Below are 68,835 nucleotides of genomic sequence, written 5' to 3'. Positions count from 1 at the left end.
ATTCTTTGTTGCATGGATATGAGTTAAGAACCCATGTTGAACTTTCTATATAAGATACATACTTCAATATGGCTGATAGTATAGAATGAGAAAAAATGGAAATGAGGTCAATTAGTCATGCCCATGTGTCCTAAAATCCAGGTATTAAATAAATCCCACACCTAGAAACATACTGACATCCAACATGTCTCTCTGGGTCCAAGTAACATGGTTGATCAATAACTTTCATGAAATAAGAACATGTAAGATAGGGGCAATTGAAGCTAAGGTAGCATAACAAAATCATGCTTCAGAATGGTGACAATGTTGTCAGATTGGATGGAAATTGAAATATGTCACAGTAATAACTACAACATTGCATAATTCAATGCAGATGTATCCATAATGTAAATGACTAAAGAACTGGCATGACATAGCAAACACTCGACTAATATATACTGTTTCAAACCTAACCAAACAAATGAAAAATATAACCTGCTCACACTTCTAAACAGTTGAATGTTCCAATTTGCAAGATAGCTGCTTAGGATAACTTCTGTGTACTTACATGGATACAAAAGTATGTCTCAAATGTATCAACCTTTCATAGAAAATAATCAATAATTTTCTCAACTTCAACTATTGGTTTTTGCTAAAACAGATAGATTCATGTCTAGATGGCTTGCCTCACTTTTCTAAAGATCCCAAGACCCCGCAAAGCATTTTAGATACTGGTTAAGGATTAGCTAAACTGGAAAGACAAAATAGAGAGAAAACCCACCTCTCCTCAGCAAAGGGTCTTTTGTTTTTCTTGTCATGATTAACTCCATTAGAAGCGCCCTTCACATGTTAAACTCCAGTTATATGGTATCTAAAAAAGTCATATATGCATGAGGATATAGGGTTATCACCATTACCATGCCCTCCTTCCACTTGATAGCTGTTCCGGTTATCTTAGTTGTTCCCTCATCAAAGAACGTAAAGGTTTTCGTAAGCTTTGTATCTTCAAAATAGGGATTCTGGTTGAAATTCTGAAATTTGATACACAATAACAAAGTTAGTATAAACCATCAGAAGCATCTCAAAAGGAAAGAAAGCAATAAGAAAGAAAGGCCACCCTTATAAAAAGGCACAAGGTCAACTGACCAAGGTAGAAGCAGAAACTTACAAATGCAATTGAGTATCCTGACTTCACATCTTTAAAATCTTCCACCTCCAGAGAATCCAAATACTTGAAAATCTATTCCAAGGTATTAAAAAAAAAAAAAAAAAGGGAGTCATGACATAATACCAACTTTCATTTCCAGTTTACATAACAGCATCCAGAAGAACATTGTTTTTTTTTTTTTTTTTTTGATAGGTAAAAAAAGAGTATATTAATAGAGCATCCAGAAGAACATTGTTGTTGGCCTTTAATATTAATTCTAAGTAATTCAAACAAGAATAGATACAATGTCAATTAATACTGAAAAGAAAAACTCCAGAAATAATAAATGGAAGTTGCGACCAGTTTACATCAAGAAGTAAAACTCCAGACAATAAATTTTCAAGTCACATGGCAAACCTTTTGGTCTTCCTCACTCAAAAGATCACAGAGAGCAGGATGACTCAAGAACTGCACAGGGAAATAACAGTGTCATCAAGTATCAAAATTTTGCACAATAAATAGGCTTTATTGAAATAGATAAAAAAATTTTAGAGCGGATGAATCACTGACAGCGGTCAACCAAAAGTCGGGGATAGATTTGATGATCTCATTCCGTTTAACATAAACAGGCCTGCGTATCTCATTGTACTTCTGCTCAACTTCCAATACTTTGTCGCTTGCTTCTTCATTAACCTATTGGATAGCAAACGTCAAGCTTCGTTAAGATTGGCCAATAGGAAATTCTTAGATGGAATTTAGCGAACTAAGATGGTTTCATGCAAACCTAGGAAAAAAACTGTGGACGGTAACATTATAACCAATAGAAAAATCTTAAAACATATTTAATGCACTACTCAAATTTTGCACTGACTTAATAATAACCACTTTACATATGCGAGCGACTTTATCCAATAAAGCAAATGCTAAAAAGGATCAACATTTAAACGCAAATTTGACGTCATCAAATCGAATTGCCTCACTCATGTTTTATATATAATTTCTCCTATCACATTCAGCACTTCCTTTACAGGAAAAGGCAGTTGGTATCATAATGATCGTGAAAGCACGTGTCATTTTAAGAAATCCTAGAACTGATCTTAGACCAATGATTGTAAAGATGGCTTCCAGGTTTTTGGTGGCTCCATTCATACCTCTAGAAAAATCATGAGCCACCATGGAAGCCTAAAATCACCTGGACTTACCACCTTATCCATTTCATAATCAAATTGCCATCCTTGGCTCTGAATCAAAATGTGAAACCATGCAAACCAGTATAGACAGAATAACAGTACACTGAAACAACCATATTCGCAAGAATATGCTAACAAAAAGTTCATATTCAAATTGCCATCTATGGCTCTGGATCAAAATGGGCAACCATTCAAACCAGTACAGGCAGAATAACACTAAACTGAAGCCACCATAATCAGAACAATCTGCCAACAAAAATTTCATGTTTAAATTGCCATCTTTGGCTCTGGATCAAAATGGGCAACCATTCAGACCAGTACAGACAACATAAAAGAAAATTGAAGCAAACATAATCACAACAATCTGATAACAAAAATTTCACATTCAAATTGCCGTTTTTGGCTTTGGATCAAAATGTGCAACCACTCAACCTAGTACAGACAGCATAACACTAAACCGAGCCGACCACATTCACAAAAATCCGCTAAAAATGAACCTCAAATCAAGAAGCCATAACAGACTACAACCTCAAAGAACAAACATTTATCACCGAAAAAGCACCCCTACCACCACTAACACCATCATAATCATCATCATTAACAACGCCAATACCAACACTAACACCAAGAAACAAACGGATCAATTTAACCTAAAAATTCACTCCTTTGGCATCACCAAAACAGTCCACGAAACCTCCGCAACGAAAATCAACAACAAACACGAAGACCACGACACAAAAGAAAAACAGCAAAGCGAAGAGAATCGAACCTTCTCGAGCTCATCCTGGAGCTCCTGCAACTTCTCGATGGAGAGAACGAGCTCGCCATCAATGTGATCGGCATCGTCCTCGACAATCCGGTCCGAGACCTTGGATTTCTTTCCCTTGTCGGCGACCATATCGAGAGCGCCCTAACTTTCTAAGGAAAGTGAGGGAAAATTGAAAGGGGAATGGAGAGAGAAAGAGAGAAGAGTAGAGAACCCTTTTTTCTTCGTTTTGGTGGAGAGTTCGGGTCCGAGACAAAGCGGCAGAGGGGGTTTCATGTTGAGGTACTTTCTGGATATTTATATGACAAGTGTATATTGCGTAGTTTCATTCTAGTTTGGCGGTGGGACCCGGTAAATGCAAATCTGATTTTTTTTCTGAGAGCCGCTGATTTGGGGCTGCCCCTTGGAAATGACGGACTAACCGAGGGTTTCGGTAGTCGGGAATCTCGGGATGCTCTGGGATGAGGGTGTTTTTGACCTTTTGATCGGGGGACCGACCTCTGCTCCGCTGGGCTTTTATATTGGGCTCATTGGTGGGCTCGAATGGGTTGGGTCAATCCCATCCTTCAAAGCATGTGGGCTGTGATACGTATTTTAAAAGCTAATTTGATCATATTTTTGGAAGTAATTTGGTTTTATCATTTCTTTATATGACTACTATGATATCGACAGTGAAGATTTGATTGTATTCCATCAAATGGCTTAAACCCACCTAATTTTGGACATTTTTTTCGTCATTCTAGTGCTATATGTACTAGTAGCTTTTATAAGAAGGTATATATATATATATATATATATATATATAGTTATTTTTCTTTTTTCTTTTTTATTATCGTTCTTATCTTTTGCCACTTTACACTATAATGGTGGAAAAAAGAGAAATATTTAGGGCCAACTATTTTTTAGAACTGTTTTTTCTTTATTTTTAGAACAAAAAACACATAAAAACAAGTTTTGCAACTTTAAGAAATAATTATATAATATGTATAATAATTAAAAATAAAATATTAGATATAAAAATTATTTTTAAAATATATTTTAAAATATTAAAAACAAGTTAAAAATAATTTAGGTTTTTAAATAGATTTTTGTTTTATAAAAATTAAATAATGGTTTTTAAAAAGTTGTTCTAAAAAACTATTTTTTAGAATTGTTTTCCATTTTTTTTAAAAAAAAGAATAGTTTTTAAAAACAGTTCCAATTCTTCATATATTTTTCTTTCTTTTTTCAATCACCCTCTAGAAAATGATTCTTTTTAAGACTTTCACATTTCTCATTTTACAATTACACAACATGTTAGTAAAACCATTGAATGTACAATTTGTTGAAGTGATTGCTATTAACTAAAGTCAATTATAAAGATTGTTAATGATTCATTAGCTTTGAAAATCCTTGTTATTTTGGCTAAGAAATTACTCAATTTCAATCATTTTTTGGTTCTATAAAATATTAGGAAAAAAAAATTAATAAAATAGTTTTTGATGTTTGATTCATCCCAAAAATTGTAAAAAAAAGTATAATTAAAATTATATATTTTCAAATATATATATAAGGAAACTAGGAAAAGAGAAAAAAATCCTAAGTCCCCATTGATAACTATTTTTAAAAATAATTTTAAGAATAGTTTTAGAAAATTATTCTTTAATATTACTTAGAATAAAACTCTTTTTGAAAAATTGAAATAATTTTAATTGTTCATACTTTCCTGGTTTCCCGGTTTTTTTGTTTGGAAGAAGAGAAAATTGTTGTCGAAAATATTTGGCAAAAAGATCCAAATACTCCATCAATTATAAGGATGGATGATTTTATTTATAAGGGGGCATACATGACTACAGCGGTTCTCACTCAGCTAAGAGAACCACCTCTGAACTAGTAGCTAATACATTAATACACTAACTAAATAAAGGGAGGCAGCAATATAGAGCTTCTCCTCCCATTATTCATCTCCAGTACTGGTGGCTTCCATCCATCCATCTTAAGAGACACTGCAACAAGAGAAATTAAAGGAAAGAATCAATCAGCAAACTGGAAGAGAACAACGTACTGATCAACTGTATTAATTAATTAATATAGAGTAGATGGGCTTACGTAGAGCAGTCAGTGCTTCGGGAGATGGGAATGTCGGTCTGGACGCCGCACTTGTTGGGGAGGGCAGCGGCGGCATCCTCCCTAATGTTGGGGTTGCGGCTGGCGGCGTCCTTGGCACACTGGCAGGCCGTTTGCCTGTCGCTCGTGGTGGGTGACAATGACTTAAGGGTCCTGACGCCGTCACAGCATGCTGAAGTCGGAGCACCGCCGCCGGTGAGGTAGGAGATGCAAGGGGCCAGGGCCTTGTTCACGTCTGAGCAGGTGATGGCGCGGGCTGGCTCCGCCATGAAGTGGACCATGGCGAGGGCCACCAGCAAGGCGATCACTACTCCCTTCATGTTGTTTGGCTAAGCTTTTGGAATATTAACTGCTGGGGTTCGTGGTTGAACGTTGGGGCGGTGGTGGTGGTGGTGGTGGTAGCGGTAGTGGAGTATTTATACCGGAGAGAGGTGAATGCGTACAAAGGGAGGGGACGTAGTGATGGCATGAGGAGTTGTTACATAAGTTTGGCCTGGTTACCCCAATTTTAGCAAAGAGGATAAGTAATTTGTATTTGCTTCCTTGGGATCATAACTCCACCCCCAACCGCCATCGACCCCATCTCCTTCAGTGGATAAAGGTAAAGCATTCTTCGTCTCCTTTGAGAACTGACAATCATAAATGGTAAGTATACAAAAATGAAGGTGTTGAGATGATCATGATAAATGACCTATTAATTCAAAAGTTTTAAATGTTTATTGAGTCCATGGTTGATTTTTTTGGCACACATATATAGCAATATCATGTGATATTATTAAGGAAATTTTGTCTCCATTTGGAGTCATTTTTAAGTTAGAAGTATAAGGAATAGCGCCTATCCCTTTGTGTGGATAATTTTGTTAAGAGTATTTTTAATTATAAATTTAGAATGTGTTCGATAATAACGTGACTTTAAGTTCCATCTCAACTTCAAACCTGTTAAAAACAAAAACTTATTCAGAGTAAAGTTGTATTTGATAATAATTCTAAAAAACGTTTTTAGTCTATTTAACACTTAAATGATAAATAATTTGAAGTGTTAAAAAAATTTAAATATTTTCTAAAATTATTATCAAACGGATTTTAAGTTATGTCTTAAAATTTTATATATTTCCTCGAGCAAGTGTTTAACAAGTTGGGCCACCGAAATTTATATAAGAGCTCATAGGCCCAATATTTGCGCCTATGGGCCGGCCAACACCATTTGAATTCAGTCCCAATCCAATTAGGGTTCGGGCTTAGGCAATGCTGAATTGCTGATCACTCTTAAAACATTTAAGGGTTTTGGGCCTACTCGTTTCATATCTTACTCTTCTCTAAGGGATCTTTTAGGAACCAAACATGGTCATATATTTAAACTCAACTTATCAAACAAAAGGTTAAAAACAATTTTCTATACTTTATAACAAAAAAATAGTGTTATAACGTAAAACAATTTGTTCAAATTTTTTATTTATTTATTTTTACAAAAAATAGTTTTTTTAAAAAAATTTATTATAAAAATAAGACACTTTTAAGAATAATTTTGAAGTTTTTTCGGATGTTATTTGTAAAATAAGAAATAATTCTAAAAATGGAGAATAATTTATGAACTTCACCGAAAAAAATTGAAAAAATTGTAATTCATATTGAGTTTTTAAACATATTTAAGATTTGTTCTTAAAAACTTTTAAAAATAATTTTTGAAAATCTTGTCATATTTTTTAAAATATAACATTTGACTGCCCTTTAAAATAAATTCCTAAATAGTCAATTTCAGTCCACAGTTTATGGTAGTATTTTTGAAAGCAGAATTTTTGTTTTTGTTTTTCCTTTTTTTCTTTCTAAACAAACAAAAAATTATTTTCAATAATGATTTCTAAACAACCCCTTACATTCATTCAAAGTTTTATGTTCAATTACAAGTCTCAGCTTCAAAAAAAATCTGAAATCATTGAAAGAAAAATCTTCAAAAACCTAAGATCATTCCCAAAAAGAAAAAGAAAAAAATAAGAAGAGTGTTGGAAATGTGATTGGTCCTACGTTCTTTATTCTGAAATGGATTCAGTAAACCACAAAACAGAGAAAATTAATTGCGAAGTACAAGGATTTCAAAGCATGAAGAAGAAGAAGAAGAAGTAGAAGCAGCACAGCTGAAACAAAACCGAGGACCATCCATTGGGTTGATTCAAAGCCCTCAACCCTAAAACTTCAGAAAGAAGAATCCGGCAGCGACTACTGCAGCTCCGGCGGCGACAGCCGACACCTCCAGTTCAGCTGCGCCATTCTTTTTGTCGCCACCAGCTGCCGCAGACGGTCCCAAGTTGGAGAAAGCTCCTTCCGTCACGGGCCCACCCACCGGCGCCTCCACAACCTCACTACTGGGCGCCAAACCACCATCGCCCGAGTCATCACCACCCACTTCCCCAATTTCATCGTCGGAAGGTGCCTCCGGGGCCTTGGCCGGTGCCGCTGCGGAAGTGGAGGCGACGACGGCCATGAAGAGAAGAGCAAGAATCAATAGCTTAGGAGCCATTTTTTGAGGAGAAAATTGGAGGGAAGAGTTCGTTTCTTTCCTTCGTTTGGAATGCAGTCGATCTCCTTCTGAGTAGAGAGAATCACTACTGATGAACGTGAGGAAATTGGAATTGGGTTATTATAAAAAGGAAGATGTTGGGGAATGATTTGATCGGCGTTGAGTTCGGGCGTGGTGTGAGGATAGCCATTGGAGGGTGGTTTTTTCTGAGGATAATTTCAGTTAAAACGGTTATCTCTTGGCGGTTGATACCCTAAGGTCTTATATTCATACAATTAAGATATTTCTATTTAGGAAAATGTTGCATACACCTTCACTTTTTTATTTTTATTTTTTAATCTTTTATGTCAATAATTAATAATTATTAAATTTTATGTTTTTTTCCCTCCAAATTCATTTTCCTTCATTTTCTAGGTTACCAAACATTGAGATATTCCATGAATCCTTTGTAATTTATGATATATATTTATAATCCAATAATGAATAATTCAAATAGCACTCAAATTCTTCGAAAGTTCAACTGTAACTAAAACTCTTACATAACTCAAATGCAACTCGGATTCCTGTACTCATATTCAAACACAACTCACTTTTTTCCTTTTCCAAATACAACCAAGGCTTTGAAAGTCGATAAATAAAATTTTTCTTAGCGTTTGGAAGGAAAATTCTGCACTAACAGGTGCGTTTTTAAACAAAATCAAATACATGATATAAGTAAATATATGTACAGTTGAGGGTGCTTTGCGTGTTATTGGCAACTTCTTTTGAACGTTCTTAAATTAGATTGGAATTAAGTTTATTTATTACGGATTTGATTAAAATTAAATTCCCATTAAGGATGTTCACTAGAACCAAACTAAGGTTTGGTTTGGTGCACAAAAAACCTAGGGTTAATTTCTCAATCATTATGGTAATTTAAACTATATTATGATCATGCTTCATTTACAAATAAGTTAATTAAAATTAAATTTTTGTCTCATTTACAAAAAATCTTTATTATGACCACTTAAGCTATGCTGTGATTAAGTTTTATTTAAAAAAATTATGCAAAAAAACTTAATTAAGATTAAGGTGATGTTTATTTTTTGACTGAATAGAAAAAACAAAAATATTTAATATTTTCTATTAAGCTAAAAATAACTCATTAACATCGATCAATATAATTAAACTAAACTTATTGATAACCAGTTTACTTTAATTATGTTAGTTAATATCAACAATATACTTTTAGTTAAATAGAAAAAGTTAAATATTTTGATTTTTTTCTTTTCAACCAAAAAACAAACACCACCTAAGTTTTTAATTAAAAATGATCATTTAGACTTAAATATTGAATTACATAACTTAATATAAACAAAGTTAGATCGAAAATTTAGCTAACAATTTTCTATTTGATCTTCTCTTCAACACAATAAAAGTTTAAATGAAACTGCAAAAATCTCTAATAAAAAATAATCACAAAGAACTCAATAAAAAAAAATCCTAATTAAAAACAAAGAGAAAGATGGGAAATATAATGGATATTAGAGAAGAAAGAAGGATGAAAGATTGTTATATTATGACTTTTGAAATGTATAATGCTATGATCTTTTTTTATTTGTTGGTCTTTTGTTGATTTTTTAAGAATGAGGAAGAAAGTCATTTTTTTTTTTGGATATTAAGAATATTTTTAATTTTTCAGGAAAGTATGATAACTTTTTATTTAATTAAACTATTAGGAAGCTACAAGCCATAAGAAATGATCATGATCAAATTTAGATCACCGTTACCATATGATTAGACATGGAAATTGATCAAATTGGTTGCAAAATCGGATTCTACACGTGAAGATTAGATAATTGGACCAAAAGTACTCATGATTAACCAAAAATTTTAAAAAATTGCAATTTTTGTGGTCAAAGATGATGGCCAACGTCAGCCGCAATTTGAAGTCGGCTTTAGAACGCAACATATACGTTGACTTAGAATAATCCAAGAACAGAGACAAACAAGCCAACAACTCGTGGGGATTGCTGTTCAAATTTTAATTCTATTTTTTGTCGATGGCGGCTACCTTCTTCCGATTTTCCCAAGAAATTCGGAAACTTTGAGGAAATCTCAATGGTGGCTCTGCGTGTAGCTCTATGTTACATGTCAATGGAATTAGGCATTAACGTAAATAAAGTCAGATAAAGTTGTGGGCGTAATCTCATTTCTTTGATCTCTCTGATTCAGAGAATATTTTTTTGAAGGTATGTGTTTTTTTCTCTTAATTTTTGTTGGTTTTATTGTTGCTGTAACCGTGGGAATCGGAACGGCTGAGCTTTGTTCTGTTTGGTTGTTCGGAAAACTGAGGAAAAAGAAAGGAAACTAGAATTTCGAATGCTGGGTTTTTTCTGCTTAGTTTTTGAAAGAATGAATCATAACTGGGTTGGGGTTTATTAATTTTTTTTATTTCTTTTCTTTTCCTCCATTTTCTCAGCAAACAAACGGCTCAGATTCTGGTCCTTAACCATGTGCAAAACGTTCTGTGAAATTAGGCGTTCTGTTCTTTCTTTTCTGTGCTTTGAGGTGTTGGGAATTTCCATTATTTAATTGAATTTTAATCCTTCAATTTTCACTCACTGCAGGGTTGGATAACTGGATGATCTTATCTGCTGCTACAAATTAATTGGGTTGGTTTGAGAAATGGCTTCTGCTTCTTTGATCTATGCTGTTAATTTTATCAACCCTCCAAAATGTATTTTGCATTCAAAAAGGGATTATTTTTCTTTCAATATGAGTTATACTTGTACAAAATCCAAAACCTCACAAAGACAGATGAGAAATAAGCAATCAAGAATGGCTACAATTGCTGCTGGAAATCAAGAAATGGACTTCACTGATCCCTGTTGGAAGACCAAATTTCAAGAGGATTTTGAATTGAGATTTAATTTACCTCACCTTAAGGATGTATTGCCCATAAAGCCAAGGCCTACAACGTTTTCCCTGAAAAATAGGTCAGTTTTTCATATTGGGTGGAACTCGAATATGCTGGCCTATGTGAAAAATGCTCATAATCTGCTTGCATTTTAGGTATTGGGTTGTGGAGCAAACTTTATGTTATTAGTGATTATGGTGTTTGTCTATGTAGAAATGCTCGAGTAGTGAATGGTGCCAATGTGCTTGAGGATCGGAAAAATGGTTATGTTAATGAGGATGATAGAGCACTTCTAAAGGTATGTAATGCGGTATTGGCATGTAGGAAGTGGTTGTTCTCTTTTTCCGGAAATCTTCGCCTCTCTTGTTTATAAGTATCTATTGTTATTACTTTCCTTAGAAGAGTTCTCGCTTCCATCTATATCACACCAAGAAGGCATTTAGACTAAAAGGTTTATGAGTTTTTTTTTTTATCAGGTTATCAGATATTCTTCACCAACTTCTGCTGGAGCTGAGTGCATTGATCCTGATTGCAGCTGGGTAGAGCAATGGTACTATTCTTTATCTGTTGTTTGTTTTCCAAAAGGGGACAGGGCAGAAAAAACAGGCTAATTTTTTTAGACCCTGTCAACTTTGTTCCTTGTTTGTTAATCAGCATTAGGCATATAGGGTAATGAATTTTGGTTGAATTGAATTGAAGTTTTGAACAATGGGGCTTTCTCATTTTTGGTGTTGTAAGTGAGCTGGTGATTGGGGTAGTATTGTGTTTATCTTCTTGTTTTGATTGCTGGTTCCCATGCTTCCTAGGGTACGTCGTGCTGGGCCACGTGAGGAGATATTCTTTGAGCCTGGGGAAGTGAAAGCTGGAATTGTTACCTGTGGAGGGCTCTGTCCTGGTCTCAATGATGTCATTAGACAGGTCAGTGAGCTCGTAAATTTTGCAGATGCCCTCATCTATTGTATGCTAGGGAATTCAATTTCGTATTTTGGATGCATTTAGGTTGAATTTCAAGATTTACCCTTACATGTTAAGTAGCTCATAAAGAACAGAGAAAAACCGACAATGATAAGTAAATTATATGCAAAATAGTCATTCAACTGGTCTTACATACAATCCCTTTTCATGTATCTTGTTAATGTTATCAGAAATATATGACTTGGAAAAGCCTTGGTGATGGTGCTTTGATCTAAACGTTAATCAAATAATGCTTCTTGCTTTTTAGTTTAAAGGTGTTGTATCAGTAGGAAAAGCACTTCTCACAAGTTGAATGCATACTCTGCAGATTGTTTTCACTCTGGAACTCTATGGGGTTAAGAAGATTGTTGGAATCCAGTATGGTTATCGTGGACTTTTTGATCGGGGCTTAGCTGAAATAGAGGTGAGAGCTGCCTTCTTGAGTCCTTCACTGGGCCTAGAATACATCCTTTCAACTCTTGAAGTAGTCATTTTATTTTTCAGCTTTTCCGTGAAGTGGTTCAAAACATTAATCTTGCCGGTGGAAGTCTGCTTGGAGTTTCCCGTGGAGGTGCTGATATCAGTGAGATTGTAGATAGCATACAGGTAATCTATGCTCACTTTTGATTAAATGTCGGTTTTATCTCCTTATATTTATATAAAATTTGATATTTTAGGCCAGGGGAATTGATATGATTTTCATACTTGGGGGCAATGGTACACATGCAGGAGCAAATGCAATACACAATGAGGTACTTAAAATCACTTCCTTTTTCTGTTCTGGGGAAAACAGTCTATTGATCCCATAAATGGTTGCATGTTTGGCTTAGATATAATCATTTCCTGTATGCAGTGCCACAGGAGGAAGATGAAAGTATCGGTTATATGTGTTCCAAAAACAATTGATAATGATATTCTCTTGATGGATAAAACCTTTGGATTTGATACTGCTGTAGAAGAAGCTCAAAGGGCTATTAATTCTGCATATATTGAGGTAAGCAAGCAAGGGTAACACATTTTTCATGTGACTTATTCACCAATAATAAACTCTGAGTTTGTAAATTGGATACCCTTTTGCTTGTGATGTTCTTGAATCCTGTTATAATCTCGACCTGCCAGGCTCGTAGTGCATATCATGGCATCGGGCTTGTAAAACTGATGGGAAGAAGCAGCGGCTTTATAGCAATGCACGCTTCACTTTCAAGTGGTCAGATTGATATCTGTTTGATTCCAGAGGTGTGTAGAATCAAGAAGAATGATGCTTTCTTTCTCAAATTCATCAATAATCATTGTCTGGGAATCGATTTCTAAAGGCTTCAATTTCAGGTACCATTTCAAATTGAGGGACCTTATGGTGTCTTACGACATTTAGAGCATCTCATAGAGACTAAAGGGTCAGCTGTGCTCTGCGTGGCTGAAGGAGCAGGACAAGTAAGTGAACTCTTTAGATTATATGATCATTTTCAACTGGAAAATCACATGTCAGTTTAGAATCCTGGCCTAGATCTGGTGTTAATATGTTTGAAAATCAGGATTTTGTAGAAAAGACGAATTCGACGGATGCATCTGGGAATGCGAGACTTGGAGACATTGGTGTTTATCTCCAACAGCAGGTTATAGTCTCATCTTACAAGGCAGCACTTGTATTTTCTTCCATTTTCTTCCATATTCTTGCATTTTCTTGATGATAGTGATGAGCTCACACTTCTTCAACAGATTAAGAAACATTTTAGGAGGATTGATGTTCCAGCTGATGTTAAATACATTGATCCCACTTATATGATTCGAGCGTGTCGAGCAAATGCATCTGATGCTGTTCTTTGCACTGTTCTTGGCCAGAATGCTGTAAGTGTATGAATATCTTCATGATAATCTTGAGATGATCCAGGTCTACAATGGTGGTATATGATCTTTGCAGGTCCATGGAGCATTTGCAGGGTTCAGTGGAATCACTGTTGGAATATGTAACAGCCACTACGTCTACTTACCAATCCCGGAAGTGATCGCCTCTCCAAGAGTCGTCGATCCAGACAGCCGGATGTGGCACCGGTGCCTGACTTCCACCGGCCAGCCGGACTTCAACTGATTCTCTCATACCACAATTTTCCATTTCAAGCTTCTTTCAACTGCATAGAGCCAGTGTCAAACAAAAAATTCTCATTTTTCCCCTTGCCCATTTGTAATTTCTTCATTTTTTCGCCATGTCAAATGCGGATCTTGGTTGAAGGGTCCAACAATTTTGTGTATCATGTCACATTAAGTTCCGAACAAAACTTAGGTATTGTTTGTTTTTCCTTTTTACATTTTTTGATAAAAGCAATTTACTTTTAGATCTCTATAATCTGTTATTTATTTTAAAAATTTTTGTATTGAATTAAAAAAAAATAAAATATTTGACTTTTTTTAAATGCTAAAAATAAACCATGAACTTATTGTAAAAAAAAAACAAATAATTTATTTGTTGGGTTATTGTTCCTTTTCATATAGTTTAGTCGAAAACATTTTTTTAAGAATAATTTAAAAAATATTTTTAAAAAATTATGTTTGAAAATTGAAATATTACACCATATTGTTCTCATTTTATTTTTCATGAATGCACATGTCTATAATAAAAAAAAAATTATAAAATATTTTTGTCCCGTGTTTACTTAAGAAACCGTTAATTTTTTTTTTTAATTAATGATAGTTTTGTCATTTTCTCTCTATTAATTATTAAGAATTTCTAGAAACAAAACACTCGAAATAGAATGAATCCTTTGTTTTTGTTTTTATTTTTTATTAATACTTCACTTTGAAAATGACCTATTTTTAAATTTTTTATCTCTTGTATTCACAAAAGAAAATTAAAACTAAAAAGTCAGTAAATGGTATAGTAATATATGGGAGGGGCATTTCAGCAATTTTAGAGAATAAAGTAAGATTTCTAAGACAGGTGTCGATCCTTTATTAGCCCTCTCTTACATTCGACAAATATGCGGCGATTGTACGAATGAGCAGTTCTTCTAATTCCCAATGTAGGGCTCCATCGATTGCCTATCCCCATTGCACGAGCAGGGGCATTTATGGAAGAACGCGAAGCTATTTCAAATCCGATTAATTAAGTCGTTTCAAGTCCGTTACTATAAATATGAACCGATTCCACCATTCAAGTTCTGCAATTTTCCCTCTCCTAGATGCCTCTATTTTTTTTCTGTTTCGTCCATGGACAGAGAAGGAGAAGAACGTTCATCCGTGGCGATTGGACATTCATCCGGATTCCACCGTTGATTTTTTGATCTGTTTTGGGTGAAATCTTGGTTGTTGTTTGATCACTATGTGAACGTGCTTTGATTTGGCACTGCGAGTTGGCATGCTTGCTGTGTTTTGGCGCTTGATAATGAGAAATTAGGGTTTTTTTTTCATGGATCAGGTAGTGGTGGTGTTCCGATGCGAATGGCTAAGTTGTTGTTTTCACTGAATTGGAGTTCTCTGGATGATAACTGAAATTTTTTTTTCTTGCTTGGGATCTTGTTTGATTTCTTTGGCGAAATCTTTTTCCTGTTCGTTTTGATGTGTGTGTTGATAGATCTGGAATGTTTGGAAGATTTTTAAAGGACTGAGTTTTTTAAAGGAAAATTTTCTGGAAGAGTTGTATTTTGTTGCTTGAATATTTAAAGAAAGTCGGTAAGGTCATCATCTTCGATTACTCTGTTTTGTTAAGTAACTGCCGCTTTCATGGTGTTGCCATAATACTATTGCAGGAAGTGGCAAGGTTCACGTTCCCAGAGCTATTTAGCTCTCTTCCGAAATGCGTCTATTCTTCATCTACCAGTGAAGATTCACAATCACCAACCGACGATGAGTTTCCATTGTTTGGATTCGAATTTTTTGACTCTGCGCAAATAGAGAAGAGCCTCATCAAATCAATCTGGAGGGATGACAGAGCTCAGTTTCTAACTCAATCAAAGCGACTCTTTCAGAACCCTGAGAATCGAGAGAGCTTGGAAGACGACGAAAACAGAGACTCACCAGAACTACTGGACCGAAGCATTGTTGCAAAGCTTCTGCAGTGGTGTTGCAGGTTTGATTCAGTGGACTGCGCCACAGCTTTGCTAAATGGAGCGGTTGGAATGTTGCCTCGCATCAACGAAATGGATGAAAACGGACGAACGGCACTGCATACGGCGGCGGAGGCTCACGCGGCCAGATGCGTCGAGCTTCTCCTACGCAAACGCGCTCGTACGGACCTCAAGTCCAAGGACGGTTGCTCACAGCTTGCTCTGGAGCTGTCTCTGTCTAGCAGAAGGTAAGGGCAATAAAACGGTGTCGTTTTCACATTGATATAAATGGTAAAAGCTTCGCTTTTTTTGGATAAACCGTCAAAGGCCGATCTTTCATACAGATGAAAATTGATACGATTTTCTTCTTTCTTTATTATTTTGTTTTATTTTTTCTCAGATTGCTTTTACTTGTCTTTTGGTTGGAGAGACTTTTCTGAAACTTCTTCTAAATGTCTGCATTTTTCAGGATGGATGTACTGTGGAATCCAGATGACGCCATTGAAGACTTGATCGTTCTGCTTCGTGAAAAGGTTTTTGTGCATGCGGATTATGTTCTTCAAACCTCTCCTTGGTTGCTGAGAAAATACAGGAAAAGAAAGTCAAAGAAGCTAGAAATTTTTAACTTATAATTTTCTTTTCCTTTATTTTCCTTAGCAACTAAATAAAACTTCAAAAATGGAAGCATTACACAAATACTTCGGCATATAGAATCATTATGCACTTATGTTCAGTCGATGAAAAATCTGAAACCAATTTTCCTTGATTCTCTAGAAAGCAAAAACAGAGCGTCTATCTTGAAAATTAGAAAAACAAAACATTTTGACTATTCAGTATTTGGCACATCACTTTAACAGGACCTAACGGCGGTAAAATTTCTGACGGAGAAAACAAAAGATATCGCGGAAGTCGCTTACGTGACCGCCATGGAGGGGCGTGTGATTGCGTTAGCTGCTCTGCTAGTGGTTGCCGCAGACAAGGTTAACGCTTCGATACTGGTGTTGCAAAGCGACGGGGACTTGAGTTCCAAGGAGAAGACCAGCATTTACGAATGCGTGGTTAAAGAGGCCTTATCTCTGGGCCGGACGGAGACCTCATCGTCGACCACATGCAAATGGAAAAGCGAGGAAGTGGAGAAGAGGGCACTCCTGCTATGCGAGATGGAGCTGCTTCAGCTCTTCGGAGCTGTAGCTCACAACAGTTGTACGGAAAGGAAGGTGACGTCACCTCTCATTCGTGCAGCCCAGGTGAGCCTCCTGTACAATAAAGTGTCCTGTGACTCCTGTCATAATGAATAAGACCAATGGAGCCCCCTGACCCTGATGTTGACGTGGCTGCCATGTCGGGTGCCATAATCATTTGACGAAATAAGTTGAGGGTATTTCGGTAAATGTGGTAACCGAGAACTAGTGATGCGATGCTCTAGGCAAAATTTCGATTCGTACTCGCTGCATCCCCTGGAAATCTCGCGTTCCCAAGGAGCACTTGGTTTTGACATGAAAGATAAATCTGATCTGAAAGTGAAAAACAGTGAAAGTGGCTTCATGATACAAGAAACTATCTAGAAGAAGTCAGACGATGACAATTTTTAGCTTCGCTTCTTAAATCTTTAATTTTGTTTGGAAGATTATAGGTCTCTCTTAAAACTATGTAGCAATGAATGGGTGATTTTAGAATAAAAATATGTACGGAAACTAAAATTCCAGTTACTACAGGAGAAAATAAGTGCTTTTAGAACAAAATTATGCAGAGAACCATAAAATTACTGAGACTATAGGAGAAAATTTCCTGCAGTATATGGTTCATCGGGCAATGATAAGGTACAATCCTCAAAATGAAGAATTTCGTTTGAGATTAAAACCAGTAACTTTCATGGTGGAATCTTTGGAACATTAGATTGAATAATCCTTGAAAGCAATAACTTAATTCAGGAATGCTAGGAAATGGAAGGAGGATGAATAGCTTACAGCTACCTTATTTTCAAACGTGCAATATGCATTCACAACATGGTCATATTACTGTAGCTTGGGATTAGTCAGTGCTGTGATGATAACCAGGAACTTCTGTACTATTCTTAGGCTGGAGATGAAGCTGTAATCAATTTACTTCTTAAGACGAGTATAGAAGTTGACGACACAGATGCAGAAGGAAACTCTGCTCTTCAATGTTCCCTTAAGACGTCCATGGCCTCAGTTGCTAAGCAGATAAGGTCCTCTCTCCTGTTTCTCTGTACCTCTTTATATTTATGTTAAGTAACACTGACAGAACTTGCATTTCTAGAATTGTATGGCTCCTTCTAAAGCATGGTGCTCGAGTGAGCCACAGAAATAAATTGGGGCTAAATGCAATCCATATTGCTGCCGCAAATGGTACTTCAGAGGCCCTCCATGTATGTTCAAAATCTTAGCTTCAGCTCTCCTGTTTATGAATTTTCCTTTTCTATTCATCCACTGCTTTGGCAATTAGAAATAGAACTGAGATTCATGTCTGTAGTATTCTTGTTCTAACATTTTCCTATCACGTTGAGCCTACAGTTGCTTCTACTGGAAGAGCCAGACGGTGTGAATGCAACAACTGAAATGAAAGAAACCCCACTATTTTTTGCAGTAAAGAACAATTATATGGACTGTGCTGAGCTTCTTTTGCGCTGGGGAGCAAATAGCCAAGTCCTCAACTTACGGTAGGGAGTAATAAAACCCTTTTGATGTAGTTCATAATTGTCTTGTGCCTTCCAACACTATATTCATTTTGTGTATGGGGTGTGTAAACCAACCATTGTTATCTACAGTAGACAAAGACCTATTGACTTGGCAAAGTCGCAAGAGATGCGGTTCATGCTAAGTCCAACCAATATTGGCCTTAGTAAGTTCAACTAATAACAATATCCTTCTCAAATTTGAACATATGAATAAAACAGGGGAAAAAAAAAAAGAACCAGTTGATTCTAAGCCTTATGACTTCGTTCATTCAATCTCATGTGCCTTGTTCTAACATGCAGGGCACCGAGCTTTCCCCATGCAACGGAAATTTACTACTTACTTCCATAACCATGAGATGATTTCAGAAACCTGTGAGTCACTCCCAAACGTGACAGAAGAAGGCACCCTTCCTGAGAGGTGATGAGCCTAGTTAAAGTCATCCACATTCAAATCAGATGAGAATGTTGTGAAAACTGAATCCTTTTTTTTTTCCACATCTCATCGATTCTAAATCTTGACAGCTCTAGAACTTGCTCGATCGCAAAGACAGGAATCTGCAGATACTTTGAATCTCCAGGAGGTTGTGTGCGAGGGGCTAAGTGCTTCTATGCACATGGGGAAGATGAGCTTCGGCGGCTGAAGCAGGGAACAAGGACACAGCACTCAAGTACAATTGAGGAGCTTAAAAGGAAAATTTTTGTAGGAGGCCTGCCCTCTTCACTGGACACTGGTTAGAACCTATCAAAACATTTCAAATTGACATTGTTAGTCACATTAATGTGAAGTGCTGATTAAACAATCATTTTTTGTATCATCAGTCACCTTTGACGAATGTCTTTTTCTCTATCAATCTTGTGAAGCAGACTCATTGGCTAAGATTTTTGAAGAACAATTTGGTTCAGTAGAAGAAGCCATAGTCATGGGTGATCAAATGGGCGACCAAATACACTCTCGAGGATTTGGTTTCGTCATCTTTAAACATGAGAAATCCGCCTCAGATGCTGTTCAAGCGCACTACATTACCATTATGGGCAAGCAAGTTGAGATAAAAAGTGCTGTTCCAAAATGCATATTATTTGCAGAGCTCCAAACACTACCACCTCAACAAGAAGATCAGGAACAAGGACAAATTATTCAGTTTCAGCCACAAGCAGCAACACCATATGAGAAGAATACTGATGATGGTGAACCTAGGCAGATGTCTTGGGTTGATAAATTACTCCAGAATCCGCCAAATACATGTTTCAGTGAACCTCAGATTCTTCTTAATTCTACAACTCCAAACCAAAGCATGCCTAAATGGGTCAGAATTTTCAAGAGGTGGCTTCCCAGCTTCTTAAATGATGTATCAAAGCGTCTTAAGGAGGGAGAGTGGTACCCCCTCTCTTCTCTAAAAGCTGATTTTAGGGCTACATGTGGCCAAGAACTGGATCACACCTCTCTGGGCTATCCCAAGCTTAGTGACTTCATGAGATCTTTCCCTGGCCTATGTCGCATGAAGATTGTCCCTGTAGGTGGACGAGGACCTGCCACTCACATGGTCCTCCAGCCTAACCATCAGCAACAGACCCAACTACTTCCAATGCGGTGTTTTTCTCCCACCCCTTCACCCCTTGATGACTATGATGATGGTGGTTCCTTTGATTTGAAGTCTCTTGGTGAATTTCTACCAGTTTCTTATGATAATGCTGGCTCCCTTGGTGGCAGCTTTGAGGATGGGGACTCACTCCATGGGACTCTTGAAGAGAGTCCTGCTCACAAGGATGCAAAACATGGTGTCCACCCATGGTTCTTGGAATTTTTAAAGCCAGATACACTCCAGGGTCAACCATGGTTTAGGAATGAAAATGCAGCTGCAGGAGATGATTATAAAAGCAAGGAGCTCAGGCAACAAAAAAGGCACCTGGTTCTAGAGGCCCTTGCAAGAGAAAAAAACAACACCTCTGTCTTCTTCTTGCGTGAGTTTGATTTTTATGAGGTAAGGAAACCAAAGTGATGGAATTCAGCATTTGAAAACCTTATTTTGTATATTTTTCTATTAATCTCTTGAATGTGATAGTGCTGCAGAATTACAAGTCAAGTGTGGCTCAGGGAAAGTGCTTTGCATGCAATAGAAGTGAAATGTTCTGGGCTAATTTTCCGTGCAAACACTTGCTGTGGTGCGGCAACTGTAAGATACATGCTATTCAGGCAGCCAGCATTTTGGAGCACAAATGCGTGGTGTGTGATGCTCAAGTGCAGAATATTGGTCCACTCCCATGGACTGAGAAATATCAGCAAATCTGTGATGTCCCCAACAACGACTTCCCTCCTTTCGACCCTAACCCTATAAGAATGTACGCCCATTCCATGCCTACATTTTCCCACAAGTGTATGATCGTTTCATAGTTCATTTTCCCCATATTTTTTGATTTACAGAATAAATTATTACTGCTTTGACCTGTGTATCTTTCTGATATTTGTTTCTCCTCCTTTTTCCTGTAGTCCCTGCAGGAAGAAATGTCCTTTGCTTAGTACCTGATGAACTAATTGCAGTCGGAGTTTCTCTATGCATAACTAAAATCGCAGGAACTTCTCACCCTTTCCAGAATTCATACTGGTATTCCTTTTTTTTCTTTTTTAAGTGAGAATAAATGCCTGGCACTGTAAGTATCCTTGCCCCAGACCCTTGTTTGCTCTGGCACCAATTTCTTTGCTTCTTCTGTCACTTCGCAGTAAAGAAAATTCGGATGTAGATTGGGCGTGTGAAGTCCTCCAGTGTTGGTACTGTGAAATTCTCTAGTAACTTTGTCCTCCAGATGAGGCTTTTGATAATCATTGTTTGACTAAACACCAGTGAAAGTTTTCAAAAAACTCTATTAAACAAACCCATGTTGAACACTAAGAGAATGTGATTCTTGTGCCGAACTCTGCACGGTATCATTCCTTTTGCCGAACTCTGCAGCCATCATTATCCTGTATCTAGTCCAGCCCAAAAGAAATACCAATCATATTCATATATAACAAGGGAATACAAGTAAAGGGTAAGAAACCTGGGCTTGATGACTGAAATTTTAGTCCCGCAACACTTCGAGATTGCTTATATATATAGTTCGATATGTTCTTTTAGAACCTTGCTCTTTATTATTAGATTAGCCAAGTGAAGGCAAACCTATCCACTGGGAAATAATCAATGGAAGATCATGGTAAGGAGATTGTGATGTATACTTCTACTTCTGGTGGTAAGGGAAGCAAAATGTTGTTTGTTCCAGATCGCACAAACCGGCTACATGAAAGTAAAATTAGAGGGGAAAAATGAATTTGCTAGTCCATTCCATACTGAATGCTCTTTTGTATGTTTCGTCTCTCTTTTGACAATTGGCATTTGATCTAAATCCTGAGCTACTTCTTCAACGAAGAATTTCTAAGTTGTTACTATACAAGTTCAAATGCAAGCATCTTTAAAGTTACTTCCCTTCTCCCCCAAAAACACCTAGTTACCCAAAATAAATAGGAGTCTGGAGGACTTCGGGCAAAATGCTACAGCTTTAGGAAAAATAGTACAATAACAAGGTTGATCAGCACCAGTGTCATGGTTACAGCTACTGTCACTTTCCATGAATGAAAGGATGCACATTGCCCTACATCCTCCACTGGTTTCAATTTTTCTGTCTCATCTTGTCTGTAGTTGCATTCCTTATGTTCAATGTGTCAGCTGCACATGAAAATTTGAGCAGTGCATCTGGTTTATTTTTCTCCAGCATCACACTTCCAGTCTTCACACCTCTGTAAATTTAGATTGGTATTCCTTTATTACACTTTGAACAACTGTAGCAAATTTGCAGGGTATTAAGTTACGCATGAAAGAAATGGAAGATGAAAAGAAAGACCAAGATGCCATTCGACAATAGGTTCATTTTTTTCCAATTTATCATCACATGACTGCATGTAAAAAAGAAGAAGAAGAAGAGACTAGTCTTTGTGCCTGGGCATCTCAATCCTGATGCATGGGAATTTAAGGAGGCCTTTTTCTTAAGGAAGTTCTAGCAACCAGAGGGAGAGAGATGGCAGAAGGAAACGGTGAAGAAGATGAGGCAGTCACAGGACAGAACACAAACCAAAGAATCCACTCAAAGAAACACAATTTCTAAAGAGGACATTCTTCCTTTCCTTCCTTCTTTTATTTTTGATAGAAATTTTTCTAGAGGAACCCACACCTAAGGAAAGGAATAAAGGTAGGAGAATCTAGCAACACAAAGAGCAAGTAGAAAATGAAGCTAGAGCATATACCCAAGATTGAATTGTTACATATAGAAAAGCTGTGAGAATCTCAAAAATAGAAAAAACGTCAATGATATTTAACAAAATGATATAGAAGTAAGGTTTTACATCAGAACACCCATGATATCCAATAATATTGTTGAAATAGATTTTTTGGTTCTTAGGACTAAGATTTTACTAGGGAGTTTCTTTAAATAGTTCAAAAGGACTTGATAAGAAGATCTGTAGCTAGTTTGTGTTAATGGTGCTGTTGGTTCTAGCGATTTTCTACCTTCCAAAGGAAAAAAGAAGCATACTAATACTACAGATACATGACTTTTCCCAATCTACCATCAGCTCTTGATACCAAATTATACGAGTGTAGAAAGGATTAATGCTATTCAACATCGCCCAACAGACTTGTAGCATAAATGACCGCAACTTTGTGAAGAATTATATTGTTTATTATATTGTCTGATGTAGAAGCAAACAGGCCAAACAATTTAGCAAATAAAGCATTTTCCTACTGAAAAAAAATTGACTACAAGATGGCTTCATCCTTGAAGCATTGTGAAAGAAGAGTATAAGTACTGATGGATATCAGACCCATGGGGAATCAGATAAGGTAAAATCATCTATTTTCTTTTCTTATTTAGTAGATTGTTTGCACAGTTGATTGATCTGTAGTTTTTTACATTTGCAGAGTTTCTGGGAGACTATGTAGATGGTTTTCCATGTATATGTAGTGTCATTTTGTAATGATTGTATTACAATCATCTCTGATTGATTAAGTTGTTAAATCTGAGAATCTAGATGTAAAAAAAAAAAAAATAAAAAAAAAAAATCAGGATACATATTGCTTACAATACCTATTCGCCCTCCCTTTAGGTAGTTCTATAGTTATATAATACATCATGGAGCTCCACGTTATGCATGTGCTGTGTAAAAATTCATATGGATTACTGTGCAAAAATGTGGGGGGTTAAAAGAGAACATATGTAAATCATTGGGCTTGTTTCTCTGCCTATGGCTTTCAATAACTTTGAAAAAGACTACTCTAGCAAAGAGATGGAAGATTCATAGCACGGCAGTATAAGAACAGAGAAACAATGGTAACTTGAGAAGTAGTAGTGCCAAAATACAAGATAGGACGCTGTAGAAGAACAAGTACCTGGCAATAATTTTATGCTGCTACCTTTTCTGAATGCTCATGCTGAGGAAACTTCTCATGCTCAGGAGACTTCTCATGCCTTCTCCTGCAAAGCAGAAAGATGGTGTTGTTATTTAGCATATGTAAGAAGACAAAGTATCAATGTGGATTGGTAGAAAAGCATTATGGGCATTAAGGGGAGGAGTTGACATCCCTGTTATAGAAGTCAAAGAAGATGTTTAAAAGTTCTGCTATACTCAGATGATTTATTATATTTCAATAGGTTCAAAGAAATGATCTGATCACTTTGTGGAAATTTCAGATGGGAAGATTTGAAAAGAAAAGCAGAAGCTAATTTGGCTAGCTGCTATAGCACTCAAAACAGAGTATGAACTGCTTCCCAACCCCCAGGCCACCAAGCCACAGAAATTGTCATCAGAATCACTAGGGTCCTAACAATATCTGCTGTCATCACAAATTCTTGACCAATATCACCATTTTCAGGGCAAATGTTTCCCAAAGGTATCCCTAGTGTATTAAGAAATCTTTTATTTTGGTTAAACAATTCGATACCGCAACTGCAACCAGCCTAACACTGCCAGCAGCATGGATACAACCATTGGGAACCACCACAACCACCTCTGCACCATCCATCAGCACCCAACACCACCTCTTCACCAATCCCCACCATGGCATCCCTGCTAGTCCACTACTTTGCCCTATCAATGTGTGCAACAACAATGACAGCTTTTACAACAATCGTTACTGCATTCTTAGAAAGTATTGGCTGTGCCCACTGGATTAGTTAGGAGAAAAAAACCTTGAAATAGTGGATTACATAATTAGGCAGAAGTAGCAGAAAATTAAATCAATAATAACCAGTTATAGCTACTAGATGCCAGAGTGCTCATTCTGAGGAAGTTATTACTTCAAGAAGAAATCAAGGATTCAACAAACTTACTCGTCAAATAATTTTACGAGTGACCTTGGCCTCTCATAACCATCTTCCTTCTGTTGAGGCTTTGGCTTCCCTGCCTGCCTTGATTCTGGTTTCCAGCAAGCTTTACTGAGAGACTGGCCCAGTAAATCAGCAATCCCCGTTGCCATTGTCTCAGCCTTCTTTACATAAGGAAATGTTTCCTCCGTAAAGTGGTGTGACAACCATAGATACATTGACAGCACTTGATGCTTAGTCTCAAGATCCAAGAGCTCTGAATCATTGCGAGCAGAACCCTTGGGCATGCCCATTGCAATATTAACAGGGAGATTTTGACTGTAAGATGAAGCAAACCTCAGAAGATGGTACATTGCTTTTGGATCTCTAATATTAACTGGCGCAAAGCAAAAGTTGAAACGATCTTCTAGAGATAGTCCCTGAACTTTCTGCAACATATTTGCAACCTTCTTTATATGATCATGTCGACACAAGAAGTAAGATCCATCTAATCGGCAATTTTCACTGAACTTTTCTAGTAGATGGGAGAGAGTGACATCTGGGAGCTGCCCTGCAAATAACTCAACCTGCTCAAAGAAAGGAAAGAGACCCACTTTCTTAATGTCATCAAAAGGTTGCTTCAAACACTCGATCAAGTAATCCAAATCATCCAAATGCAAGGTGGTAGTGAGTCCATCAGGATATCGACTCCCCCTCCGACCAGCTCTTCCAGCAATCTGCTTCACCTGTGTAGCTGGAACTGGAACAATCTTGTCCCCATTGTACTTAGAAAGGCTATAGAAAACAACCCTTCTGATATTAAGATTCAAACCCATCCCCACTGCATCACTCGCAACCAAGACGTCATATTCATTATCTGGATCATTGAACAGGCTAGCTTGCTGTCTACGAGTCTCTGGAGGCAAGGCACCATAAATAACACAACAGCGATGGTTGGTGTGTTTCTCAATTGCCAATTTCACTTCAAATATCTCCCTCCTTGAGAAAGCAACAACACAATCTCCAGATCGAACATTTTGAAGTTCCCCCAACAGGGTCTTGGCCTCAACCACCAATGGCTTGAACCTCTCATAATGTTGTTCAAACAACTCATCACCAGTTTCTGAGCATATTTTTCGAACAACATTCAGAACACTCGGATCACCACACAAATGTATCTCATCAGCCTTCAATCCGAGCAAGGCCCGCGTCCACGCATACCCTCTGCAAGGGTCTGACATCATCTGAATTTCATCAATAACAGCCACATCATATATATCATCAGTAGACACCATTTCCACAGTACATGAAGTATGGTTTGAAAATGGGACGTTTTTCTTTTCTTGACCTGTGTGAAGGCTACAATAGATCCCAAGGGCATTCACCTTATCGAAAACTTCCATAGCCAATAACCTAAGAGGGCTACAATAGATACCCTTCTTTGCTTCCATATATCTTTGCAAAGCATTGTATGTCTTACCACTATTCGTTGGACCACAATGATAGATGATCTTCCGCTTCATCGCCCGGGCAAATGGGAACCAAGTATGAGGTTTGGTGAGGTCTGCTGACTTGATCATACTCCTGAATCGCTTAATCTCATCAGGAAACTCTTCCAAACAAAATTCAACAAATATGGGAAAGAGGAACTTAACAGCAGCATCACCTGGACCAAGTGAGGCCAGGTACTTGGCTACATCAGCAGTACATTTCTTACTCATAAAACTTCGGAACTTGCTTGCTGCGGTGGGGAAGAATGACATTCCAATGTATATAGCCAGAGCCTGATTGGCAGCCCAACCTGACTTGCGGAAATGATGTAAAATCTCAGATACCATCTCCCAATCCGACTTTGTTGGCTTTGCAGACGTCTGAGAACCACAAAGCTCCCGGTATAATTCTGCAGGATCCCGATATGCGACGTGCTCATAACCTACACTCTCCCCAGAGCCCACATCATCAGAACTGTTCCCAGATTCAACAATGGATGAATCACAATTACTCTTGCCCTCATCTCCATTTTCAACCATTGTTGAATCAGAGATACTACTAACATCGTTCCCATCCTCAATTGTCAAACCAGGGACAGTATTCTCATCTCCATCACCATCTTCCCTCATTGATGAGAAGTGTCTCGCCCCAATAGAATTGCGAAAATCCCTTAAATTCGGACTTCCTGAGGCTGATTGAAGATGAACCAGGTTCATCAAACTTGTAAAAAATGCGGGTTTTGACAAATCAAAAGCGGAGGCAGTTGGGTTTCTCCATTCTCCAAACGAATGGATGCAGCGCTTCGATGGAAAAACCCTAAACCGAGAAACATCGTGTTTGGATGAACGTATTCTAGATAGAAGCGCTGCTGGGCCTCTTGCCATTGAACACCCACATCCAATTTCAACACAATTTCCGGCAATGCATGAACTAATTCAGGACAGCAAAGAAGAAATTAATTATAGAATAATTGGAACCCACACCTGACTGAATGAGGGAGAAAGCATAGAGAAAATGAAGGGAAAGGGGTGGTCAGGGTTAAGACTCTAAAACCCTAAACCCTCTTTGAGGTTTGTTAGCTAGGGGCAACTCGTTGTTGACTCGTTGAGTTTGAGGTTCATGACTCGGGACTCAGGAAAACCCTGAGCCCAATAGACCTAATACCTACTCTTCAGGCCTGAGAAGAGAGTAGAAGCCCAGCCCAGCCCAATCCTAATCCTAATCCTATCCCTATCCATTTTTCCTGTATAACAGTTCTCCTCAAGAACCCTAATTTCTTACCATTTTTTTTTTTCAGACCAAAAAGGAAAAAAAATGCAAATACTAGCTTGCAGTTTGCCTCTACAGTCTCACAGAATTATGGGTAGGCGTGAAGTCTGTTTTGATGGCATTTCCAACGCCTGTTCTCCCACTGCTTGTCTCAACGACGCCGTTTCCTCTAACTCCATTCCCAGGTTCTGGCATTGCTGCTTCTCGTAGCATACAAACAAAAACACAAGTTCAATGCGATTCCTATTGTTGATTTGATGTTGCAAGAACCAAAAGAAAGTGGGTTATTAAGTTGATTTTATTGGGTCGCATAAGTCGGTTAATGAGACTGTATCATGCTGATTTCAGATGTTAATGATTCTTATACTCTTTTTATGATGTTGATATTAACAAATAAAGTGCAGTTTAGGGAAGAAATAGGTATATCATACTGCTCATAAGGCCATTTTTCAATATTTTCTTTATATTCTAGAAGACAACACTTCTTCCACCTGCCCACGCAAGGGGTTGTAGTGTAAGTGTACTTGTTTGGGTATGATTGTAATATAATTAAGAGACATGTGGGTTGTGTACTGAATCATTCATTTTTTCAAACAATTCCAGATCATAAGAAAAGGAAAAGATTGATTTTTTATATTTTTTTTAATTATCATTCATCTTTGAGGCTAATATGCCATTTTGTATATTTTGGACTACGTGGGAAAATAATATTTAAAGGTGTGGAGTAGTCCAGCTTGGTGGTGAAAGTCATGCTTCTAAAGGCCTTTTATTCTTGTGATCTAATGAGGGAATGGGTTTAGCTAATCTGTCGTTTCTGGATTTTGTGGACGGTTTCTATAGGTTAGCTTGGCAAAGGTCTAGGCTATTTTGTTTGTGTGCAGATTGTATACATTGTGTACTACTATTCATCTTTAAGGCTATGTATGTAATTGATATTAGTTATTGTATTGTCTAGAGGTGTATATTCTATCTTTGTCCATGATGTTATCTTTGTGATTTTAGTGTGCTTTTTTTTTTTTTTTTTCAAGATTTTGTTTCAGCTGTATTGATATTTAATCCAATTGATGTTTTAGACCTGTTGACGATCAGACCAAGGATTTGGGTGTTGTAATACGCAAGAACATTCCTCTCACAACAAGGCGGACGTTGTTTGCAAGTTTACTTATGTATTCGTGGTATCATCCTTCAAGGTACTTATCAGGTTCGCACACGGTTTGGCTTGATTTCCCTTCAGACCAATTTAAATTTTGTATTAGGCTAGTTGTATGATTTAATTGTCTTGAATATTCCTTAAGCTGTTTGATTCTCTGGAAATCAGTTAAATGAGTCACATTGGCACATTAGTTAGTCTCTGATTAAAGCAACTTCATGTAAATGGCCTGTAGCTTGGGTTTATGGCCAATGTTGATCAATGTGGGGTTTTTCTTATCGATTTATTTTCCAACTTGTCAGTTTGAATTAGAAGTTTAAGTGTTTTAGAAGAAAACCTCAATTTTGGCGAAGAACTCATCAAAGTTTTATGGGACTGAGCCAGAAAGCAACTGTTGTTCTATTTTTCAGAAAGGAAAAGAGAGAATCAATAGAAATCTTTTCTTGGCTCTGTTGCTATTCAGCCAAGGGATGCCTGCCTGCCTTAATGGTCATGTCTATTTGAACCCACAGTTATTTCCATTGATTAAGCCTGTACAGACACAGAAAAAGGATAAGCTTTTGGTCATATTGAAGAAGAAATGTAAGGCTTTGGTTTGGAGGATACCTACTTGTACAGCCATGTTATCTGTATAAGCTATATGTGGGTAATAGAGATAATATGGGTTAAACAATAAAAAGGGACATTTAGGCAGTTTTAATACAGTTGTGCTTATCAAAAAAAAAAAATACAGTTGTTCTTTACCAATCAAAAGAAGAAGAAGACGAAAAGGGGCCTTTAGGCAGTTTTAATACAATTATTCTTTACCAATCAAGAAGAAGAAGAAAAACAATAAAAAGGGACATTAGCCTGTGGTTCTTGGTACCAACTGATATGCTATCCAGCAAAAAACATGTTTTCACTGTGTTAAATGCTGGCTCTGTTTGAACCCATGAAGGTAGCCCAGGTGGTTAGGGCGAATACTGGGAAGTGTGGTCCCAGTAAGTGGCACATGGTTCTGGGTTAGAATCCTGCCACTAATGGTACCCTGAATTTTCCCTGTTCTGGTTGTTGCGGGGCAGTTAGCATTCCGAGGTTTGGGTCCCTATGGAGAGTCCTAAGGGTTTGGCCATGGAAGGTTCCTCGGTTATAAAAAGAAAAAAGAAAAAAAAAATGTTGGCTCTGTTTGATTGTGTTTAAAATCTTTTAAATAGTCTTTCATTCATTTGTACTGTCACCAGTTCCCCCTGCTGGTGAAGCATGCAGCTTCATATCTAGGGGTTGCTTCTAATCAGTGGTCTTGTTGGATGTACAGCACATGCTTTAGGAGATCCATCTGTGACAATTGAAGAAGTAACTCCCCCTGTTTCCCTTTCTGGGCCACTCTTCCCTACTGAGGTTTATGTTAAACTCCATAATTCAGATGTTCCTATTTTTATTTCATATTGTTCTTTAATAATGTTTGCACTTGGTACTCCTTTATGGGTTATGGAAGGTGAATTGATATGTGTTTAATTGACAGGAAAGAATTGTTCAACTCTTTGAAAGGAACACTTACTCTGTTGTCAACATTTTTGACGTAACATTGCGCCCTCAACTTAATGTAACAGGTGCAGTTGAGGTAATTCCATGATTTCTATCCCTTAAAACTTAAGAATAGTGCACCAGATTTCTTAATGTAACAGGTGTTGTTCAGGTAATTCTATTATTTCTATCCATTAAACTTAAGAAGAGTGAATCAGATTTCAGGCAGAGAAAAAAGTTTATAAACCAAGAAGCCTCACAAGTTCATGCATTTTTCTGCTTGCTCAAGCATTGTATGCTTCTGCTTCTTAATTTTTGCTCACTCTTATGACTTATTAGATAGTTGCAAAACAAATGATTCTTAAATGCATTTATCAGGTTCCTGAAGGAAATGGTTCTGGAGTAGTCTGGGATGAACAAGGACACATTGTGACAAATTATCATGGTAAGAACTATTAAAGGAGCCAAAGACAATTTTATGTTGGAAGATAAAAGATAATTCATTGCTATCCTCCATATAATGGGTAGGTGCACTCAGCAATAACCTCTTTTGTTAAATGATGTTTTCATACGGAGACAGTTGTTTCATTGTGTAGAGAAATAGTAACCTGTACTTGATCAACATGACTTTTTCTACTAAGTATGTAAGTTTTCAAGGAATACCTCTAGTAAGGTATCTGTTTGGACCTTCCTTACTGCTCTTTGGATATTGCTAAGTCTTGTTACTTTTGTTATTGATCAAGAAATTCATTTGGGCTATTCATGAGCCATCCTGTAAATCCTTTGGCATGTTTTGATTTTAGCCTTTCTCAGCCACCTTTGGACAGTTGGCTAATTTTCCGAAGTTCAGTTGTCAACCATGATGTGCTCTCATGGATATGGCATCATCAAAATGCAATTATTATATTGATTTTGATTTGGTGATTATCATTCTAAGATTTCTTGATGGCTATAATTCTAAATTGACCGTTTATTTTATGCACAGTAATTGGTAATGCCCTTTCAAGAAATTCTAAGCCTGGGCAAGTTGTTGCACGAGTTAACATTCTTGCTTCAGATGGGTGAGTTTTATTGTTCTCAACTTATAGTGATAAATTGAACTACATTGTTAAGTTGGTCTATCTTTGGCTATATAGGACATATGTTGTATCAGTTACTATTATTAAAGGGAAAAGTGTTTTGGGTGTCCACTCTTTTTCTATCTATAAAATGACTTAAATATTCTTACATTAATAATAAAGTAGTAATTACATGGATGTGGATCCACAAATAACCAGTTTTTACCTTTTAACTTATTCTGGAAGTTTCCATATATTACTACTCTCTATGCATGTAATGCTGTTTTCCATCTAGTTCAGGCTTGTTGCAGCCAGTTTTCTCATTGTATATATTCTTTTGATAGGGTACAAAAGAATTTTGAGGGCAAGTTGATTGGTGCAGATCGAACGAAAGATCTGGCTGTGTTGAAGGTATGCCTTTTTGTTTTAATCAGAAACAACAGCAAAACTCATTGTTTGTTAACTAGCTGGGTGGTTTGTCTTATTAGTTATTCAAGTTATACATTTTTCTTCTTGTTTCTTTCTTTGTTTTTCTTTCCTTGATAGGTTCAAGTTACCCTTAATTGTCTTTGGTAATTTGCTTTTGACTGGTTTTGAACTACCAATTTTCTTAAAAGCTTAAGCTTATAGGCTATGTTTGGTTCCCGGAAAGTACTAAGGAAAGAAAAAAATGCTGAGAAAAATGGTTTTCTCATGTTTGGTTTCACCATAATTTTTTTAAAGAAAATTAAATATAATTAAAATTAGTTAGAAATTTATATATTTTAAAATTATTTAATCTTTAAATAATAGAGGAAACTACGTGAAATGAGTTTAAAGAAACATATAAGAATAAGTTATTGATTTTGAATCTATTTTTTATTTTCTTTCATTTTTTCTTTCCTTTCACTTTTCCTCTCTATTTTCTTTCTCTTGCATTTTCCCTCAAATTTTCCGGGAATCAAACATAGCCATAGGATTTGGGTTCACAGCGTATATCATACTCTCCAAGACCCACCCTCACATGTAACCTCTTTTTTTGGGCTTACACACGGGCTTAATAATTTGGGGAAATAAACATATGGTGGTGAGGTTCAAACACATAACCTCCTAAAAGTTTAAGCTTGTAGGATTTGGGTTCACAACATCATACTTTCCAACATATTCTGTTTTTCCCTTCAGTAATTGCAATTTGAACAGTTCTCCATACCTTTTTTAATGATATTAACAGGCCATTAGACAACAACCGCTCCTCCTTACTGTCATCTCATTTGTTCCCCAATCTTTGGTGTAAAATCCTCAGATAATCTAGTAAAATATATCTTTTGAAATATTCCATTTTCTATTTTGCTGTAACATAAGGACTCCATTGCATTTATTTTGGAAATTCTGAGTCAGAATGATTTAACCAAACTTACTTGCTGGCATAAGCAGGGATGTTCAGTCAACCTACCTCTAAGGCCATGATCTGACCTTTGAAATAGTTGCAAGAGTGGAGTGTCAAAAGGATATAATTGCATGTGCAGTAACAGATTATCAGTGAATTGGGGTATGCAGATGCTATGTAGCAGCGTTAGGAATTCGAACTTGAGACCTCTAGGTTTGGTACCATGTTAAGCTATCAACTTTCCTTAAAGCTTAAGCCATTAGGACAAATGTGTATCAGGCTGACAAAATGAAATCACCAACTTCATGAATTGTTAAAAAATAGGACTCAGCCACAGTGAAGACATGACAAAATGCAGACACACATGATGTCTCCAACCATCACAGATAAGTCTTGGCTAAATTTCCAAAACTTATGTGTCAAGACATGTGTCCTAAAGGTGGTAGAAAAGTGTAGTGTAGCTGTTAAGTAGACTTTTGTGTCAGATGTGTCCTCTGCAGATGCAAGAGAAGTGTAGTGTAGCCATTAAGTAAACTTATGTGCTAGATGTGTTAGAAAAATAGTGTAGCTGTTGGTTTCTAATATATAACTAAAAAGGTTTTTGTATCTGCCGCATGCTAGATAGAAGCCTCTGAAGATCTGTTGAGGCCAATGAAGGTGGGCCAGTCTTCTTATCTTAGAGTTGGCCAGCAGTGTTTAGCAATTGGAAATCCATTTGGGTTTGATCACACCCTCACTGTTGGGGTTATTAGTGGATTGAATCGAGACATCTTCAGCCAAACTGGAGTCACAATTGGTGGAGGAATTCAAACAGATGCAGCCATAAATCCTGGGAACAGGTTGGTCCTTTACATTTTACTGTACTCCTAAAATCTTAATTTGTTGAAGTCTTAATTCCAGCTCCACTGCTCCTCCATTTATCCCATTCTACATCAAGGATGTTTAATTTGATGCCAATTTCTCTTTCATTATCGTTTCTTTAGTTGTTAGACTTGGTGACACTTTTTCTTTGCACTACTAAGAAACAAATATGATTTCTGACTTGTTCATTGCCTACTGCTTCATTATTTCCTCACTGTGGCAGTGGAGGTCCTCTACTGGATTCTAAGGGAAATTTGATTGGAATTAACACAGCAATATTTACTCAAACAGGTAACATTCCAATTTTCTATTTCGCAAACCCCTTGCATTTCATAGTGTTGAATGGAAGTCAGGAAACCCCAGCAACTCCATTGAATATGATAGCCACGAATTAAAGAATGATTCAATTCTATGCTTGTGCTGTTCCTTTTGTTAAGGATATGACTGAAAAAGCCCTGGTTGCCTAGTTGGTTCCTATAAACTCTGTTTTTAAGAATGTGTTGCCTCAAGTTAACAGTTGCATAGATACCTTGAGTTTAACTTCTGTTTTTGGAATGGCAGGGACATCGGCAGGTGTTGGATTTGCCATCCCATCCTCAACTGTACTCAAGATAGTACCTCAGTTGATCCAATATGGCAAAGTAAGTTCTTTCACAATATCTTTGTACTGGCTGTAATCCTGTCTTCTTCCCCTTGTTCTTGTATCTTTTCTAGTTCTCTGCAAATTTGACCACTTTTGTTGTGTTTATTCAATATGATTTAGCTTTTGTGAAATAGAGATTACTACCAATAGTGCAAAAAATTTTTGGAAATTAAATTCTATTTCATCTGATCTAAAGCTAATGCATTTACGTATTTCTTATTTCATTTTCCATTCATGTTAGGTTGTTCGAGCTGGTTTGAATGCAGATATTGCTCCAGACTTGGTTGCCAATCAACTGAATGTTCGAAATGGAGCCCTTGTTTTGCTGGTACACTTGCTAGTTCTCAGAGTGCCCATTAGTGAATTCCCTTCTATATCCTTATGGGGGGTTCTGTATTTGGTCTATGACCACTGATATTGCTGTTAGATTATACTTGCCTAAATTTACCATCTGGTGCTATAGGTTCCTGGTGATAGTCTTGCCGCCAAGGCTGGTCTACTTCCCACCACAAGGGGTTTTGCTGGTAATATTATGCTTGGAGATATAATTGTTGCAGTTGACAACAAACCTGTAAGCTGTCATTAGCCATCTCTTACTGCAATTCCTTTTGTTTTTGCATGATAATGTATTTCTTGTATTTCAAGCTGCAAGATTGAATGCCTGCATATTTATGCAGCACAAGACTGTCCTCTGTTGTTGTACATGTGGTGCACTGGTAGAAATGTCTAAACCAAAATTCTCTAGGTTCCACTTTGAAGCTCTTCTATGTTTGCCACTGCCTCCATCTTGGAGAACTGCTTTCTGGTTGAGCATTTCAAGGAAGCACTTTGACCTGAAAAAATGTAGTCATTTATGTTGTAGGTGAACATTTGCTTTTTAGGCATAAAAACAGGTGTCAGAAGAAATTTGGTAGCTAGAGACATTCATTGTAGGGGATTTTTGGAAGTTCATTGGAAATGAAAACATTCCATGTGACAGCCAAGAATATGACAGTTCTGTGCTCATGAATAGAGTCATCTTTTGTTGTAGCTTCAGTCCCTAGAGAATTGCTTCATGGTCTCCACACTTGAAGCATTTTTGAATCAAATATAGGTTTTGGTGACTCAGTTCATGCAAATGTCAACTTTTGTGCATGAATAGAGAGGTCTGAATGTATGAATGTATTTGCCCAAGCATTATAGAGGCAGTTCAAGCCATCAAATAAAATTCGTTAAATCCTAATTGTTATGGAGTTTTAATTCACTTCCATTGCATTCTGAAATTCAGAATTTTTTTTCTAGACATAAGTTAAGATTGTTTAACTACTTTGGAGGCTGTACCACATAGCTAGGTTCAGATCCTTTGGTTGAATACTTTCTTTACCTACTGTTCCCACTCCCTTATGCAACTCATCAAGCTAAATGGATTTTTCTCCAAAAACTCTTTCTCAAGAGCCCATTGATCTCTTATTTCTGATTTCCGCTTAGGGGCCCCAAAAAGTCTTCTTTTGATAGGATCAGGAATATGTGCCAAACACTACCAAAAACTTTACTTCATTACTTGATCCCTTCCCAAAATTTTCATATTCTTTTAGGTAGACAACTCAATAATCTGAATCACATTCTTTTGTGTGGTCAACAAATTTGGTCAGTACTTAGGTTGGCCATTCAAACCTAATTTTCTCATTCATAACTTTGGAGGCTGGAAAGATGGAGATCATGTGTGAAAGGCTAAAATAGTGCACAAATGCACTCTTCAACAGACTATACTGGTTTCTGTTCATTTGCAGTTAAGATTTAAGAAAAATGTGACCTGGAATTCATAATTACCTCCTAATGTAACTGTGGTTGGGCAGGTTAGAAGCAAAGCAGAGTTATACAAGGCATTGGATGACTACAGTGTCGGAGATGAAGTCCTCTTCAAGATTCAAAGAGGCACTGACATTTTGGAACTGCCTATAGTCTTGGAGGAAAAAAGTTCCTGACAAGAGGTGCTTAGTATCCCATTCTTTTTTCCTATATGATAATTATTAATAGTTATCTTTTAATTTTGAATTTTTTTTTTCTTTTTATAATTTCCTCTGCAATTGCATATTGGGGAAAATAGCCTCGAACGTAATGTAAAATGAAACCGTTGTGTACATAATTATATTGTTCAATGCTAGTCGTTTCTAATTTAGTGTCCCCAATTTTTTCAAAACAAGAACTATCATGTGAATCTTTTTTAAACATTTTTTTGAAGGCTTGTTTGGACATCCCAAGGATGAAATCATTCCTGTTGTTGTTAAAGTACGTTTGAAAAGGTTCAGTGGTTAGAACTTCTTCCCCCTTCGGTTTTTTTTTGATAGGTGAATAAAGAAAATATATCAACAGGGCCAGGCAAAGATGCACCAAGGTGCATAGGTCATTTACAAAAGAGGCCATAAAATAAAAAATAAAAGATAAGACAACAAAAATTAAAGCCTCTTCATGAGGACCTTAAGGCCCGTTTAACAACTATTTTCAAGAACAGTTTTTTGTTTTTTAGAACAAAAAAATTGAAAACTATGTTTGATAATTAGAAACTTTTTTTTCTTCTTGTTTTCTATTATTAAAAAACAAAAAATAAGGTATTTTTAGATAACTTCTTTTAGTTGTTTTTTGAAAGCTGTTTTAAAGAATAATTATGCAAACATGTATAATGATTAAAAATAAAACTATGAACATAAAAATTATTTTTAAAATATATTTAAAGATATTAAAAACAAATTAAAAACAACTTTAGGTTTTCAAACAGACTTTTGTTTTATAAAACATCATATAAAAGTTTTTAAAAACTGTTTTTAAAAACATTTTTTTTAGAACTGTTTTAAAAAATAATTACCAAAACAAGGCCTAACTAATTTATAAAATCTATCATAATCAAGGAACCTATCAATATACAACCTCCCCTACATCAAAAGGTTACAAAGAAAAGCACGTTTTAACTCTTAATTATTGCTTTTAAAAGATATCTACTTTTTCTACTTTCATAATGTCCAAAATACACAATGAGGCAACCCTTTGGATTTTTTTATTTTTTTTTAATGCCCATAAAGCACGGTACCCAAATAGGGTTTGTTTTATTGAACTTGCCATCATCCAAATGACTCTTTATGAGGAAAACACCAAATTCCATGACTCCTTAGATTTGGCACAATATAGAAGGATATGATTTATTGACTCTTCATCTTCCTTGCATGGGAAACAATTTCGCCAAAGATCACTTCTTCTTTACAGCTGATCCAAAATTAAAACATTGCCCCAAGGACCATAGAATTCCAAATACCCCTTGTAGGGAGAACTTTGTGATCTTTCCTACTCCACAACAGAGTAGAGTGATTTGAAAATTTCTCTTTCCTTGCATCCATGCATTCCATTCCGTCTTCCTCATCCCTTCTAATGTTCTTACCATGAAGCCTCAAAAGGAAACCCTCAACCATTTCAATCTCCCAATCATTCAAATTCCTTGAAAAATAAGGATTCCAATGCCTTCTCTTGCCCATTGAATCCCATACACCTGCCACCTAATCATCCATTGTCAATGCCATAAAATATTAGAATCACCATACTATTTGTCTTTCTAAAACTTTACCCTTCTACCACTTCCTCCATTGAAAGACGGTCTGCATTTAAAATACCCCCAATCTCTCCTAATGGCCTTCCACAACCCTACACATAACCATCCCTACTTTAGTCTCATGGGAGAAATTAGTCATCATTCCCGGTTACCTTCAAACATATCCTTAGCTCATCAGTCAAGAAGGTTCTTTTTTTTCCTCTTCTTCTTTAGTTAAAGAAAATATTACTAATGAAATAAGTTACATACATATAGATACACAAACTATGCTGATATTGGGCAACACCGCAACAGTACGTGAATTATCCTTTTCAACAATTTATGGGACCCGAAGATTTTATCACCATAGTCTGAGAAGAAACTGGGGATGCAAAGGGCCCCAATTCAGTTGCCCACCACATAATAGTAAACATAACGTGGCATCATTTGTGGACATGCTCTGGATATTGATAAAAAGACAAAAAGTTTAGTATACTTCTTGTTTTCCAAGTGTGTGGTTGGAACCTGGAGGAGAGAGCCGTTTACTCTAGATGATTCATGAATAAAGTGGGAAACTAAGGAACAAATATCCACTCGAAAACAGCCAAATGAAGGTGCTGGAAGCTTTGAAACATCCTATATCTCTTCCTATTTAAACAGTTCTTTAGTCTTCCCTCCAAAACAGTTCGACACCAACTGCCCAAAACATAGAAGAAAAGGAGCACCACCATTTCAGTTGAAATAGTTTAGTTATTGAGCTAGGACTATGTCACCTGCTCTATCTCTTTCTGTGTCCCACCTCCCTATCTGCAAATACCAGGACATTTCAAAGGACACCCACCTCCCCAAAAGCACCAATAGAGAAATCCCATGTTTGAAAACACCGTCAAAAATCAAAGTCAGTAGGAGAAAGCTGCTGAGTTCCACCGCTTTAGGACTCGTAGGAGGAGGGTTGTCTGTTTCTCAGCCTGCAAGAGCCGAGCCAGAGAGCCCAGTTGAATCCACCTCAAGTAGAATGTCATACTCAAGATTTTTACAGTACTTGGATGAAGGTGCTGTTAAGAAGGTGGACCTGTTTGAGAACGGAACTGTTGCGATTGCCGAGATCTTCAATCCTGCACTGGAAAGGATCCAGAGGGTGAAAATACAGCTACCTGGATTACCACAAGAATTGCTGAGGAAGCTTAAAGACAAGAACGTAGATTTTGCTGCTCATCCCATGGAAATCAACATGACAGCCGCAGTTCTTGACTTGTTGGGGAATTTAGCTCTTCCATTGCTTCTGCTTGGGAGTTTATTGTTGAGAACATCATCAACAAATACTCCAGGAGGCCCCAACTTGCCGTTTGGACTTGGAAGGTATTGTAAATGAGTTGAATTTCTTTTCATTATTAGCTTAAGTAACTATTAAATGTTCAGTAGATAATATGATTATGTACAACAAAATTTTCCAACCCCCATAGGAGCAAAGCCAAATTCCAGATGGAACCCAACACTGGAGTAACATTCAACGATGTGGCTGGAGTTGATGAAGCAAAGCAGGATTTTCAAGAGATTGTGGAGTTCTTAAAAACCCCGGAAAAGTTTGCTGCAGTTGGTGCAAGAATTCCCAAAGGAGTTCTCCTAGTAGGGCCACCAGGGACTGGGAAGACATTGCTGGCTAAGGCAATTGCAGGAGAAGCAGGGGTCCCTTTCTTTTCTCTGTCAGGGTCAGAATTCATTGAGATGTTTGTTGGGATAGGGGCTTCAAGAGTGAGGGACCTGTTCAACAAGGCAAAAGAAAACTCCCCATGTTTAGTCTTTATTGATGAGATAGACGCTGTTGGAAGGCAGAGAGGAACTGGCATTGGTGGGGGGAATGATGAGAGGGAGCAAACACTGAACCAGTTGCTTACAGAAATGGATGGATTTAGTGGGAACAGTGGAGTGATTGTCATTGCTGCCACCAATCGACCTGAAATTCTTGATTCAGCTTTGCTGAGGCCAGGAAGGTTTGACAGACAGGTATAAGCTCTTCCTTATTTCACACCCTAAAAAAAAAGCTAATATGAACTGCATAGTAATTTTTAAGTAATAACATCAGGGCTGGCATCGTTATAAGACCAAGATTAGAAAGGAAATTCATGAATATTGAATATTTTCTTTGTTGCCTGAGCAGGTTACTGTTGGACTACCAGATATAAGAGGGAGGGAGGAAATATTAAAGGTGCATAGCAACAACAAGAAGCTTGACAAGGATGTCTCTCTTAGCATTATAGCCATGAGAACTCCAGGATTCAGTGGTGCAGACCTGGCTAACCTTATGAATGAAGCTGCCATTCTTGCTGGTCGGAGGGGCAAGGACAAGATCACACTGAAAGAAATTGATGACTCAATTGATCGAATCGTGGCAGGAATGGAGGGAACTAAGATGACAGATGGAAAGAGCAAAATTCTAGTCGCTTACCATGAAATTGGCCATGCTGTTTGCGCGTAAGTTCCTATAATAATGATTGATATACGTGATATAGTCTATGCTCTTTCCTTTTGTTTGAAGAAGCTAATGATTCCAACTAAATCAGCTACTTTATTTTTCTCGGTACTTTTACGTGTCCAACCATTGAGAGTCAGATGAACCAGTACTGTGAACTACTCTCATTTCCAAGCTTCCTGAACTCTGTACTCAAGGCATGTTGAGCTTACTTCTATTGTTATTTTTTTAATTACAGGACATTGACTCCAGGCCATGACCCAGTACAGAAAGTCACTCTAATCCCCAGGGGCCAAGCCCGGGGCCTTACATGGTTCATACCTGGAGAAGATCCTACTCTCATTTCCAAGCAGCAACTGTTTGCCAGAATAGTTGGAGGCCTTGGAGGCCGGGCAGCAGAGGAATTGATCTTTGGGGAATCAGAAATCACCACTGGTGCAGCAGGGGACTTGCAACAGGTTACTCAAATAGCAAGACAGGTATGCTTTTCTTGAACATTTTATTCCTGGTATACTAAGAAGAAAATGAAGATAGCTTCTCAAAGTTGCTAATGAGTTCTATATACAGATGGTAACAATGTTTGGCATGTCGGAGATTGGGCCATGGGCATTGACTGATCCAGCAGTGCAGAGTGGTGATGTAGTACTGAGGATGCTAGCAAGAAACTCCATGTCGGAAAAACTTGCTGAAGACATCGATACATCAGTAAGAAATATCATTGAAAGTGCATATGAAGTTGCTAAAACTCATATAAGGAATAATAGGGAGGCAATTGATAAACTAGTGGAGGTGCTATTAGAGAAGGAGACCCTCACAGGAGATGAATTCAGAGCCATCCTATCAGAATTTACAGACATTTCTTCAGATAAAATGAACGTAAAACCTGTGCGTGAGATGATTAAAGCCTGATCCACCACATAAATGTACAGTCAGGGAGAAAAAATAGCTTATGTATTAGGAGGATAAACGCAAATATGTACAAAGGTTGATGTTACTATAATACAACAATAATTTGATGTTCCACATCGGTTGGGAACATAGTCTACTTTGGGTCTACAAACTGGACTTGTGAATTGCCCTAATTTCATGTTTTTACTTCCGTGTGTATAGATATTAACTGCTTTGATTTTTCCTTTCATATGATTTTTTATCTAAATATTTTATTGCAATGACATGGAAACTAAAGGATTCACCATTAGTGGGCGGTTGTTTCCCAAGATATGAGGAAAGAGGGCTTGGGGGTTTAAAGTCTTTCTGTTCTTAATAAGACTTTTCTTTGCAAGTGAAGTTGGAATTTTGCTATTGAGAGAGGAGTCTTTTGGAATTAGGTCATCCATGGTAAGTATGGAGAATCAAGAGGAGGGTGGGCAACTTAGGAGGTAAAAGAGGGGTATGAGGTTGGTTTGTGGAAAGTGATAAGAAAGGATTGGGATCTTGTGAGATCTAAGTGTTCCTTTGTGGTGGGTAATGGGTAGAGGGTACTTTTTTAACAGGATAGGTTGTTTCCTTATTTGTTTTACCTCCTTTTAAGAATGCATGGTTGGAATTTCTCTGCCAAGAGGGGAGGGGGAGGTTTGGAATCCTTATTTCTCTAAATCTTTTAATGAGTGGGAGGTGGACAGGATATGAAAGATACATTGATTTGGTTAGTGACAAAGAGTGGTGAGTTTATAGTTAAGTCCCTTCACAATGTTTTGGAACTAAACTTAGATGAATCTTTTGCAATGAGTAACATTTGGATTTCTTGGGTCCAACTCAAAGTTGTTTTTTTTTTTGTGTGGGAGACAATGTGAAGTAAAGTTCGAACTTTGAATCAAATTCAAATACGAGGTTGGTCTTTAGAAAATTGGCGTTTCTTGTGCCTTAGACATGAAGAATCTATAGATCATTTGTTACTCCATTGTGAAACGACAAGGGTCTTATGAAAGCTGATTTTAGTACTTTTTAAGGTGTTTGGGTGTCAGTTAGAGATACTTTGCTAGATTGATATGATTCTTTTGTGAACAAAAAACATAAGGAAGTTTGGCAAACAAATCCTTTGTGCTTGCTTTGGATAATGTGGAAGGCAATGAATATCATTGCATTTGATAACAAGTTTTTTTTTTTATTTTATTCAAAAGGTGAAAAAAGATTTTGTTTGTTTTATGTGATTTGAGTCTAAATTATTTTTAAATGATTGCCCAGTAATTTTAGTAATATTGTTTTTTTTAATAGTTGAGTAATTGTTGAGGTTCTTATTCTGTACTCTTTTATTTGAACCTTGATCATAAAGGGAAATATATTTTCTTGTATACCTTCAAAAGTAAAAAGAATTTTTATAGAAGTATCTTGAAGTGAAGATATTAAAGTATCGAATAGCTACGATATTAAACTACAAATCTAGATGGTTGATGTATGTAGTCAAATTTGGATTCAGATTTAATTACATAATTTATGTATAAATAAATGAGATATTCTAAGTTTTGTAGCAAAATAATATTATTTATATATAAAAAACCTAGATATAAATTGGGCCGTAAAATAAGCCCCAATCTATTTCTTTTGGAACACATGGATGTCCCCATACATGTCTTCCTGTTCCACTCGACCAAAAATAGAAGCTTAAAAAGCTACAACCTATATTATAAGCTATAAGCTATTTAAGAGCAATGGCTTTAGTCTCTCTGTGTAGCTCATGGCATGGTTCGCCTTCAAATCCTAACTGCCAACCACTTCTTCCCCCCAAAACCTTCCAACGGTAATTTGAATTTGGTTTCCACAAAGCAACAATGCCTCTCTCTCCTGAACCTCTGCTCCTCCATGAAACATCTCTTTCAAATTCGAGGACATGGTTTCATCGCAGGTCCCCTCCTCCGGTTCTGTGCTTCTTCTCCCTTAGGAAACCTGAACCACGCCAGAGTCCTTCTCAGCCGCTCCGAGAAATCGGAGGTTTCTTCATGGAACGATCTCATCAGAAGCTATGCTACCAGGGATTCTCCGAGGGAAGCTATTGGGGCTTATCTTGAAATGCGAAGCTTGGGAATTAGTCCCGATAAGCTCACCTTCCCGATCCTCCTCAAGGCGTGCGCTGCGATTTCAGCGTTCAATGAAGGGAGGAAGATTCAGGTGGATGTAGTGAAGCATGGTTTGGACTGTAATGTCTATGTTCAGAATACTATGATTCATTTTTATGGGTCTTGCAAGAGGATTCGGGACGCACGGAGGATGTTCGACGAAATGTCTTATAGAACTGTTGTTTCTTGGAATGCTGTGCTCTCGGCTTGTGTTGATAATGAGTGGCTGAACGATTCATTTGGGATTTTTGTAAAGATGAGGGGTTCTGGATTTGATCCTGATGAGACCACAATGGTGATTCTGCTATCTGCGTGCTCCGAGCTTGGGAACTTGAGTTTTGGGAGATGGGTTCATTCCCAAGTGATTGAAAAGGGGATGGTTGTGAATTGTCGACTGGGTACGGCACTTGTTGACATGTATGCCAAGTGTGGGGCAGTGTGTGAAGCTAGTCTAGTGTTTCATAGGATGCTTGAGAGAAATGTATGGACATGGAGTGCGATGATTCTCGGGCTAGCTCAGCATGGTTTTGCCAAGGAAGCCCTAGAACTTTTTCCCAAGATGAAGCAATCTTCAATATCCCCAAATTATGTGACCTTTCTTGGAGTCCTCTGTGCTTGTAGCCATGCTGGGCTGGTCGATGATGGGTACAGATTCTTTCATGACATGGAATATGTGCATGGCATTGAACCCATGATGATACACTATGGTGCCATGGTGGATATCTTGAGCCGTGCTGGTCGTCTGAAAGAGGCTTACAACTTCATCTTGAACATGCCTGTTGAGGCCGACCCAGTTGTATGGAGGACGTTGCTCAGTGCATGCACCATTCATGGCATCAATGACAATGATGGGGTCGGTGATAAGGTCAGAAAACGGTTACTTGAATTGGAGCCGAGGAGAAGCGGGAATTTTGTGATGGTTGCAAATATGTATGCTGAAGTTGGGAAGTGGGACAAGGCAGCAAATGTGAGGAGGACTATGAAAGACAGAGGGTTGAAGAAGATGGCTGGGGAGAGCTGCATTGAGGTAGGTGGATCCATCCATAGGTTCTTTTCAGGGGATGATCCTCAACTTGATTGTGAGGATGTCCTTCAGTTACTAGATGGATTAAACCTACATATGAAGACGGTTAGCAACTTGTAATTTGTACTTGGAGACTCTCTCCTTGCCTCTACAATGTACAAGATGCTGTAATACAAGCACTCACATATTCATTGAAATGCTCCATTCTTTCCATCCATTGTGGTTTTGTGGATTGCCTTTCTTTCTCATACATTCCCTTGTTAATATTGAGATTCAAAATGATGAGTGCTTTCACTAACACTTCTGCATGATAACTCAATTCAGTGTCAACCTGGGAGTGATTTTGAGAGAGGTTAGAAGTGCTTCTTAATATTTGGAAGCGTTTTCCTTATTTTTTATAAGTGTTGACAAATTTTTAAAATTTTTATATCCAAACATTAAGGGTGTGTTAGGTATGTGAGAGTAGGAATGAAAATAGGATGCAAATTGTGGTGAATCATAAAGAATGTAGAAGAGAGATCAAAATTCTAATGCGAGTAGAATTTAATTTCTGTACTATTGAATTTTTTATCCTCATTCTCATTTTAAAAAACAATTCAAACACATTAATGAATGAGAATGAAAATGATTTCTTATTTCCATTCTCTATTCCAAATTTCCAACATTCCAAACATTACCTAAGTGATTTTTTCGAATGCATTTTTGATGCAAACACTACTAACAGAAGCCCTATAATGTAAAAGCACTTTAACTAAAATCACTCCTAAATGGGCTCTAAAGATCTTATTAGAGTCAAATCCACACTCTAACCCGAGTTGATTTACAATATTTCTTGGTTCTTTCAGATAGTTTTTAGAATCACAAATAAAGATGAGGCATTCAGTCCATGATTAAAGTGCTAAGTGCATGTTGAATACACATTCATTTCCTAATCTCTATTCATTCCAACATTTTATATAGATGAAAATAAACACACCATTAACTTGGAATAAGACACTAAGCATTCCTTGCTAACAAATGCCTTACTAGCTGTACCAAAGCTGTGTAAGTACCCATATCTGCAACTGAAAGACCCATTGACATAATCCTCCTCACTATGAACAGAAGCTCTAATCCGAATTTCCTGTAAGAGCCCAAAATCTTCAAGTAGCATGAGCATGGCAGCAAAATTGAAGCTGTGACACTTAAAAAGGCTCCAACCAGTGACATAAGATACCCGAAAAAATGTACAACCAGAGCTACAATGATAGTGCTTAATATCAGGCTGGTTCTGATCAATATGCTGAGGAGCCTTTTCTTGTTGGAGTAATATGGAAATTAATTTAACAAATAGATAGGGATGCCTCCCCAACTTAGAATTGTTCTTCGTTTATGAAATCCAACCCCATCAAATGCCCCAACCTAAAAAATCGAACTGAGGATGATAAAGGAAGCTAGAATACCAATGAGAGAGATACATAAGAGAGAATGCTGAGATTCCCAAATAAAACAGAAGGCAAAATAACAAGGCCTACAATTATCGCAAAACTTTCTCTTCCACCAATTCTGAGTCAATAAAGTTTTAAGTTTCATCCTGGGTAGTAAATTATGGAGGTTATCTCCTACTAGAATTAGAAAACCTGTAGCAACTAAATAAAGCTACATATAAATGAAGATCGATACGGCTATCCTTCCTTCCCTTGTTCCTGAATGCTCTATGTCCTTCAAGATAATGCTCCCATAAGAGACACCAATCTTTGATCGATCTGAGCTGATGAAACAGGGTTGGCGACTCAAAGATTTAGTCAAAGCATTCATAAGTTGATCTTTAGTAAAGATATACAAGACAGTGAGATTTCTGTTGGCAACATGATCACATACAATGCGAAAGTCAATAGCAATTATACACTTATATTACATGCATAAGACTGTTCAAAAAAAGTTTATGGCCAATATAAGGGAATTGATACTTCCAAATAACATGCAAAACTTTCTACCATAATTAATAACTCTATTGAATTACAAAAATTCTACTGTAAATACCAAACAATACACACTTACAACTGATTTATGATTTCTGCTATAGATGTGTAAGTACCCATGATGACAGCTGAAATACCCATCACCACAACCCCAATTATAACCACTAGTTCAATTCCAAAGTTCTGGTAAATGCCTGAAATCTTCAAGTAGCATAAGCCTGGCAACAAAATTGAAGTTGTGACACTTAGGAATGCCCCCATCAGTGACATGAGAGACCCAAAAATGGGACTGTCAGAGCCACAATGATAGTGCTGAATACCTAGGCGGTTCTTATTAGAAGGGCAGATGCTCTTCCATTGCGGTAGTATGGAAGCCAATTTTCAGTAACATTCACAATTGGTATAACCATTAATGCAGATATGGGATTGATGATAGTAGTGTAGATGGCTACTCTTGAGCTCAGCTTCTCAGTTGGAAGGTTTAAAGTTATTTGTGATTCCACATTTGAAGCAAACATCAAGTATCCCTGAACTGTCATTGCTGCATATTTGATGGTGCAGAAGATATAGCAAACAAGCAAGACCTGCAATGATAAAGGTAAAATACAAGTAACATATAGAATTCAACCACAAAATGAATTAAAAAAATTTGATGTATGCTTTCATTAGAAATTCATGGTTTGCACTTGTTAACCCAACCACACACATACACAAGTCAAATAAAGAAGACTAGAGATTGTAACGTGGTTCTATAATCAATATGATCTCTATATCCAAAGAAGTAAAGAAGACTAGAGATTGTAACATGGTACTATAATCAATGTGATCTCTATATCCAAAGAGCACACCAACACTCAAGAATTCATTAATTAAATGAAGATGAAAAGTTATAATGGTGAAAACTCTATCGCTCCTCTCAATTGTGGCTGCACATAATTTTACCTTGTTGAGATATAAGAAAGAATGCTCAAATTGTTTAACCAGACCCAAGGCAAAATGACAAGCCCAAAAATTATTACGAAGCTTTGTCTTCCATCAATTATGAGCCCAAAAATATCAAAATGAATCTTCCGTAATAAATCAAGTAGATTATCCTCTTCAAGAACTAGATAACCTGTAGCAACCAAGTATAACTCTGAATTCATGCCATTATTCTTCCCTTTTATCCAAATGCTCGTTCACCAACATCAGGGTAAGTTTGAATATTTGGATCCACATACATACATCTTTGAAGCAGCAGGCCTGTGTAGAAGGTTGCAATGGCAATAATAAATAGAAGAAGCAAGCTTAGCCACCCTCCTGTTGCAAGTGCATATGGAATCGAAAGAATCTCCAATCCTAAATAATAATAATAATAATAATAATAAAAAAGCAGTCATTGGTAACTATTTTTTTAATATGGATAATCCATGAGAGGCTAATCACATTATAATATTTGTCTAGAAAATGAGATTATAAAACTTTGGGGGGGTTGTTGAAATTTTGATTGATTTATTCATATTCTCTTAAGTCAAGTTTAGATTGGTTTCTCAAAAGTCAAGAAGTTTTTTTTAAAGTTCATTTAAAGCAAAAGTCTATTGAACTTATTTTTTTTCTTTCACAATTTTCTTTTCCTTCTTTTATATTTTGGATAGAACTTTTTATTTAATAAAACATGATTCGAAAGATTTATCATAAAGAAAATGATAATTAAAATCATCAAAATCATTATAACTAACGAAATTGACATATGAACATTGGGTGAGGGTCGAGATAAGGTGACAACATTGGGAGTTTACAGTTTCCACCTAAAATAATTATTCTCATAGATGCTATGGATTCTCCGAGTTAAACAAGGTTTTGATAGAAAGCAAATTTATTAAAAACGCTTTTAGTCTACCTATAATATTTTTATCACTAATATTTTTATAAAAAAAATATTTTGTAGCAATATATCATATCCAAGGATAAAAATATCAATTTCGATGGATATATTGATAACTTGATTTTACGAATATATCGAGATATGTTGGGAAATATTGATGGATATTTTGACACAAAATATAAATAGAGTGAAAATTGATCAAAACTCATGTAAAACTTATAGAAATGTTAAGAAAAACTTCAAAAACTTATATAAGTAATAATAGAAATATTGAGGTTGTTTTGTTAAAAAAAATGATATATGTATAATATAAGTTGTGATATTTAACAATAATATTCATAATTTGAAAGTATATTTTATGCATATTCATCTAATTTAAATATATTTAATTATATAGAAGAAATAATGATAATTTTTATAAGCAATTTTTATTTTAAAATTATGACAATTTTAATCATAAATTTATATTTATTTTTTATTTAATTAAATATCAAATATGTTCTTATATTGTAAAACATTGTTGGTTGGTTGGTGTTGGAGCAATTTTGCATGCATGTATTGGGGCGAGTATGTGGACTAAGAAGTGGGCCCACTACAAGGTTTTTGAAACAAAAAAGTGGAATAGATTATGTGGCACCAAAATTTTGGTCATCTAAAGTATCGACACATCACTTATTTATTGTGCCTCTAAAATTTCTCCCCTACGTGTCGACAAAATATATTACAACACTTTCATCAAATGATTTTTTTTTTCAAAGAAAAAGACTAATAAATACTAGTTTAAGAATTACTTAAATAATTTCTTTTTATTTTTAAAGATAATTTTTAAAAAATTGGACAACATTGCTTTCAAATACAAAACTTACTCCTGAAGCTTAAGGCCAAAAAGTTTTATACTAATTGAGTATGAATCAAACAAGAAACCTTGATAATATGTAAATGTCCTTACATGAAGGAAGGTACATGGCATGACTTAATATGTTAAGCAAATCATTTAAAAAGTTATAATGTAGAATGTAAACATCTGCTTACGTTTCCACACCTTGATGCTTAGGGATTTCAATTGGGACAAATGACCCCCATTTTGGCCCATTCGGTTATATAATGATACTCTTATCCTAAACTTAATTATTTATAGATGAAATGAGATGTGGTGGAGTGGAATGAAACAAGATAATACTTGAACTTACCCTAAACTCAATTCTAGTTTTAAAAAAAAACAATCAAATCTATCTTAAACCGATTAATCATTTTTCCTAACCTGTTTTATTAGGGCTAGGATGGGCATTATAAAAAACCGGTTTATTAACATCCCTATTCATGCCTTGAAAGATAAATTAAGGTTAATGAATTGGGAGTAGTTGAAAATTTGTATTTTAAATGTGTGTTTTTAAGAATGAATATTATTAATATATTTTGTTTAAATCTCGATCACCAAATTTAAAAAAGTAATCTTCATAATATTGTAAGAGATTAATTCCCTTGGATAACTTTTATAAAGTAAAAGTAAAACTAATTAAAATAATAAGAAATAGAAGCAAAAATACTTATTAGATGTACTTTTTTTTTTTAAAAAAAGATAATGTTTGAAAAATAAAACCAATAATAATTTTGGTATGTTTAAGCATTGCAAGTTATATTTTCAACAATTATGCTCATAGGAAATGATGGCTCAAAGAGTATGCTAGTGAATGTATTTGATTGAAAACCTGTGTTAGGCTTTTGTGCTTCAAATTTAGAATTGACTTGAAAAAATAAGCTCAAAATTTAGGAAATAAGCTCAAGACTTTATTAGCTCAATATTTGTGTTAGCCCTCAATTAATTTGATGCAACTCTAACTATATAAAAATTTTCAGCATGACCTCAATGATAGTAAATTAATTATTAGATGACATGATTAATGTGTTAACCATAATAAGTGGTATCGAATCCATGTTACAGGGTGCAGCTTCCCAATTGTGTCTCGTGTCATAGGATCAAATAGTCAGGACAAGCAATTTAGGTGTGCCCATCATTGCAATTAATGTAAACATAAATTCAGCTTGAGATTATATTGGCTTGGGATTGAATGAGATTTAGCTCATTACCTCACGGTTAGACTCATGTGACTTGGAATTATATTAACTCATAATTGTATTAGTGTGGACATGCAATTATACTAACTCATAATTGTTTTCGTGTGACTCAAATTTGTGTTAGCCATGAGATTTGATTTTGACCTTGGAAAGCAAGTTCGAGATAATTTTATTAATCACAATATTCAAAACTAATTTTGATAATCTAGTAGTTAAATAAACTCATGCGATCGCTCTTGTACCATTGGGAGTTTGATACTAAACTTTGTATTAGACGATATTACAAACATTTTATGATGAATAGAAAGGGATACACACTTACACGTTCCATGAACAAACTTTTATGCTTACTAATAACTCTGTTCGATTACAAAATTTGTGTCAATATAGAAAGGAAGACACTTAATCACAACTGTCCTATTATTTCCACTATGGATGTGTAGGTACCCACGATACCAGCTGAAATACCCATCAACATAACCCCAATTATAATCACTAGTTCAATTCCAAATTTGTGGTAAATGCCTGAAATCTTCAAGTAGCATAAGCACGGCAACAAGATTGAACCCGTGACACTCAAAAATGCTCCCACCAGGGACATGAGAGACCCAAAAAATGGGACTGTCAGAGCTACAATGATAGTACTGAATACCAAAGCGGTTCTTATTAGAAGGCTAAATGATCTTCTATTGCAGCAGTATGGAAACCAGTTTTCTGTAGCATTCACAATTGGTACAACCATCAATGCATATTTGGATATGGGATTGACTAGAGTAGTGTATATGGCCACTCTTGAGCTAAGTTTCTCAATTGGAAGGTTTAAAGTTATTTGTGATTGCACCTCTGAACCAAACATTAAGTACCCCAAAACGGCCATTGCTGCATAAGTAATGGTGCAGAAGATAAAGCATACAAGCAAGACCTGCAATGAGAAAATACAATATTGAAGATCAGTAACATCATCTGAAGTATGAATGTACGTGTGTGTGTCTATATATATAGAGAGAGAGAGTAACATGTAATGTTCCACTTACAGTAGAAAACTGGTTTTTCTTTCTCATAGAAGTGTATAAAGTAGGAAAGACTGGATGGGCACAATAGCAGAAAGCATATAAACTAAAGGCAGTAGGGATTCCTTTCCAATTCAGAGTTGTCCCTTTCCCATGAAATCCAACTCCATCAAATACTCCAGTCCATAAAATTGAGCCAAGGATGATTATACAAGCAAAAACACCGCTTGCTGAGATATAAGAAAGCATGTTTAAATTGTAGAAACAGACCGATGGCAGAATCACAAGGCCAGAAATTAGTATGAAGCTTTGTCTACCATCAATTACTTGCCCAAAAATTTCAAATCCCACCATGGGGAATAAATTATGCAGATTATCCCCTTCTAGAATTAGAAAACCAGTTGCAACCAAGTAAAGCTCCAAATACATGAAGATTGATACCATTAATCTTCCTTTCTTCCCAAATGCTTGCTCACCTATATCTGGGTAAGTTCGGATATTTAGATCAACATCCATACATCTTTGAAGTAGCAAACCTGTATAGAAAGTTGCAAGGGCGACAACAAACAGAAGCATCAAGCTCAACCACCCTCCTGATGCAAGTGCATATGGAACCGAAAGGATCCCAATCCCTACAAAGATAGTTAACACGAAAAAATTTAGTTTTTTTTTTTTTCAGTTTATTATTTACAAAGTAGTTATAGAATCAGAAAAACAACCTGATAAAGCATTGAGGCCATTAAAACAGGTCTTGAAGAAAGAGGTAGAGCCCAAGTCTAGCTTGCAGCCAGTGGAGTAGTACTCCATGTCCTCTACGTTTTGACTCTCATCATGAAGAAGGGGGAAGGCGAGATAAAACCCATCAAGCTGCTCCGGCGCCATGTCTCATAAACTAAGAAAGAAAGGAAGGGAAAGGATTATGAAGATTATGAAACTGATTAAGGTTGCATAGTTTTGAGAAACGAAGCTTGGAAATAATATAGGCAACTGGGTGGGGACTGTGGAGCTTGAGGGGCGAAACTTTACAACTATTGCACACAAATCTCATGGTGTTTATGTATTCTCACCTCTCAACCAACTTGATTCACGAGAGCGAGGGTTTGAATCAAAGAGCTTAATGGTGTGTTTGAAACTTTTAAGTTAAAATAAGTTTTCTAAAAATGTTTTCGAAGAGAATCATTTATCAAATATTTTTTTTTTAAAAATATTATATGTGACTTTTAAATTTTAAAAAAATATTTTCTAAATCTTGTTAAATATTTTATTTTTCTTTGAAAAGATTTTTTATGCTAAAAATATTTTTAAAATAATCGTAATGCTTTTAGTAACAATACTTTATAGTCTATTATGATTTTATTGATAGCATATTTACAAGAAACCCTTTTAATACATTGATATTTGGATGCAAATAAAAAAATATAGAATGTTTTCATAATGATTTTGCTAATATACATAATATAAAGTAAATAAAGTGAGTTTTAAAGAAAATTAAACAATTACCATTTAAGTGACTTTCTAGGTTTTTAAATATAATTTTAAAAACTTTATAAAAATAATTAATTTTTATAAGAAAAATGTCACAAATTAAGCTTTTAATTCTCTCACAATAACTCCAAAATGGACTCCAAACATGCATTTCATATTGCTTTTAAAGTGGCATATAACAAGCCTAGCGTGACGGTCCAAAACTTGGAATTAATTTTTTTATAAATATTTTAAGTATACATTATGCAATGAAATGCTAATTATAAAGTATTCACATGACTCTCGTGAATAGATAAGGGTCCTCATTTTAACACACATTTTTACCTAAATTTTAGAAATAAAACATTGAAGATAGTTTAGCAGCACTCATGAATCATGACTTAAGTTATAAAATGATCACATACAAAACTTTGACATCATGGGGTAGGGGTACCTTTGATGGGTCCTTGTCCCATGTGAATCATACCACTAATTATCTTAATTGATCACATCCATTTTTAATTTGCATGCTTTGGCATTTCCTTTTTACTTCCATCAATTTAATTAATAGATTGGATATACTAGAAAATTGTATTATTTATATAAAATTTTCTAACTATTTATAAAATCTTAAGGTTGTTACAGAATCAATCCAGGATAATATAAGTAAGTATTATTGAGTTGTGAGAAGGCTAATGAAGTTTGAAAGGTATAAAGTGAACTTATATGAAAATTACGAATAAATTTAATTGGAAAAGGAATTTTAGTTGAAAATTTATAATAGGGAAAAGGAAATTGTATATGAAAAAAAAAATGTAGTAGGAAAGCTCAAGTGACCTTAAATGACGTTCAATGAAAAAAATTGCCCAACTTTTATTTTTGGGTAGAGCTTTCAAATTTTTTAAGTTTCCTACCTCGTTTTTTTTTATAAAAATAATATTTTTAAATTTTGGGTGTGTTTTGTCACTATTGTTTTATGTGTGTCTTTTGTACGTCTTTTACTCACCTAGAGCACCCTTAGTATCAGGTCATTGTCTTTTATAAAAGAAAACGTTTTTGTTGTTAAGTTTAAGATAGTAAAATCACATTTTTTTCAAGATGTTGAGGAAACCATTAAAAAATAAGGAGTTGTTATATCACGGATATGAGAATAGATATAGGCATCGATAATATAAGTCTGAATAAATAATAACTATCAAATAAATCTATATATCTATTTTTTCATGATTAATGAATTTTAATTTTGGGATTTTTGACTTTATGGCTTTTACATAGGTATTTGGAATACTTTGTAGATAGTTTTCCATGTAGATCACATTTCCCTCCGTAAAATTAAGTGTTTTTTTATTTTTATTGATTAATTATATTCTAATAAAAAAAAAACATATAAAAACTAAAATTTGCTTTTTTTTTTTTTAGGCTACACTTGAAGGACTAATTATCATCCCCTCTAAATAGTTTCATTGTATAAGATTTGAAACTCTAATTGCACTTTATGTATACCCTCTATTTTGTCTTCCTAGCATATGTCCTATTAGATATTTATTCGGTACTTTATAACAATTCCTTGGTGGCCCATTACTACTTGTGTAACCTATTTTTCTAAGTCACCTTGAGGACTTTGGTTAAGGGATTTATCTAACTTCATTGTGACTCTTGGCAACTATAGTTTAGACTTAGTCTCACTTAGACACCTTAGGCCCACTTAGGGTCCCTAAGCCCAATTAGGCACCTTAGGCCCACTTAGATACACTTGATCCATTAGACACATTAGGCTCACTTAGGCGATCTAGGCCCAATTAGACACCACTTAGGCACCTTAGGTCCACTTAGACATACTTGGCCCATCAGACACTATCCTAGACCCAATTAGGTACCTTAAGCCCACTTAGATACACTTGGCCCATTAGACACCTTAGACACCACTTAGATCCACTTAGGCACCTTAGGCCCATTTAGATTTTAAGCCCATTAGGACACACCCTAGGTCACTTGTAGATGTTTCTACATGGTTCGCATAGTTGCATGACTCGTTTTTTTTGCATGGTTGCATGGCTCATATATATATATATATATATATATTGTGGTTACATGGCTCGTATGGTTTGCATGTAGTTGATTTTTATTTTTATTTATTTATTTATTTTAGGCGCGTGATCTAAATTTCTTTTGATTTTTCATTTATTGATTTTAATCTTTATTTTATTTCTATTTTATGTTATCTTTATTTTATTTTTATTTTTACTTTTACCTTTATTTTATTTCTTGCATGAGGGATGCGGTTGCACCTAGATAGAAAGAGGAGATTACAGCTCGCAAAAGGATTTTCCAAAAGCAGGAACGAGTGATAGGTGGGATTAGATTCTCCATGAGTTTGAGGATAAGGGGACTTCCCAAAAAGAGACAACACGTTGTCATCCTGGAGAGAGGCTACCCATACACAGAAAATGAAGAAGACTTTGAGCACGTAAGGGGAAATGAAGGATCCAGAATAAAGAGGCTGGTATTTTTGGGAGAATAGAGATGGAGGATTGAGAGACATAAGGGTGATCCAACATTCGAGAAGGAGAGAGAGGGTTTTCATAGGCGAAAGAGAGAAATGAAAAGATTTTTTTTTTTTTTGAAAAGGATCAGTAAGAAGAGAGGGGAAGCTGCCATTCTGAAAAGGAGAGAATGACAGCGTGAGAGAGAGGGAGTTTTTTTTTAGGATCACTGGACTGCTGCTTAAGGATTTTTTTTTTTTTTTTTTTTTAAGGAACACCAAGCTGTTGTTGAGTTTTTTATTTTTTATTTTTTATCACTAGGTTGTCGTTTCATTTTGGAAAATGAGCAAGGAGTTTTTCAGGGAGAAGGGTGCCTTTTTTTTTAAGGAATCGGGAAGGTGTTTTTTTTTAGAGGATGAAGGGTTGTTTGAAGGGATCGAGAGAGAGAGCTTTGAGAGTATGAGAATGGGCTGTCGTTTTGGATCAGTGCAAGGAGTTTTTTTTTTTTTTTTTTTTTTTTTTTTTTTTTTTTTTTTATCATCAAGTTGTTGATCCATCGTAACATTAACTCCACATCACAGCCGGTGCTCTTCCACTCATCCTTCACCGTACTAGCTGCACACCACCTTCTCTAGTATCTTCACGACCATTAGGAGTCTTATAAATTATGCATGCTACCCAGGTACACTTCCTATCACTACTTTTCGAAATTCCATGAACATGCATGTTGTTGTGAGCCTTGTTTATTCTTGATATGATCCTTCTATGATTAAATACATGTCATGTGTTATATTTCTATACTAACTCCGATATTTTATGATAGCGCTTGAGAAGTGATTCAGGTACACACCCTAAATTTTCTTTATGATTATGATTGGTTTTCTTGTTTGACATGCTATTTTTTTTAAATCACCTTGTCTACTTAGGTATCCATAATCAACCAAATTAATTGTCATATTTCCCTCAACTTAGTCAGTAGAGCATTTTAGAGGGCTTAGAGGGGTGCTACCTCTTAGGGGTACCTTTCCAATAGGTAACCTGATTCCTGGACCTAGACTCAGGTTTTTCAAAGACGCGTTTTTCCAAAAATCGTGGAGTCATTTTTTTGAGAGTTTTATTTCTTGTTTTATTTTCCCTTTAAAATAAAATAAACTAAGTGGCGACTCCGACTTTTCTAAAATTGATTTTTCACCAACCAAAAAGCGAGTTTCGCCGATCGAGTGGGAACGCACGTGAAAAATACGGGTCCACAATCTAATTTCTTAATTCATTTTTTACTATCATTTCTTTATGCTTTAATTTAATTGTATTTTAAAATTTTTATTTAGTGATTCATATTGGATCATACAACAATAATTCAAGTCAAATGTTACTAAATTTTTTTGTCTTAACATTTATTTTATTTTATTTTAATTGGTTACATGTGTAAGCCAAGAAGCAAAATATAATAATGACGAAACGACCATTCATATAAAGCTAAGTAACCAAAGATTATGACTATCTTTTGATTGAAAGACAGCGAAAGATTTGTTTAATTAAAATACTAGACTTTCATGATTTGAAATTAATAAATATTTTAATATTTGTAATTTTAATAATAATAATAATAATAATAATAATTTGTAGTGATGTACTTTGATAATAAAAAATTATCTCAACTAATTTGATGCTTTAGATAATCCATGAGAGGTTTACAATAAATTTTTTCTAGAATATGAAACCATAACAATTTGTTGTTGGAATTTTTATGTGTGGACTTACATAATCAATTTAATAATGTTATAAATCAGTGTTATTTATTTTTGCATTGTGGTCCATAATGGGACTGGACACATATTGTTGCTTGATTTTTTATGGGCTCACCCTAATTCACTTGACTGGCCCATTAAGTCAAGTGGTGGTCCAAATAATGTGTGTGATATATATATGAATAGATATATAAAAGAAAAGGAAGGACTCTCTCTCTCTGGTAAGCTCCCTGCTCCTTCCTCCTTTGGCTGAAAGAGAGCACGTACTCTCGTTTTGGACTGAATCCGGGTGTAGAAGGGAAGAGCTCATTAACCCGTAATTCTCGCACCATCAAGCACTGGAGGAGTTTCCTGAATACCAGAAAAGAGGAAGAAATGGCCTTTCACGGAATTAACCAAGGTGAACGTTTCCGTTTTTGTCGTTCAATGCATGCTTAAATGTTAACATGTGATCCTATGCAATTTAAATTTTCTTCAATTGGTATCAGAGCTTGTATGGATGACATTTGAGCTGCAATTTTGGGTTAATTTTTGGGTTTCCCGTTTCCTGTTGTGGAAGCCATTTTTTTGGAATTTTATTTCTCGTTTGATGTTGATTCTCTGTTTTCAAGCCCGATTGAGGTTGGAAACTTGTAGAGAATATTGTTTGGAGCAAAACCCATCAATTTTTGTGATTTTTGGAGCTCATTTGATGATATTACGAAAATTAGGGCTTGTTTGGTTCTTGCTTTTATGAGGTTTTTGTGCATTTTTTGGGTTTGGATTGAAGAATTGATGTTTGAGGAAGGAAATCTAAGTATTTTTGTCGAAAAATGCCCAAAATTTTGGCCGAAAAAGAAAAAAAAAATTTTCTCCTGCACCAGGCCGTGTTCAGCTGGAGAAGGAGATGAATAGTGACGTGATGACGTTATCATGACGTCAAAAAAAAAAAAAAAAAAAAAAAACCAATTTTTTTTTTTGTTTGGTTTGCCTTGGTATTCTTGGATTGATTATGCATATGTTAGAATTATTATGCAATTGTTAAAATTGACTTTATTGGGACAATTATTATTATTATTGTTCTTTATGGTATAATTTTTCCTTATATCAATAATGTTGTCCTATATTAATTTTGTTAAATATTTCAATTTATTGAGGCAATGAAGCACACTTGTGTGATTGCCTATCGCAATTCCAAGTGTGTCAAATTGTGAAAATTAAGATATTTTGAATTTTATTCATGACAATAGTGAACATATGTGTGGTTGCCTATCGTGATCCTATATGTGTCAAATTGTCTTTGTTGAAATTTTTTATCTTCCTCTTTTGATTGTTTTATTATTGTGATAACTAAGGTCCATACGGGTATTGTAATTGTCCTATCGATGATAACAATGCTTGGTAGGATGCTTGGATTGGTGAAGGAAATTAATTTTATATTATGAACCGTACTAATTTTCTTTGCCCTTTCGGTAATAAAATTAGTGCATCTTGGTTGTGATATTTAATTGGTTGTCCTTACCGCCGTGGAATTTTCAAAATTCCAAGCTGTTGCTAAATTGAGAAATTCTGGAAACTAGCAAATGCATGATTTTGTAGTAACATGCATATTGCTTAATTTTGCTATTTTCCAGCTGCTAGCAATCCTGATATTACTCTGCAATTGTCTGCCATCAAACTTCTTACTGGAATAATTTTGAGGAATGTTTTGAGTCTTTCAATGTGCATATGACTATGCACATTGTGGACTGGGCTTTGAGAGTTGATAAGCCAAGTAAATTTTGAGTTCTTCCATATTGTGGCACAAACGCCTAGGTCATATTTCTAGACACCTTATATAAGAGCTATGGTCAGGAAAGAAACCTAGCCTTCACCATTTCCATGTTTGGGGATGTAAGGCTGAGGTTAGGCCCTATAACCCACAGTCAAAGAAACTTGATCCTAAAACCATTAGTGGTTTCTTTGTTGGTTATTGCATTGGATCAAGGGGTTCCAGATTTTATTGTCCATCTCATACCACCAAGATCATTGAGTTAGACAGGGTTGTATATTTTGAAGATGTGAGCTCTATTGATGAAAGATCTAGTGGTATTTGAAGTTTGATAGTATTATCACCCAAAATGGTTTTAAATAGAATACAGTTGACAGATGCATATATTTGAGGGTCAGTGGGAGTAGTTACATATTTCTTGTTTTATATGTTGATGATATACTACTCGCATCAAATGATTCTGACTTGTTGTTTGAGACAAAGCACATGTTGTCAACCCATTTTGACATGAAGGATCTTGGTAAGGCTTCTTATGTTTTGGGCATAAAGATTCTTCGTGATAGGGATAATGGAGTGCTTAAATTGTCTCAAAGAACCTATTTTGAGAAAATATTGAAGAGGTTCAATATGCACAACTGTAGTTCTACTAGAGCACCAATTGTGAAGGGTGATAAATTTTCAAAGGCTCGGTGTCCTCAAAATGATGATGAAAGAGAGGAAATGAAGACCATTCCTTATTCATCTGTGGTGGGCAGCCTCATGTATGCTCAAGTATGTACACGCCTTGATATTGCTTTTATTGTGGGCATGTTGGGAAGGTACTTGAGCAATCCTGGGAGTCAACATTGGAAAGCAGCTAAGAAGGTCCTTAGGTATTTGCAAGGAACTAAGGACTTAATGTTGACATATCAGCGCACTAGCTTACTTGATGTAGTTGGGTTTTGTGATGCTGATTTTGCTGGCTGCATAGATGATAAGAAGTCCACTACGGGCTATATTTTTATGATGGCAGGAGGAGCTGTATCTTGGAAAAGTGTCAAGCAGACACTTACAGCATCCTCAACTATGGAGGCAGAGTATGTGTCATGTTATGAGGCTTGTTGTCATGCTATGTGGATGCGGAATTTTATTTCAGCTTTGGGAGTTGTTAACTCCACTTCTAGACCGCTGAAATTATTTTGTGATAATTCCGCAGCTGTTGCTTTCTCCAAGAACACTAGGAGTATTTCTCGCTCCAAACATATTGATGTAAAGTTCTATTTTGTTAAGGAGAAAGTGGCAGAGTCTCTTGTTGATATTGAACACATGTCCACAAAAAGTATGTTGGCGGATCCATTAACAAAAGGCTTACCCATAATTACGTTTCAGGATCATATATCTCAAATGGGGTTGTTGGAAGCCTAGGTTGTATTAAGTTAGTGGGAGCCATTTTTTGGTATTATAATATTGTGGTATTGTTGGAAGGATTGCTACTATTGTATATTTCCCTGTGAATCAAGCAATGAAGTATGTATGATTGCTTTTGATTATTTATTTTGATGAGATTCTATGGGACATTGATTTATGATTATGTGTATGTTGTAATGTTTGATTATGTAGTCCAAGTGGGAGATTGTTGGAATTTTTATGTGTGGACTTACATAATCAATTTAATAATGTTATAAATCAGTGTTATTTATTTTTGCATTGTGGTCCATAATGGGACTGGACACATATTGTTGCTTGATTTTTTATGGGCTCACCCTAATTCACTTGACTGGCCCATTAAGTCAAGTGGTGGTCCAAATAATGTGTGTGATATATATATGAATAGATATATAAAAGAAAAGGAAGGGCTCTCTCTCTCTGGTAAGCTCCCTGCTCCTTCCTCCTTTGGCTGAAAGAGAGCACGCACTCTCGTTTTGGACTGAATCCGGGTGTAGAAGGGAAGAGCTCATTAGCCCGTAATTCTCGCACCATCAAGCACTGGAGGAGTTTCCTGAATACCAGAAAAGAGGAAGAAATGGTCTTTCACGGAATTAACCAAGGTGAACGTTTCCGTTTTTGTCGTTCAATGCATGCTTAAATGTCAACATGTGATCCTATGCAATTTAAATTTTCTTCATTTGTGAGAGAAAGAAATTTTCAAAAAAATTATTAAACTTAAAATTTTTTTCTTTCATTTTTCTTTTTTCCCTTGTTTATCATCAAATTTATTAAAATCATTTTATATAATAAAATTGACGCATAAACATATGGTAGAGGGTGGAGATGAGGTGACAACATTAGGAGCTTATAGTATATACTCAAAATAATTAATAGACATTCCCACGAAGGCCATGAATTTTCATATTTCAACAAAGGTTTGTTTAAGGTGATTCTCATAATAACACTTTTAGCTTGTAATTACCGACATTTATGAAAAATCAATTAATGTTTTAAGTTAAATAAAAATGTATATGTCATAGTGTTTGTTATAATATGTAACAATAATATGATTTTTATAATGAAGTGCAATGTCAAGCTAACTCAACTTAAGAGTATACCTAAAACAGAGTGTTAACTAGTTTAGTCAATTTTTACTGATTATTATATTAATGAAAAAAATTAATAATTTAAGATGTAATAAGATAAATTAAGAACACATAATTATTAGAGAACAAGAAAAGAGAAAGTAAACAATAATTTAACATGGTAATTCAATGCAACCCCCTCGTATCCATGACTTCAAGCTCCAATCCAATGCTTAAAGTGCTACTCTATATACTCAATCGAGGATCCTTCAACCAGTGATGTATCCTTCAACTTTACATTTAGTTTGAGGGATCAATAGAGTTTTACAAAGCTCCACAAATAAAGTTCACTTACTTGAAAACTCTCTCACATAGAACGATAAAATTAAATGACTATCAATATATCATATACATAAGTATAAGTATTGATAGTATAAGTTTAAGGAAAAAAAACAACTATCAAGAATAAATTATGTAACTATTCCTTCATATATATTAAGAAAAATTTAGTTATATACATAAATCACTTATATACTTATGTGATTAGTTATTGTGCGTATTTATTAATTGCTTACATCTTATTAAAAAACTTGAAAGAAAATAAAAATAAAAAAGTCAATTTTTAGGTATATATTTAAGAACTACCTATTCACTATCTTTGGATAGGCTCCTCGTATAACATTTTAAACTCTCGTAAGTAAATTAAGATAATAGGACAAGCACATATGCATTATTAAATAAGAAATTGTTTGACATTTTAGGTCAAACACAATTGCTTCAAATCTAAGTTTTAATAAGATCTAATTCTCTTTTATTAGTGATAAAACTATCCTTATTAAGAGTTTTAATAAAAATGTCTACTAATTGATAATTTATGCTAACAAATCCAAGTGTAATATCATGTTTTTGTGCATGGTCCCTAAGAAAGTAATGTTTAATTTCAATGAGTTTAACCTTCACATGTTGAACCAAAATTTTAGAAACATTCATAGCACTAATGTTTTCACATTTAATAGGCACATAGTTTATATAGGAAACTAAAGTCATGCAAGGTTTGTTTCATCTATTAAATGAAAGGACAATACAACACGAATAAAAAGGAATATATTCTTCTTCTTTAGTAGATAATGTGATGAAATTTTGTTTTTTTGCTACACTAAGATGCTAGTGAGTACCTATAAAATGACAAGTATTACTTTTGTTTTTTCAATTTATTTTATAATTGGAAAAATCTACTTCCAAATATGAATTAAATTAAAATTTGTGCACCTAGGATACCATAAGCCTAGATTAATTACTTTTTAAAATATCTAAGTATTTTTATAATAGCATTAAGATGAGATTTCTTAGAATATAATTGAAATCTAACATGCTAACATACCTACTCGTAGTAAGGTAATTAAAGTAATGTTCATATCATATACAATGTAGGATAAATTCATTTTTGTAAAGCTTTATGGATGAACTTGGACTAGTCATCACTTTTATATCTTCAAAATTGAATCATTGGAAACAAACATGGTGTAACGCTATGTTGGGTTCTAAGGGAAGAAAAATGAAATGTTAAGAAATTTAATTTTTTTAATTTTTGGTTACCATGGAAAAAAAAGTAGAAGGAAAAAAAATACTAAGGAAAAGATAAAGAAAAAAACTTCTTAGATTTTCTTCCATTACTTTAAGAAAAGGTTTGGGGCAAGTGCATTCATCTGCAATTTATTTTTCTTTTTCTAAATTTTTTTATAGATAATCAAATAAGAGAAGAAAATTTTTATAAATTTTTATCTTTGTCTTTCCTTATAATTTTTCTTTCCTTTAAACATCCTGAGATCGGAACTTAAAAGAGTTTTTTTATAACTCTATTGTATTGCATGTGATTATTAAAAGGCGTATGATCAATACAGACCAATATAGGGAGGCAAACTATTTTTTGATTAATAAATCCATTGGATTACAAAATTTTTATTGTCAATACAAAATAATATACACTCATAACTGGCCTATTATTTCTACTATAGATGTGTAGGTACCCATGATGGCAGCTGAAATACCCATTAACACAACCCCAATTATAATCACTAGTTCGACTCCAAATTTGTGGTAAATGCCTGAAATCTTCAAATAGCATAAGCATGGCAACAAGATTGAAGCTGTGACACTTAAAAAAGCTCCCACCAGTGACATGAGAGACCCAAAAAATGGCACTGTCAGAGCTACAATGATGGTGCTGACTACCAAGGTGGTTCTGATTATAAGGCTAAATGGTCTTTTCCTGTAGTAGTATGGGAGCCAATTTTCAGTAGCATTCACAATTGGTGTAACCATCAATGCATATTTGGATATGGGATTGACCAGAGTAGTGTATATGGCGATCCTTGAGCTAAGCTTCTCAATTGGAAGGTTCAAGGTTATTTGTGATTGAACATTTGAACCAAACATCAGGTACCCTAAAATTGCCATTGCTGCATAAGTGATGGTGCAGAAGATGAAGCATACAAGGAGGACCTGCAATGAGAAATGTAGTATTCAAGGTTAGTAACCACAAACCAAACTCAGTTGAAGTTTATAAAATTCACCCTAATTAAGAGTGCCTTTGGCAGTATTTCTAAAAACATTTCATAAAAACACATTTTAAAATTATTTTCAAAGTTACTCTAAATAAAAAAAAATGGATAAATAGATAAGATTTGATAGAATTCTGTTTTTGAATTCAATGGATTAATATAGAATCGAGATAATTCTCCATGTTTGAAATCCTTATCTTTTTCCAGCCAATCAAGTTCCATGTACACATAGGATTCTAGATTCTTTGAAAAAGGAAACTGCCAACACTTGCTACAGATGTTTTATCTTCCACAGATATTTATCAGAATTATAATTTGATTTTTGTCCTATATATGTGTTCAAGCGAAAAGACCAGCTAGCGTCGCATCACTGAAAAATTGGACATGTAAAAAATAATTGAAGATTTCAAACTTACATTAGAAAATTGATGCTTCTTCCTCATAGAAGTGTACAAGGTGGGGAAGACCGGATGAGCACAATAACAGAAGGCATATAAGCTAACAGCAGTGGGGATTCCCTGCCAATTTAGACTTGTTCCCTTCTCATCAAATCCAACTCCATCAAAGGCCCCGGTCCATAGAATTGAGCCAAGAATGATGATACAAGCTAAAACACCGCTGGCTGATATATAAGAAAGAATATTGAGGTTGTTCACCCAGACAGAAGGCAAAATAACAAGGCCCACAATGATTATGAAGCTTTGTCTCCCATCAATCATTAATCCCCAAATCTCAAGCCCCATGTTGGGAAACAGATTATGTAGATTATCCCCTTCGAGGATTAGAAAGCCTGTTGCAACCAAGTAGAGCTCGGTATACATGAAAACAGATACCAGTAATCTTCCCATCTTCCCAAATGCTCTCTCGCCAACATCAGGGTAAGTTCGGATATTTGGATGGGCATCCATACATCTTCTGAGTAGCAAGCCTGTGTAGAAAGTTGCAGTGGCGATAACAAGTAGAAGAACCAAGCTCAACCACCCTCCCGATGAAAGGGCATATGGTATGGAAAGGATCCCAACTCCTGATCATAAAGCATAGTCAAAGAATTTGGTGTTCAATTCCTTAGTCACAAACAGATCATATTTCAGAGATAAGAGAGTGGCATCAGAAAAAAGATAAACCTGATAAAGCATTGAGTCCATTGAAACAGGTCTTGAAGAAAGAGGTAGAGCCCACATCTTGCTTTCCACCGTTGGACTCAATGTCCTCCACTTTGTTGTGATTCTGATCATCATGCAAGAGGGGCAAGGTGAGAGTGAACCCATCACGCTGTTCAGCCTCCATGTCTCAAGAGAGAGAGGAAGAGACAGAGTCGGAAGAAGACTACTAGGAAGCTTGAAGAGAGGTGAGAGGCTTACCCTATATATATAGGCAAAGATCAAGGAAAGTGGGTGGTGCAAGTGAGCAATGAGAAGTGGGAACTCGTCAATTAATAGGAAGGGAAGCTTAAAAGCTATGTTCCAAAGATAAGAGACTTTTACTCATCTTGCACGCCTATCACATGGTTTTATTTCTCAAATCACGTGACGCATGTGACTTCCAACTATTAACGTGCTTTTGTATTGTTGACCTTGTAAGACCTAGGAGGTCATCCTTCTAAATCCCCAAGAGTCCCGTCATCCAACCTTTCTAAATTTAAAAAAAAAAAAGACAAAAAAAAAAAAAAAAGAAGAGAAAACCCCTACTTTCTTTGAGGAATCTAAAGTTTTATAAAACATTTTCACGTAAAAGTTTGATAATTTGGTAATAGAAACAATACTTTCTATTTATTCTTTCTAGAACTTTATATAAGAATATAGTGTTTATTATTTCTTTCTAGAAATTTATATAAGATTGTACCGTGAGTCATGAATATCCTAAAATTAAATAAAATAATATAATTTCCTAAATTAAGATAATCTCTCAAATATTATTAATATTTTATAATGGAAATATTGACAGGAATTCATTTTATGTATCTTTCTTTTGTCCTCATTTATTATTTCCCTTAATATTCATTACACATTTATTTTGACTTAGTTTAGATTAATTAGTTTCAATTGATTTTTAAAAATTAAAAACTTCTTTTTAAGTTCAATTATACCTTCTATACTTTTCTTTAAAAAAAAAAGAATTTAATTTGAAAATGACTAAAATATTTTTAACATATTTTTATTATTTTTAAATATATTTTTAAATTAATTTTGATGTCTACTAATTTATTTTTAATCATTTTTTAAGGGATAATTGTGTTTTGGATCTAGTTGGATCTAAAAATTAGTATTTGGCCCATGAAAATTGCATAATTGATGGGAATGATATAAAATGTGAAGAGACTAGTATACCCTTCAAAACTATTTTAAGTATTTTCTATCACAATATTTGACAAACTTTTTTATTTTAATTTTTTTAATAATTATTCTAAAAATTTATTATTTTTAGAAAACTAATTTAAATATATGTATTTTAAAAATATATCATTTAAAAAAATAATTTTGACATATTTTTAGTTATTTTTTAAATGCATAATTTAAAATATATATATATATATATTTCAAGATGTTTGATTTTTAAATAATAATAATAATAATAATTTTTTTTTTTTTTGTAAAAGGGTGTATTTTTTTTCCAAATCACTAAATTAAGATAAAATTTATTGAGGTTTACAAAATGAATAAAATTTAAATTAATATTTTCCTACTTTTTTTTTCATAATCAATAAAGGTAATTTTTTAAAAGATAAAAAATTCATATCTTTCTTCTCAATTTCCACACTTTTTCTAGGTCTTAGGCTTAAATAGTGAACTTATACGAACCAAACCTTAATTTTTGGATTCAACTAGCTCCAAAATACAATTCTCCATTTTTTAAAAAACAATCCTCAAAAATATAATTAAAAAAATATTAAATTATTATTTAAATTTTTTTATTAAATGCATTTTCTATTTTTTTTGTTCTCGAGAAAAAAAAAAACATTATTTTTAAAAGCAATAATCAAACAGAGCTAGCTTCTATTTTTACTTAGTTTTCACTTCTCTAGTAAAATTTATTCCATCCTCAATATTCCGGCCAGTACAATTATTTTTCTTTTATATATAACCCTGCGAATTAAAAGGTTTGCCCAGGTGTTTGACTTAAAAAGGAAGGGGGAATAATAACGCTGTATTCATCATACGCAATATGGTACCATCATTATATGTCTGCATAGAAGCAATCATTTAGGGTCAATTTTGAAAACTATCAACCATGATCATAACATGCAGTGCCCACAAGCCTGCCAACGACCCTCTAAAACTTACATATATGTAAAAGAAATAAAAATAAATCCTCTATCTAAATGTACAAGTTCCAATAGATGTTTTGAATTCAACAAATACATGGGAGTTTATACATGACATGCCATTTGTGCCACATGCTATATGTATTTGATGGGCATTGTAGGGACAGCTACATTCGACTAGTTTGGTACAACTCGCCTATCATGAATGCAAAAAAATTGGTTATTAAAATGTGAATAACGATGTTGGTTGTTCTTAGACCACATAGTACAACTCCCTTATCATGAATACAAAAAATTTGGTTATTAAAATGTGAATAACGATGTTGCTTGTTCTTGGACCACATAGTACAACTCGCTTATCATGAATACAAAAAAATTGATTATTAAAATGTGAATAACGATGTTGGTTGTTCTTGGACCACATAGTACAACTCCCTTATCATGAATACAAAAAATTATCATTGAAGGTATCAAAATTTAGTTGAGTCATATCTCGTCGCCTTTTGTGCATAACGCGTGCATGGGTCCTCCCATCATAAGTTACACCAACTTGAATGATAAAACCTTCAATTAGACATTTAATATAAAGCCAACTGATCAATACCCATAAATCAAAAGACATTTTAATTTGTGTATGAAAACTTAAATCTATTGACAAACAGACTACGTGGATAAACTAATAACATATATAAATAGTTAGTCATGCAAATATCATAAACACGCTGAAATAAATCATCAACTCTCGAGTTATTTTGTCCCCAACATAAATACTAGGAATTGGTATATTTTTTTACTAGTGTAAAAAGCATCAATGAATTAAATGTCATTGTTTATTATTTTTTAAATAGTGTTAGCCATTCTCTCATCTTTTTAAATAATTTTGCACTCATGAGTCTCTATCTATGCAAGTCATGTTCTCAATCTTAATTTAAGTCTCACTCTTCTTTCCATTGGTGTGCCTAACTTCCCCCTTATCTTCTCGACTCTTCCTTCAATTTTGTAGTTTGCAATGACAAAATTGTATGTATCTTCATAGTGAAGTTTCAATACGCAACGACAAGGATTAAGTTGCCACCTAAAGTAAATACATTATAAAGTAAATGTATCCACAATTTAATGGTCCTTTTCAAAATTATTATTATAAAGGAGAGTTTAATCTTCAATTCTTTCTTCAAAAACACTCCTATGATTCTATGAAAACATTTTGATGAAAAATCAATTATTCTTTAAACATAAACCAAAAGATATTTCGATAGAGTTTTAAAAATTAATTATTTAAAAAGGCATTTGGTAAATGTTGTTGTTAAAATCATTAGTATTTTTTTTAATGTATCACTTTATAAACATCTCATTTTTATGAGAAAATACTTTTAAGTGTTAAGAAGCACTTTAATTATTCAAGAATCAATATCAAAGAGTCCCTATGGAATAATTTTAAGAAGAGTTTTTAGGTCAAAAGATTTTTATTTTTATTTTTTAAATGTGGAGTTTATCAAATAAATATTTTTAAAAATATAAAAAAAATTATTTATAATTTTGAAAAATATATTATATAATTTTTGAAAAAAATAATAATATGTGATTCTTTTAAAAAAACATTTTTATTGAAAACGTTAAATTAATTAAAAATATGTTTAACAATATTTTTTATGAAAATATTTTCAGTAGAAGTGGTTTTTAAAAAAATTGACGAATTAAGTTTTTATAAGTAATTTTTTACGTTTTAAAAATGTTTTTAAAATTTCGTAAAACATGAAATTTTATTTTAAAAATACTTTTTTAAATTTGAAGTGTTTTTTAAAAACATCGTCGTGATTGTCCATAGATTTATTAATTGGTTTTTATGAATGCGGAATACTATAAATATCTTTTTAAATTTTATAAAAATTAGAATCCGTACGTAGTACTAAAGTCCATGAAAGTGTTTGGGTGGGTAGAAATTTCCCATCAATCAAGTTAGTGCGCTTTAATAATGAGCGACACGACAATTCATAAAGGAGTACCACAAGTTGAAAATTTCAAACCCTATCCACAAAGGACGAGTGATGAAACGTGAGGCTGAGGAGGCTTTAAGCACGAGCACATCTTCTGACTCTTGTATGCCT

General features: G+C 35.1%; 9 protein-coding genes, 1 long non-coding RNA gene and 1 pseudogene across 20 annotated transcripts in view; 4 read left to right on the top strand and 7 right to left on the bottom strand.

The window, feature by feature from the left end:
• The window catches only part of LOC117930804 (NAP1-related protein 2-like), a 14,937-nt gene extending 11,575 nt beyond the window's left edge, over positions 1–3,362 (bottom strand). The window contains exons 1-6 of one of the 2 annotated variants that reach the window (XM_034851540.1): positions 3,086–3,362; positions 1,697–1,819; positions 1,544–1,594; positions 1,148–1,219; positions 897–1,010; positions 761–819 (exon numbers count right to left, since the gene is read on the bottom strand). In XM_034851540.1, the coding sequence (XP_034707431.1) occupies positions 761–819; positions 897–1,010; positions 1,148–1,219; positions 1,544–1,594; positions 1,697–1,819; positions 3,086–3,214 (548 nt within the window). In that variant the 5' untranslated portion in view covers positions 3,215–3,362. The remainder of the gene's footprint in view (positions 1–760; positions 820–896; positions 1,011–1,147; positions 1,220–1,543; positions 1,595–1,696; positions 1,820–3,085) is intronic. The other variant, XM_034851539.1, reaches the window with a different exon arrangement.
• Positions 3,363–4,907: 1,545 nt separating this feature from the next.
• On the bottom strand, positions 4,908–5,508 carry LOC117929669 (non-specific lipid-transfer protein 1-like). Its single transcript, XM_034850033.1, has 2 exons — positions 5,171–5,508; positions 4,908–5,067 (listed from the first exon to the last, which is right to left on the bottom strand). Exons 1-2 carry the CDS (start codon positions 5,506–5,508, stop codon positions 5,058–5,060), a joined length of 348 nt encoding a protein of 115 aa, XP_034705924.1. The 3' UTR covers positions 4,908–5,057.
• A 4,198-nt stretch (positions 5,509–9,706) lies between these two features.
• On the top strand, positions 9,707–13,891 carry LOC117929702 (ATP-dependent 6-phosphofructokinase 5, chloroplastic-like). The gene is made up of 14 exons (XM_034850082.1): positions 9,707–9,934; positions 10,313–10,681; positions 10,816–10,900; positions 11,079–11,152; positions 11,409–11,520; positions 11,885–11,980; positions 12,061–12,162; positions 12,234–12,308; positions 12,410–12,550; positions 12,676–12,792; positions 12,883–12,987; positions 13,089–13,169; positions 13,273–13,401; positions 13,475–13,891. The coding sequence occupies exons 2-14, from the start codon at positions 10,371–10,373 to the stop codon at positions 13,640–13,642; spliced, it is 1,596 nt and encodes a 531-aa protein (XP_034705973.1). The 5' UTR covers positions 9,707–9,934; positions 10,313–10,370; the 3' UTR covers positions 13,643–13,891.
• Positions 13,892–14,725: 834 nt separating this feature from the next.
• Positions 14,726–21,323, top strand: LOC117930182. Of its 7 annotated transcripts, none has more exons than XM_034850680.1 (13): positions 14,726–14,965; positions 15,297–15,841; positions 16,063–16,126; positions 16,451–16,840; positions 17,672–17,802; positions 17,874–17,962; positions 18,201–18,273; positions 18,382–18,455; positions 18,592–18,709; positions 18,814–19,022; positions 19,153–20,270; positions 20,360–20,663; positions 20,777–21,323. In XM_034850680.1, exons 1-13 carry the CDS (start codon positions 14,957–14,959, stop codon positions 20,917–20,919), a joined length of 3,267 nt encoding a protein of 1,088 aa, XP_034706571.1. In that variant the 5' UTR covers positions 14,726–14,956; the 3' UTR covers positions 20,920–21,323. The 7 variants fall into 7 exon arrangements, with proteins under 7 accessions (XP_034706571.1, XP_034706570.1, XP_034706568.1 ...); XM_034850679.1 differs by having other exon boundaries at positions 17,874–17,982; positions 18,128–18,273; positions 18,385–18,455; XM_034850677.1 differs by having other exon boundaries at positions 17,874–17,982; positions 18,128–18,273.
• LOC117930186 lies at positions 18,396–19,191 on the bottom strand. The gene is made up of 2 exons (XR_004653866.1): positions 19,115–19,191; positions 18,396–19,030 (listed from the first exon to the last, which is right to left on the bottom strand). It is a non-coding gene; the product is annotated as an uncharacterized LOC117930186 (long non-coding RNA).
• A 250-nt stretch (positions 21,324–21,573) lies between the features above and the next one.
• On the bottom strand, positions 21,574–27,290 carry LOC117930184 (DExH-box ATP-dependent RNA helicase DExH18, mitochondrial). 3 transcript variants are annotated; one of them, XM_034850687.1, is made up of 3 exons: positions 24,643–27,290; positions 23,703–23,787; positions 21,574–22,099 (listed from the first exon to the last, which is right to left on the bottom strand). In XM_034850687.1, the coding sequence occupies exons 1-2, from the start codon at positions 26,988–26,990 to the stop codon at positions 23,715–23,717; spliced, it is 2,421 nt and encodes an 806-aa protein (XP_034706578.1). In that variant the 5' UTR covers positions 26,991–27,290; the 3' UTR covers positions 21,574–22,099; positions 23,703–23,714. The 3 variants fall into 3 exon arrangements, with proteins under 3 accessions (XP_034706578.1, XP_034706577.1, XP_034706576.1); XM_034850686.1 differs by having other exon boundaries at positions 21,574–22,057; XM_034850685.1 differs by having other exon boundaries at positions 21,574–21,986; positions 24,643–27,284.
• Positions 27,291–27,367: 77 nt separating this feature from the next.
• LOC117930185 (protease Do-like 8, chloroplastic) lies at positions 27,368–36,124 on the top strand. 2 transcript variants are annotated; one of them, XM_034850688.1, is made up of 13 exons: positions 27,368–27,560; positions 28,449–28,576; positions 29,820–29,902; positions 30,027–30,125; positions 30,407–30,473; positions 31,014–31,089; positions 31,431–31,497; positions 33,074–33,291; positions 33,537–33,604; positions 33,875–33,954; positions 34,198–34,284; positions 34,420–34,527; positions 35,792–36,124. In XM_034850688.1, the coding sequence occupies exons 1-13, from the start codon at positions 27,421–27,423 to the stop codon at positions 35,918–35,920; spliced, it is 1,350 nt and encodes a 449-aa protein (XP_034706579.1). In that variant the 5' UTR covers positions 27,368–27,420; the 3' UTR covers positions 35,921–36,124. The 2 variants fall into 2 exon arrangements, with proteins under 2 accessions (XP_034706579.1, XP_034706580.1); XM_034850689.1 differs by lacking the exon at positions 27,368–27,560 and adding an exon at positions 27,567–27,654.
• A 2,061-nt stretch (positions 36,125–38,185) lies between these two features.
• Positions 38,186–44,270, top strand: LOC117929517 (ATP-dependent zinc metalloprotease FTSH 6, chloroplastic-like). The gene is made up of 6 exons (XM_034849823.1): positions 38,186–38,871; positions 38,976–39,516; positions 39,671–39,984; positions 40,221–40,461; positions 40,550–40,867; positions 42,746–44,270. The coding sequence occupies exons 1-6, from the start codon at positions 38,279–38,281 to the stop codon at positions 44,177–44,179; spliced, it is 3,441 nt and encodes a 1,146-aa protein (XP_034705714.1). The 5' UTR covers positions 38,186–38,278; the 3' UTR covers positions 44,180–44,270.
• A 785-nt stretch (positions 44,271–45,055) lies between these two features.
• Positions 45,056–47,165, bottom strand: LOC117929943 (annotated as a pseudogene).
• Positions 47,166–50,294: 3,129 nt separating this feature from the next.
• LOC117931209 (amino acid transporter AVT1I-like) lies at positions 50,295–51,896 on the bottom strand. Its single transcript, XM_034852130.1, has 3 exons — positions 51,690–51,896; positions 50,995–51,602; positions 50,295–50,882 (listed from the first exon to the last, which is right to left on the bottom strand). Exons 1-3 carry the CDS (start codon positions 51,850–51,852, stop codon positions 50,367–50,369), a joined length of 1,287 nt encoding a protein of 428 aa, XP_034708021.1. The 5' UTR covers positions 51,853–51,896; the 3' UTR covers positions 50,295–50,366.
• A 10,919-nt stretch (positions 51,897–62,815) lies between these two features.
• On the bottom strand, positions 62,816–64,827 carry LOC117929809 (amino acid transporter AVT1I-like). The gene is made up of 3 exons (XM_034850228.1): positions 64,593–64,827; positions 63,885–64,492; positions 62,816–63,409 (listed from the first exon to the last, which is right to left on the bottom strand). The coding sequence occupies exons 1-3, from the start codon at positions 64,753–64,755 to the stop codon at positions 62,894–62,896; spliced, it is 1,287 nt and encodes a 428-aa protein (XP_034706119.1). The 5' UTR covers positions 64,756–64,827; the 3' UTR covers positions 62,816–62,893.
• Positions 64,828–68,835: the final 4,008 nt, after the last annotated feature.

This window comes from Vitis riparia, chromosome 14 (assembly GCF_004353265.1).
Source record: "Vitis riparia cultivar Riparia Gloire de Montpellier isolate 1030 chromosome 14, EGFV_Vit.rip_1.0, whole genome shotgun sequence".
Lineage (NCBI taxonomy): Eukaryota > Viridiplantae > Streptophyta > Magnoliopsida > Vitales > Vitaceae > Vitis > Vitis riparia.
The sequence above is the reverse complement of the archived record's forward strand: the minus strand, read 5'-3'. Positions and strand labels throughout refer to the sequence as shown.

Bases quoted from the DNA above. Each gene is read 5' to 3' on its own strand.
- LOC117929669 (XM_034850033.1), bottom strand. From the start codon at position 5,508: ATGAAGGGAGTAGTGATCGCCTTGCTGGTGGCCCTCGCCATGGTCCAC.
- LOC117929702 (XM_034850082.1), top strand. From the start codon at position 10,371: ATGGCTTCTGCTTCTTTGATCTATGCTGTTAATTTTATCAACCCTCCA. The intron at 13,170-13,272 runs GTTATAGTCTCA...CTTCTTCAACAG, and splicing joins GTGTTTATCTCCAACAGCAG to ATTAAGAAACATTTTAGGAG. The intron at 13,402-13,474 runs GTAAGTGTATGA...TGATCTTTGCAG, and splicing joins CTGTTCTTGGCCAGAATGCT to GTCCATGGAGCATTTGCAGG.
- LOC117930182 (XM_034850677.1), top strand. The intron at 18,456-18,591 runs GTAAGTTCAACT...TCTAACATGCAG, and splicing joins TCCAACCAATATTGGCCTTA to GGCACCGAGCTTTCCCCATG. The intron at 20,271-20,359 runs GTAAGGAAACCA...ATAGTGCTGCAG, and splicing joins GTGAGTTTGATTTTTATGAG to AATTACAAGTCAAGTGTGGC.
- LOC117930184 (XM_034850687.1), bottom strand. From the start codon at position 26,990: ATGGCAAGAGGCCCAGCAGCGCTTCTATCTAGAATACGTTCATCCAAA. The intron at 23,788-24,642 runs GTAAGTTTGTTG...TCTGCTTTGCAG, and splicing joins CTCGTAAAATTATTTGACGA to GAGAAGGCATGAGAAGTCTC.
- LOC117930185 (XM_034850688.1), top strand. From the start codon at position 27,421: ATGCAAATACTAGCTTGCAGTTTGCCTCTACAGTCTCACAGAATTATG. The intron at 29,903-30,026 runs GTTTATGTTAAA...TTTAATTGACAG, and splicing joins GGCCACTCTTCCCTACTGAG to GAAAGAATTGTTCAACTCTT. The intron at 33,955-34,197 runs GTAAGTTCTTTC...CATTCATGTTAG, and splicing joins AGTTGATCCAATATGGCAAA to GTTGTTCGAGCTGGTTTGAA.
- LOC117929517 (XM_034849823.1), top strand. From the start codon at position 38,279: ATGTCACCTGCTCTATCTCTTTCTGTGTCCCACCTCCCTATCTGCAAA. The intron at 38,872-38,975 runs GTATTGTAAATG...CAACCCCCATAG, and splicing joins TTGCCGTTTGGACTTGGAAG to GAGCAAAGCCAAATTCCAGA. The intron at 39,517-39,670 runs GTATAAGCTCTT...TTGCCTGAGCAG, and splicing joins CAGGAAGGTTTGACAGACAG to GTTACTGTTGGACTACCAGA.
- LOC117931209 (XM_034852130.1), bottom strand. From the start codon at position 51,852: ATGGCGCCGGAGCAGCTTGATGGGTTTTATCTCGCCTTCCCCCTTCTT. The intron at 51,603-51,689 runs GTTGTTTTTCTG...CTATCTTTGTAG, and splicing joins TGGCCTCAATGCTTTATCAG to GGATTGGGATCCTTTCGGTT. The intron at 50,883-50,994 runs GTAAGTGGAACA...TTCTCATTGCAG, and splicing joins AGAAAAACCAGTTTTCTACT to GTCTTGCTTGTATGCTTTAT.
- LOC117929809 (XM_034850228.1), bottom strand. From the start codon at position 64,755: ATGGAGGCTGAACAGCGTGATGGGTTCACTCTCACCTTGCCCCTCTTG. The intron at 64,493-64,592 runs GTTTATCTTTTT...CTTTATGATCAG, and splicing joins TGGACTCAATGCTTTATCAG to GAGTTGGGATCCTTTCCATA. The intron at 63,410-63,884 runs GTAAGTTTGAAA...TTCTCATTGCAG, and splicing joins AGAAGCATCAATTTTCTAAT to GTCCTCCTTGTATGCTTCAT.